This window comes from Cornus florida, unplaced genomic scaffold (genome assembly GCF_030987335.1).
Source record: "Cornus florida cultivar Cherokee Brave unplaced genomic scaffold, ASM3098733v1 CherokeeBrave_3.0.0_Hap2_Chr01, whole genome shotgun sequence".
NCBI classification, from domain to species: domain Eukaryota; kingdom Viridiplantae; phylum Streptophyta; class Magnoliopsida; order Cornales; family Cornaceae; genus Cornus; species Cornus florida.
Genome location: NW_026775571.1, coordinates 89,196,666 through 89,256,332, shown reverse-complemented (window position 1 = coordinate 89,256,332; position 59,667 = coordinate 89,196,666). Strand labels below are relative to the sequence as shown.

Here is a 59,667-nt window from a genome sequence, read left to right as displayed (position 1 = left end):
TGGGAAAAATGGTTAGAAAATCCTAGACGCGATACGCTAACCTTAGGAGATAGAGTTAATCATATGTATAACATGTTAAAAGCAGAGTGTTGACAACGTAAAGAGTCTAAACAAATCAAAAAACAATTTTATTATACGTGTAGACAAATAGATTTTCCACCCCAGTATGGCTGTATGCCTCAGAAAAATTACAATTATAAGCATAATAAACCTAAAAAATATAATCTGCGTAAAAGCAAGACTACAAGAACTTGCGTAATAAAAAACCATATGTCAGAACTAACCCTAGGCAATTTAGGAAGCGGCCTTGGTATAAAAAGCAAAAGATAAATAAAGACAACAAAGATAAGGATAATAAGGTAAACACTTTACCCACAAAAGAAAGACATTGCAAATGCTTTATTTGTGGAGATCATTAGACCAAATTGTCCTCATCGATACAAACAGAATCCTATTAAAAGGATACAAGAAAAGATCAACATACTTGAAGATATTGAAGAACATATAGAGGAATTATATGAACTAGAAAGTATTTATGACTCTGACGATGATAATGAAAGTATATATAGTATCGAGAGCTTAGAAAACGACTTTGATAATGATGAAAACTTTGAACAAGGGCTTCATTCAATAGAAGAGTTCGTTCACACTATAAGTAATCCATCATGTCAGTATAACTTAGTTAGTTCTTAATTTTCTTCTTACAATTGTAAACAGTGCAATACATCTATTAAAAAAGGTCATTACTATGAAAACCATTGCAAAACTTTATTATGTCATAATTGTTATACAAAATATGAAGATAAGCAAGAAGATATTTTAGTTGCATCTATAAATTCAATATATAAACCATCTAGTCTAATGCAATTTCCAGTAATATTAGAATTTAGAGAAAAATTAGTTCAAACCTCAGCTATGCTTGATACTGGAGCATCTAAAAGTATAATTCAAAAACATTTAGTCCCAAACGAAGCCTTAGTAAAGTTAAATTATAATGTTAACATGAGCCAGTATAATAATGAAAAACTTCCAATAACCCATTGTGTTCAAAACATTCCTATATTAATTAATAATGAAAAGTTTGTTTTACCCCAGACTTATGTAGTTAATAATATTCCTAGTACATATGATTTTATCTTAGGATTAAATTTTATAAACTCACTTACCGGAGGATTTATGTATACCCCTACAGATTTACAGTTTTTTAAGAAAGGAACCTTTATTCCATCTAGAGATCCTTATATTCCTCAAAAAGATAAAGGAGCCATTACATATGCTAATACTTTACCTATGACAGAAGAAACAACAAAAAATTTATTTGATGTATCAGAATTTTTAGAAAACGTTTCTGAAGCCTTGATGTTTCTTAGTCATCTAGATGAACCAAAGATTTTCCTTAATAATAAAGTTATATTAAAAAACTTCAAACTAAACATTGATAATCTTATACGATTAGCTGAAACCACAGAAATTTTAAGTGAAGACCCCTAGAAACACTGGTATAAAAATAAAATTGAAGCAAAATTAAATATAATAAATCATTTTATAACTATAAAGACACAAGATAATCCTCATACCTTAGACGATCAAGACGAATTCCAAAAATAAATTAAGGAACTGCTATTACTAAAAGTAATAAGAAAAAGTAATAGTAGACATAGGAGTCCAGCTTTTATGGTTCGAAATCATGCCGAAATAAAAAGAGGAAAGGCTCGTATGGTAATAAATTATAAACGGTTAAATGATAATACTTATGATGATAGTTATAAAATCTCTAATAAAGATGTTTTAATAAATCGAATTCAAGATAGAAAATGGTTTTCTAAATTTGACTGTAAATCAGGATTTTGGCAAATCCGTATAGCTGACGAATCCATTGAATGGACAGCGTTCACATGCCCTGAAGGACATTATGAGTGATTTGTTATGCCCTTTGGATTAAAAAATGCGCCACAAGAATTTCAGCATAAAATGGATACTATATTTAATAAACACTCAAAATTCTGTTGTGTTTACATCGACGATATCTTAGTCTTTAGTCAAACTAAAGAAGAGCATAGAAAACATCTTGAACTTATTGTTAAAAAGATGATATTAGAAAAAAAAGATATTGAATTCTTAAGTTTATATATAAAAGATGGAAAAGTAGAATTACAATCTCATATTGTTAAAAAGATTTTAGACTTTCCTGATAAATTAGAAGAAACCAAGATGTTATAAGCATTTTTAGAATTATTAAACTATGGTCGTAATTTTATTCCCAAATTAGGACAATTAGTAGAACCTTTATATTCAAAATTAGGAAAATATGGTAAAAAATATTTCAATTCCCAAGACATAGAGTTAGTTAAGAAAATTAAATCTTTAGTCTCTCAGTTAGAACCTTTACAACTCCTACTTGAAAAAAGTTTTAAAATTATTCAAACAGATGCATCAGCTCAAGGATGGGCAGGGTTACTTCTTCAAAGACCAACAAAAGAATCTTCTCGAGATGAAGAACAAATTTGTCGCCATGCTAATGGAACTTTTAATAAAGCACAATCTATTTTACCCTCAACAGACTTAGAAATTCTAGGGGTAACCAACTCTATTGAAAAATTTCAGATATTCCTTGATAAAGAATTTCTAATAAGAACAGATTGTGATAACATAGTAAAATTTGCAAATAAAGCAAAACAACAACGGATGTTTGCAAAACGATGGATTTCCTTTATTGATTGTATTACTGGAAAAGGTTTTAAGCCCATATTTGAACATGTTAAAGGAAAAGACAATTATTTAGCAGATATTATGTCCCGTTTACTAATTGATTGTTAAATTTTTGCAGGAATGGAAATCAAGAGCAACAATAGCTATAGCCTTATACCAGGCACTTCTAATCCTCTTTTGATTATCCAAAACCCAGCTCAACAGTTCCGCGCTAGACATAATTTTTTTTCTGACCAAAAACTTATTTTAGATAATATTTGGTTTTCTAGAAACAACCCCGATAGAACCCTCGTTAGAAATCTAAACACCTTAAGTGAATATTTTGTATCATCTAATAAAGCTTATCAGAATTTACAACAAGAATATGAGACGCTTATATCTCATTATAAAAAGTTAAATTTAGCTTATCAAAAGATGACAGTAAATCCCACAGAACTAATTATTTCTGAGCAACGGGTCAGAAGGTTCAATTTCTGCAGGTGCAAACCAAGTATGCCAAGTTACTACCTATATTTTCTCCCACATACAGAGAAATCTTGGGACAACAAGTTGAGCTCTTTCCAGATGACATCAAAGAACTTATCCTTGAAGAAATTAAGTCATATGGGCTCAAGGAATGGGTTGATATCCAAAATTACCTCAGAAACAACAGTCCACCCAAAGGAACCCGTTATAACTATACCTTCATACGATTAATACAAACAGACACTGACATACCGATAGTCATTATCTTATTAGATGTAGACCCTATTTTCTTTATTCCTTTTGAAATACCCAGAAAAATCTTTTTTTTTTTTCTACCAAAACAACCATTTGTTATTTAAGCAAGCTGTTAGAACTCGGAATGATATACAGTGTCACTATACCTAAGGACACGCCCTTAGAATATCTAAATTCTTTATGTAATTTCCCCAACCGCTTAAACCAAGTCATTGCCTTCGAACAAAAACTAACAAAAAATTTTATGCCAGAAAGTCTAATTCTCCTTCAAATTCACAGTACTCCCCCAGAATGGGTAAAGGATGGAGCTATAATTTTAGGACAGCATCAAATTTACATTCATTCTGATCCTACTGAAATCAAAATTCTTACCCAACATGTTGATTTTGTAAATAACTTTCGCAATGAGATCGAACCAGCCACCTTCAACCATTTGGTGTACTATAAAGCCTATCGACAAATCAACCCAAGCTATAATCCTGGTTTCAGACTCTATGATCATAATATCAACATAAAAATCTTTGTTAAAGTAAGAATTCCTCGTGTCATTAAGTCCCCTCCAGAGATTGAGATATTTCCAGAAGTTTAAGAAATAATAAATGAAGAAAAGATGTTGTTAGAACAGTTTAATCTTACCCACAGAAATGAAGAAACCAGCTTACCAGACAGTACTGATTAATACCTGGCCCGCATGCATGCCAGAGCAAGAGTTGACAGTCCAACAGATAACACTACTGACAGAAATTTGTCCAATATGCAAGAATTATAGTAAAAGGCAATTTCTCTACAGTAAAAAGCAGCTTCAGCATTCAAAAAGATGATTCTCAACAGTGTACAGTTAAAGGCAGATCCACCAAAAGCAGATTCTCAACAGCAAAAGCAGAAATAATTCTCTAGAAAAAGACATCAACAGTTCAGCAATAATTCAGGTCATCTTATCTCTAAAGCATCTTAAATCTCAACCATCCATGCAGCATCTTCAAGCTCAACCGCCGATTCATCCCTCTCTTCTGCTATAAAAGGAGCCTCTCTGCTCAACTAAAGATCATCGAGAGTTTTAAGAGAAATCAAGTCTCGAGTCATCAAGCCTTTCTACAGTTTCCAGTGTGTTTCTTTTGTGACTTCCTTTAGTTTCCTTTATTTTTAAGCATTCTCTTTCTGTATAATATGTGTGAGCAAGTATCCATGTATAAACAGTGTGTATCTCTGTATATATATCTTATGAAATAAATCATCCAGTTTGCTTTCACTTCAAGAATTTTCTTATCCCTAATTTTTTTTTAGTTCTTTCGGGCAAAAGACTTCTATCAACAAAAGATCAAATATATAGATTTTATTTAACCAGACAGTGTAGAGCCTAGAATTTTCTTGAATCCAACCAATACAAGCCGCCTTAGTTTTAATTTAACAATTTCTTCTATGAGTTGACTCGAACTGTTGGCTTGTTGGCCTGTTCTTTGCCGGTGTTCAGGCGTTTCTACAGGACGATATCAGAACATTATCAGGTTCGGTAGTTATTTCTGTGATTTAATTGTTATTTTACTTCTATGTTATCTTGCTTGCTTTGCTTCTATCCGGTCGGATCCAACTCAATTTTGGTATCAGAGTCTATACTGTTTCGTCAAATTTAATTTATATATGCGATCTTTTGTCTAAAGAAGTCTATAAGTCTTTATTAAGCTACTGTATAATTTTATTTTACCGTGAGAAAATTAAAAAGAAAAGAAAAATATTAAATATTTTGTTCAAGGACCTTGCTGTAATTTTATTTCATGATCTAAGGCTTTTATGTTATATTAGAATATTACTTTGGGTCTTTTTAGTAATATAAGTTCTTTTGTGGAGTAAAGCATAAAGTGGAATCCATTTTAGAGAAATATTCTCAAGGTCAATCCTTTTAGTGAAAATTAAGACTTTGTTTCCATTTTAGAGTAACATTTGGGCCTTAAGCCCATGTATTAGTAATTATTCCTTTTTTTAAAAAAAAAATTTATATTTATTTTTTTTCGTAAATATTTTAAATATTAAAAAATAAAATAATATTTTATATTTAAACAAAGGGAGCTGAAAGTGAAATATAATTACCCAAAAAAAATTGAAAAATACTGATTCTTATGTTAAGTAATTGTGAGCAAGTTAAATTTTAATACTGTAGCATTAGATAATTCAAGTGAAATATGGTGGCATTGATTTGAAACAAAATTTAAGCAGGTTAAATTAAAATATAACAAATTTTAACCTAATACAGTCAAAGTATGTGTGACCCAAAAAAAAAAAAAAAAATCAATTGTTATCTTAAGTCCATAGTAATAAGGTTGGTCCCATCAATTAATTCTAATTATTTCTTATTATATTTAATTTTTAATAAATTCATTCCATTTATTTTTTCGCATTCTCGTCTCTTACTTCCTTATTAGCGAATTAACTTTGTGTGATGGACCTCATGGTTACTAATTTTTGAACTTTTACCAGAGAGGCTACTTCAATTTGACCATTTCTTTTAATTACATTATAATTGAAAATTAATCTGTATATTGATCATTTGAAGGGAATTGTAAATCCCATCAGCTAATTCTAACCTGTTGAATATTTCCCCCTAATTACTGTTTTTTAAAAGTAAAATATGATTAATTTCCAATGACAATAACTATGCTATATAAATAATTAATTCTGAAATATATATATATATATATATATATATAATTTCATATCAAAGACACAAAGATCCACTGTAGCACTTGGCAATTCCTATGCTTCGGAATCCGGGTTCGAACCCTGGCAGTGGAATATCTACTTTTTTATCACTGTTACTTTTTTGTTTTTGGGCTTTTTCCAAACTTGTAATATGTCAGTGTTCTTGTTTGGGCTTGTCCATGATAAAGAGGAAAATAGGCCCAAAGAGTAGTTTGCAAATAAAACATTATTTGTGACCTTTATTGCTTTTCAATGTGCAACAATTATTTTCAATTTGATCACTTGGTTATAATTTTTCTTTTACTAATTTCTTTCTTATTACCTTTAAAAGTGATATATACATATTCTTATTTGGACTAAATGTAAGCATGTTTAATTTTAACATTATCGCATTAAGTAATTCGGGTGAAATATGATAACACTGGACACTACTTTTTTACTTTTTTACTTTGGTAATACGAATTCCTTACTAATATACATTACTTTTAATTACATTGTAATTGGAAACTAATCTTTACATGGACTATGATGGTGGACATGATACAGAAATGCGCACAACAGCAGTCTCAATGTGCAATCCATAAGAGTCAACGCAAAGTAATAACACTCCAAAACCAAACTCGCTATTATAATCATACAACCCCACCAAAAATTTCGTAAATGTACGCAAAAGAAATTTGAAACTAAGAAACATCATATACTTTTTTTTTTCCCCCTACATAAACAAGAAACCAATTTCGTTTCTTCACCACAATAAACTATCTGCTATTACTGCAACTTAAATATACACAGCCTACCGGGGGCCTTAGCGGCCTCTATGACGCTTGCTACAAACCACCTGAGGAGAGAAGGAAATATATTGTACATACTCGTAGCCACACACGACTATTGCTAAGCTTAAATGCACGAGGAGTCTCTCAACCAGCACGGTAATGCAGGGAAGAACTCTTGCTTGCCGAAGTTTCTGCTACCTTAACCCCATGGTAATATAGCTGACCTAGTACTTTGCAAAATGAGCTAGGAAACCCTGAAAGAATACCTAATTACTTGTATACCAATGAGCTTCCGGGGGATAAAGAATGCAGAACCAGATAAATTCGTGACCCCAAACCTCCATCACGAGCTCCTTTATTTTGGCTAAAGACCAGACCAAGTATATTAGGCTCCTTTCTTCTTTTGGTCCTTGGATGGTCTGATATCTTTTGTGAGCATTCTTGGTGCAATGGCCATGGCCATCAGCTCTTGGAACAGCAGCTTACAGGCATAAGGAATGTGAACCTGCAAATGAAAACGTCAAACCCAAATATATGGCAACATTAAGCGTTTCACCAGCATGCCAAACAATCGGAGTAAGGATTACATGTATGTGTAGTGTGTGTGTGTATGAGAGAGAGAGAGAGAGAGTGAGAGAGGCAATGATGCCAGCAAGGGATTGACAAGAAGACATTCACCTGAACAATGTCAGTTTTATTCTTGCAACCTCTGCACTCGAAGGACTTCTTCTTGAGGTTTGCAATAGCTATTAGCCCACATTTCTCACAGACATGAACCCTATATGCATCGCTTTGGTCAAACAACCTTTCTTTAAGAAAATGAGCAGCACCATGTGCAATCATGCAATCCCGCTCCATCTCTCCAAACCTGAGACCTCCATCACGTGACCGTCCTTCAGCAGGCTGCCTTGTGAGGATCTGCACAGGGCCTCGCCCACGAGAATGGATTTTGTCATCAACCATGTGCTTCAATCTTTGGTAGTAAGTGGGCCCCAGGAATATCATAGCTGGAAGCCGCCGCCCTGTGTGACCATTATACATAGTCTCAAACCCACGCATTTGATACCCACATTTGTGAAGAGCTTTGCTGATGTTGTCCACCTGGAGTATGATGTAAGAATGAATGGTAACACTTTGAACTTCTATTGCAGGCAACTAAAATCCAGTTTTAAGTAATTGCAATATAAAACAAAAGTTTTCCATGATACAAGTTCAAATTTAATTAGGAAAATTAGATGAACATGTTAAGATAAATAAGGGAGTCCCAATGACAAAGCATGAGAATTTTAAGATCAAGACTAAAATTAAATTTTATTTCGAAATGCATTCAAGACAGAATATTAGAAGAGTTGATTTGCTTGTTTAAAGGACAACTAAATCAAGATCACCCAGACTTCATTTCTAAAAAAATTCAGTAAATAAACTCGATTCCAGTATTCAAGCAACAGCAAACATTATGTAAGACCTTGTGTCTAAACCATCTGTCAGAGTTGGAGCTTATAGCTCCTCAAAGAAAATAACACAAGTTTTTAAGGTAATACACATGGTAACAACACTTCCTTGCAAATATTTTAATGCACAATGGTCCGGAGACTCAGGAGCGTAGCTACTGGCAGAATAAGTTTTAATAGAAAGCATTATCGACTGTCCTCGTCTCATATCCAGAAAGCAAAGCCAAGCCAAGCCAAGCCAAGCCAAGAAAATGTATAGACTTGTTTCACGATGAGAAAGTGTTTTTATTACAGTATCTCATGAACCAAGATTCTGAGGGAGTATCACCAAACATTAGCTCAAATGATGTCTCCTCTGCCTCTCAAAAATGAGGTTGAGGCTTTAGGACCAATTAAAACAAAGTGGGTGGTGTGTCTTACCTATCGAGAGAGAGAATAACAAGAAGAAGAAAATTCTGAGAAAGTGCAACTCACTGTAACATCTGTGAAGGGAGTAGCATCTCCTTCCTTCCCCATGTGAGCTGCAACTTTACCCATGATGCACTCAATAAGCTGCCCAATTGTCATTCGAGAGGGGATAGCATGCGGATTCACAATAATGTCAGGGGTGATGCCTTCGACGGTCCATGGCATGTCTTCTTGCGTGTAAGTCATGCCAACTGTTCCCTTTTGACCATGCCTACTGCTAAACTTATCCCCTATCTGGGGTATCCGCACAGATCTCACCCTAACTTTCACAAATCTCAAACCATCGGCATTTGTTGTTAACAACACCTACAAAAGCAACATAAAATTAAGCCAAAAACAGAAAATTAGTATAATATATATATATAAGTCCAGGATTCAGCACTAAAAGAAGAACAAACTTGAATTAATATTCTTTCTTAATATACTTAATTTTATGATCGATCAGCTTCAACGGAACATACAACAGCAACCATATTTGAGAGGAGGAGAAAAAATAGAGTAAGGCACACCTGATCCACTATCCCAGTTTCACTGTGGCGTACGCTTGTGCTATGATCACGCTTTGTGTAACGTGAAGCTTGTCCCTGAGTATCATCCTGAGCGATAGGAGTGGTCTTCCCAATGATTACATCCTCACCCGAAACTCTTGTTCCCTAATATAGAATGATACATCGATTTTAGAATATTTGAATCAGGCAGGAAAGAAGTGGAACCAGACAAAACTTTGCATAAACTCACAGGAGGGGCAAGACCATCTTCGTCCAATTTATCATAGGAACCATGTCGCATGCCCTGGAAAACAGTTCCTCAGATAAATGCCAGTTTTACACAAGCAAGAAAGAACCATAAGTATACAAGCTAAGTACTTACCATGGTATTAGCTCTATCTGGGCGGTCGAAATCCTCTTTAACAAGTGTCCCCATCTTCTTCTCTTCATCCCTTTTGAAGGAAGAGGATTAGCAATGCAATATCTCTAATCTCTAAAGAGAAATTACAAACAAACAAAGAAATTAACATAAAAAAAGATTAAGGGAAAATAAATACAAATTTACTTACCTATATGATCGGAAAAATATTGACCGAAAGAATCCACGATCTACTGATGACTGGTTCATAATAACAGAATCTTCTTGGTTATATCCAGAATAGCATGCGATGGCGACAATGGCATTCTAGAGCAGAAAGGAAGACAGAGAACAGGTCATCAGAACCATCACCAAAGTGAGGAAAAAATAAATTGCTACAAAATCAATAACTTACAATGCCAGCAGGAAGCTGTCTAAAGTGTAAGTGCTCCATGGCTCGAGTAGTAACAAGAGGCTTCTGAGGATAGTAGAGAACGTAGGCTAATGTATCCTGAAAGATTTAGAGAATAATAAGTAATCCTAACTCGTCAAAGAAGACAATATGCAATAGAAAAGCTCGGATTTAGAAGAAAATGAGAGAAAAAGGGGAAAGGGGGAGGGGGTTGAAGAGACAATTTCATACCATTCGGAATTGGTAGTTGGTGACATAAATTCCCATGGCTTGCTTACCCATAGCTGACTGATATGTATTACGTGGAGACTGATTGCAAAAACAGAAAATAAGTAGGACAGGGAAGAAAATATGTTTTATCAGATTAAAGTAATCAGCATGATACACTTACTTGGTTGTGGTCGGGAAATGGTATAATTGAAGCACAAACACCCAATATCAACGATGGATGGATTTCACAATGGGTATAAGTCTCGGAATAAGCCTCCTCTGGATTGAGCCTCGCGGATACAAGATCCTAGAGCAATTAACATTAACATTTAGTTAATGGTCCATAATATCGTGAAGAGTCAGTTGATTAACACAATAATTCGAGACAGGTGTTTGAGCCAAACTGAAACTGTTTCTTGGATACTCACACTGATCGTCATTGAAATCATAGTAGTCTCTTCTTCTTCAGTGTCAATGTATTCTATAAATCCCTTTGCTACAAGATCATGCCAGCCACCCTCTTCTGGGGTTTCCTGAAATGAAGGTCATACCATTGATATCATCGAGGATAAACATATTACCAAAGGCCCAAAACATATGTCAAGAACTTTAATTGAACATACTCTTTGTTGTAACACTTGGATATCCTTCTTTTTTATTAGAAGTCTTTGTTTCTCCACAATAAACAGCGGTCGGCTGCAACGGCCATAGTCAGTATAAATCCGCAATTCTTTCAAACGGATATCCCGAACCACCCCAACTTCAGTATTGACATCAACCTGTGCAATTGAAGTGTTGGCCATTAGCGGTCATATGTACATCATAAATGATCTAGGGACTCCACTTAAGAATATTAATTAAAAGAAGCAACATGCTAAAAGAGGTTATTTGGTCTTCACAACCACAGCATTGGCAGGTTATCACTACATCATTTGAAGTGGAAAAATTCACAAAATGTTTGACTAACTGTGAACACCTAGAATATGTGTATGCTTACCCGTCTCCTTAGCCGTCTTAGGGTTCTCACCAACATGTCGGGATCACGATGGATGCCAACCCAGCAACCGTTCACAAATATTTTTGTAGCTTGGGGAATCACCGCAGGAGAAATTTCCTAAATTAGAAGGAAAATTGTAAAAAAAGGAAAGAAGTGAATAAAAATTTAGTATCCACATATACAAAAGTCGAAGTGCTCACCTCAAAATTCTCAGTACCCCATTCTTCCAAAAATTCCAAAATGGGATATGCTGCTGATCCAACTGTTATATACACCATCAGTGCAAGATTCTTTACTAGTCCACATGCCTAATGTAACACCAGATGACACACAAGTATAAGTAGAAAGAGATGCACATTATAATGCGTGTTCTATATTATGCAGCATTCTCACCTGCCCTTCAGGAGTTTCTGCAGGACACATCATTCCCCATTGAGAATTGTGCAACTGCCGCGGTTTCGCTAGTTTCCCTGGTAAATGCAAAATATAAAACAGTTAAATGTAAAGTAAAGAAAACAAATAAATTAAATAAGCAATGAAGTTGCAACATAAATGAAACTGTGTGTGTATGGGAGAGCTCTTACTGAAGGCAACAGTGATACTAAATCTATAGTAGCTCAGACCCTTGGCAGCATCATTGAACAAATACTAACAGGAAAACCTAAATTACCTTCTCGCCCTATTGGAGAATTTAATCTTCGCAAGTGCGACAAAGTGGAGGCGTACGTTAGGCGATTTAACACCTATAAAGTCGAATAGCATGTCAAAAATGGTAATGCACATTCAGCACACAAACTTCTACAGAAAAAAAATAATAATAAAATAAAACAGAGGAGAAAAGTAATTACAATCAACCTGGGAGACTCCAGCTCTTGTACCAGCTGCATTTGCCTGCCCCCAGTTCCCAGTAGCAAGTGAGTATTTAAGGCCACTAGTAATTGTTTTTGCCTTAATGGCAAATTGCAGATTAACATCCTTCCCATGGTCAACACACTGCACGATGCCCCAAAATTAAATAAATTCAAGCATTAAGAAACAAAAGGCATCAAATATGAACTATATAAAAGACTTGGTATGTAAAACAACCTTCTGAACATAAGATCTCACATCCCTTGTTAACTTTCTGAATAGCTGCAGTCATAAGCAACCACCAAAACTTTAGGAACCCAAAAGCTTTAAAAACACAAATGAAAATCAAGGACTTTCAAATGTCATAGAAGCTCCAAAACATTAAAGCAATGACAAACCATTCGAAAGAGGCCACCAAGCAAAGGACCAGCAAGATCCAGTCTCTTATTGCCATAATGATCTCGATCATCTTCCGCCCTTCGTCCAAGTGCACATAGCAGAAGCCGGTGAATAATATATCTGGTAGAAAAAGCAATTAGCGTCTCTCTAAATCCTTAAGAAGCCACAAAAAAGGAACATATTCAAATTAGACAAAACCTACCCAAAATAGTAAGCTTTCTTTGTCTCACAATATTCTCCTACACCAACATGAGGAAGCATTTCCTTTTGAAGGATCTCTTTGGCATACCTATGAAGTAAATGAACAGGAGACTCCCCTTAACATAAAAAGAAGCACAAAAGATAGTTTGACACTCAGGTATAGCAACAATCATAAGACATACTTAATCCTCTTTTCTTTTGTGACACCAACAGTGGCCCCTCGTTTCCCGATGTAGTCCAGTGCAACCTGAAATACAAGAAAAAAGAGCATAATCATCTCATTAAGGCGGCACAGCCACCATCACCCCAAGAAGAGCAAGGAAGAGAGAGCGAAAGAGGAAATCACATGGATGCTAACATTTACAACAACATATACAGATTAAGTACCAAGATTAATTAACTTATAGAAATGAAACTAAATTTGCAATCTAGGAAACTAGAGCCGAAACCTAAACAAAAATGTTGAAGCTGCTAAAAATTCACAAATGAAATAGAACTGAAAGGACATCATTCTTGGAAGGTAAAACAAACTAAATGCCAGCAAGCCCAAAGATTTTGCTATTTCATATAGGAAACATGAACCGCTATATTTATTCTGAGTTTTTAGAAACTCAGATGAAGTAAATTAAGTTTCTAACAATAATAAGGCATGTATCATCATGGGAAGTTAGAACAAATGTGTTGCTTGAAGTTTAGCAGATTCAATACAGAGCAACCCAGAAAGAAAAGGTAATCTCACACCATCTGCCAACTAAAAAAAACAAAAGAATACAGATCAAAAAATTTAAATGATGACATACTACAGTGGAAGAGTAACCTGTTGATTTTGTATTACAAAAGCTTCTTCCAAGGAGGGTCGTAGCAACTCCATCATCTGCGTGTCCGAGAAATCATAGCAAATATGTTCTAATATATCTTTGTCAGCAACAAATCCCAATGCCCGAAATACAATAATAATAGGAATCTCGGTCCTAATGTACGGAAGCGTAGCACGAATATACTGGCCAGAGGAGCCCTGCAGTTATTTAACATATCCAAAAACAACAAAAAATGCATAAATTCCAAGAAGAATTCAAAGGAAAAAGGAACGGAAAAACAAAAACAAATCAAAAAGAGAAAATATGTGCTCCAAAAAAACTCCACCAAACAAGACATTTAATGTCCATTACCCCTTTGGCACTAGTCCGAGATAGCATCCGTACAAACATGCTACTGGGTGGCTTGTTCTGGGACTCCGCCATTGATCGAACTTCAGCCACATACGCATACTTGTTTGGCTGCCTTTTCTTGAACACATAGACGTGATTGGTGCTCATCTTCTCCTGAGCAATTAGAACCTTTTCACTCCCATTGATAATGAAATACCCACCTTGATCATATGGACACTCTCCCAGCTCCGTTAAATCCTTCTCTGAATTCTGATATAATGTGCAGTAACTAGACCGGAGCATTACAGGAACCTAAAGTATATGGCAAAAAAGAAGCAGAAAAGTCAACCCTGAAGGACAACAAAAAGGTAGAAGAGCCTATTCCCAGATGTCAAACTTTCATCAGTTCGGAATCCAATTCACATACCTTTCCAATGAAGACTTTAGTAAATTCTTGAGTTTCAGTTACTTCCTCACCATCATGCCCTTTCTTTATAACTCTCTTAGTGACATCTACGTACAATGGAGCTGAGTATGTTAGATTCCTCAATCTTGCAGACTTCGGAAACAAAGTTGCGGTTTCTCCATCTGACTCTGTCATCATTGGCTTACTAAGATATATCTGACCAAAGCTAATCTTATAGATGGTCTGCAAGACACCAAAAATCATTTAGACAGAGAAGCAAAGTATGCACTCTATGGACAGTATAACAACAACAATTTATTTCTCTTGTAATATTTAAAATCACATTTATTTTAAAATAACAGAATATGAACATGACATGTAGACAGTATAATTTTTTGTTTGAATATCTATTATATAAAATGCTGACCCAAAATAGTTGAAAAGTAGGCTTTGTTATGCATATCTATCTATTATATACAAATTGTAGAACTTCCATAATTTTTATAATGTGGAAGATGAGGCTTAAAGAAGATCAGAAAGATAATTATACAAAGTATACTACTACTATGCTTTTACCATATTTTTGCCATTAAAATTGTTTTCTTATTCTATATAAAAGTGCTCATTGCATGCTTGACATTTGGTGACCACATGTACAATGCAAATTTTCATAGAAAATGAAGGTTGAATACTTTGGGTATGTCATCTTGTTTCCAAAATTGTCTTATGTGATTCCTTCTAAAATGTGTTTGTGCTACAAAAATCACTTGGGGGTACCTTAGTTGTGTTAGCCAAGTGTCTGATATAATGTAATTTATTTGGAAATACAGCCACATTCATGAGATGAAGGACAAGTTCAAACACGTGTCTAAAAGTGTGTACAAATGTCACCCACATGGAAGGTCCATAGAATTGTCCGTGCTTCTTAGCGAGAAACTAAGAAAAGTCAATCCAACCTCAAGAAGGAACAAAGACCAACACAAAATTTGTTTTCATTTTTGCTTCTCATCAAACAATTACCAAATTTTATCTCCCACACACAATTGCATTAACTAACATTCCGGTAAAAATTAAATTGTACTTACAATCAAACAATGCCGAATCTTTAGATCCTTTTTTCTCTTAGGTTAAATTTTTTTTTTTTTTTGATAAGTTCTCTTAGGTTCATTTAAAAGCAACTAACAGCCAGAAACAATAAGACTAGGACACCAAGTATATACAAAACCAAATACTACTCCCTATTATAGAATCACATAAAAGTGCTTGCATTTCTATTTCCAATTAGAGTGTTACAGAACCATTCAGGTACAAAACAACTAACCAATTATCTGAAACAAAACCATAATTTCAGTTCAGCCAAACCACAAAAAAAAAATTTAGGCCTTTTCAAGAACCACCCAGAAACCTAGGAAAACAAACTAGGAAACCAACCACCAAAAGCGACACTAGAATCACATAAAAGATCTTCAATTCCCACATTCAGGCTGACTATTACCATATGTTATCTTGATCAACCAACTACAGCAACTAACCAATGATACCTTTCATATCAGAAGTTCAACATTAAGTTAAACTTAACAATGCATTTTCCCCTAAGAATTCAGTCAGATTATCTATTTCACTGTATCTAAGGTCATAACGTCAGCCAAACTTAAAGTTATCACGTCTTTAATTACTACAACTCTAACCATTTGATTTGGCCTTCAACTATGTCACTCTTCCTATCTGGTGAGCTTAGTGGTCTTATTTTTAGAAGCCCAAACCATACTAATCAGTTTTCTCTCATTTCATCTCCAACCATCTCACGAATGTTTTCATTTATAACATTTATCCTTCTCGTCTTGTTGGACACCCATATATTCATTTTGTGAACATGATTTTTTAACCACCCAATATTCTCTCCAATAAAGAATGGGTGGACTAATAGCCAGTCATTCGATATTCCAGAAATACTACTCCATTTAAAGATTCGACCTTAATAATATAATTAACATCACTTCCAAATCATCCTTCTTTGTCAATAATCAAATCAGAACAGAGAGAATGCTCACTTATCAATATTTACTCTCAATATTCACTACATTCCATTTTTATTATTAGATTTGCTAAAGTTGCCTTATAAAATCAGTTTTATTTCTACTTATCTTAAGTCCTTTTAATGTTAGATTTTTTCTCCAAACCTCTAATTTAGCACAGTTATTAATTAAAACAATATCAATGGCTTCAAACTCCAATTAAACAATCCAATTAAACAATCAGAATATCTAGTTCTCTTATGAAAAGCCCAGAAACCCTCTATGCAAAAATTAAATTAGGATGATGATCAAACAATAACAAATCTTTGGATCCTTTTGCACTTGTGTTCATTCAAATGCAATCCAGGATACTATAAATGTAGTACCCTTCCCTATCACAGAACCACATAAAAACACTTAAACTTATACTTCCAACCCAAGTGTTACAGAATTATAAATTCACAAAACAACTGACCAAATATCTGAAACAAAAAACAACTGTTTTGGTTTCAGCCGAACAATGACATCATTTTAGGATTTCTCAAGAACCAGCTAAGAACCTAGGAAAAACAACCTACAAAACCAAACAACGAGAGATAACCCACACTAAAAATCACAAAAATTCAATTACTGCCTTCAATCAAACTATTACCAAAGTTTATATTGACCAACAACTGCAGCAACTAAACATTGACAGTATCTCATATGAGAAGTTCAAAAATTCAATTGAATAACCCCAAGTTCAAAAATTCAATCATTAGGTTCTCTCATGAACCACCCAGAAACCCTAGCCATAAATCAAAATCAAGAAACCATGAACCCCGTACTGAAGAAGACTTCCGCATGAAAAATCACATAAATATGCTCCAATGATGTTTCAGTTCTACAATCTCCGAAAATTTGTAATGATTAACCATAACAAATTCTTCAATTTCGACCAAAATTTTCCCGCTTTTATGGGTTTGAATTGGTTTTTTTTTTTTTTTTTTTCCTCTGACTACCCAAAGCCCAAAACATAAAACCAAGTAATATAGTTGATTTTAACCTCGAGGAAATCAGGTTGGTGACCAGGGTTGTGCTGGGACTCGGGACGAATCTCTATATCGGCAGACTCGTCGACGATTTCTTGCATAGTGTTCTGTATGAACTCGTCGAACGAGTCGAGCTGTTGACGAACCAAACCCTTTTCTTCGAAGTAAGCACTGATAACGGTCCATGCGTCTTCTTGGGTTATCTCTTCCTCTTCGTCGTTGTACGATTGATCGTACTCTTCCTCCAAATCCATTGTTCAGATAGTCAAATTCAAACTCTCGCTGGAGAAGAAGAAGGATAGTTTAGAAGTTCGTGTCGTCGGAGGGGGGAGAGAGCCCTAGCTGGCGAACAGGACCAAGAATTTAGAAGTCCGTATGTCAGACAGAGAGAGTTCTGGATGTCACGAATGCCAGGACGGAAGCGTGGTTTTATAGGGGTAGAGGTTTTAGTAAGGCGGTGGACACTTGAAATATAAAATTAAAATAAATAATCGTTTTATTGTGGGTATATTTTGGGTAAAAATTCAAAATGGTAACGAAAATCTGTTTTACTTTTATAATTATAGTACCAAAATACAAAATATCACCAATTTGGTGATATAAATTTGGATCATAAAATTTGATATGGTATGAACTATTATGAATCAATATCAGTTTTTTAAAAATGATATGGGCCCAAATTTAAAAATTAATATAAAATTTAAAATATATATATATTATAACACATTCCCTCATAAAATTAGTGTCTTGAAAATGAAATCGTTCAAAATTCAACTTCAAAGTACCACCAAATCCATGAACACAAATTCTTTTTATGCTTAATTCTCAAAAAAATATATGAATCATTCTCTCAATAAATCCAAAGTTTTTATTTATTTTTTCCTTCCCAAAGCAGCATGGTAATGATATTAGATGATTGCAAATTTTATTTTCACAATAAATACTCAAATATTGTAAATCAATGCCAAATTTTAAACCCATAATAAATAAAAGTTACAACCAAAACTCCAATTTTGTTCATCCAAAAAATCTATTCCCGTCCCTACGTTTTTTACTTCTTTTTATTATTATTATTTTAATTTTATTAGTATATCTCTCCTTTTCATAATTTTAAAAATATTCATTATTTTAAATAATTTTATTTTTATTTATTATTTTTTTTTTTTTTGAGACGGAACTGGAGAAAAAGTTAAAATAAAAAATAGATTTAAAAGGCCAAGAACAAGACAAATGTATTTATTTGTCGGCAAAAATAATATATATAAGCGTATGCACATCCTCTTATATACGGTTCCATTTTTGGAACTCAAAACTGAGAAGTTGTTCTAACTTACTTCCATGGTCCATCCCAGGATTTTAGCTTAATTTTGGACAATGAGGAGTACTTTTAAAATTGTTAGCCCAATTCGAGGATAAACTTTAATTTCAAAATCATTTTAAACACAAATTTTTTATTTCTATTTTGTAAGGAACATTATGTAATTTTTACTATGAATTATTTGCAAATCCTTTTTGATTAGATGGAAATTGCAAGAAAAGAAAGGAAATGGAAAATTTCTGAACTATTTAAAAGTTTGGTTAGCAAAAAATGAAAATTTTGAGAAAAATTACTTTCTATAAACACCTAAAATCTGAGAAAAAAAATTACTTTTATAACCACCTAATTTTTCTACAAAAAAACATTTAAAAATTTTGATTTCTTAAGAAAGTTTAATGAACTTTTAATCCATAAAATGATAATTTTTCATCATTTTCTTGAAAAACTTTCATGCAGAAATTTTATTTTTCTTTCATTGGCGGGATTGGGGGAGTTTAAGGGGGCATTTGCAAATGCAGATAAGTGAAGGAAATTTTGTATTTTGAGCATAATCAAGATGATTCTCTACTTGAAAAGAATAGGGCAAATAAAGAAATGAAAAGAGGAAATTCCATAAGATAGGGAGATAGAAAGAGGGCTAATAATTCTGAGTTTAATCCTGTACAAAAGCTCTTAGCAGAGGCCTTCAGGCAAGCTTCAACAATCCTCAAAGAAACTACCAACATGTCAATAACCAACCCTGTAACAACACACCTACACTTGTAAAGATATAGGATCACAAGAAATGTTTGTAATATTTCCAGCATATAAGCTCAATGTTTACCCAATGATGCATTTCAGTTGAAAAAGCAATCAAAATATCAGGCAAATGGAATCACCCATTGCAACTATTCACCTGTAGCTACTGGCACTTTCTCATACGCATAACTCTCTCTGTATCTCTTGGGAAGAAAGCAGCGGCCGCCAAAACGCTGCTGAAAGTAAACAAGCACGGCACACAGCAAACCACCACAACATATAATGACATCCCATGCGGTGGAATAGTAATCCATTCTCGGGTTTGCATATATGTTATAGAGGTTCCAGGTGGAACTATGAGCCCTGTAGAGATCATATGCATGAGGCAAGAACCGAACAATGGTGGTTCCAATGTAGAAGGGAGCAGCAAGGGCCATCTCTTTGGAATCGCAGAATAGGTTGAACACTATCTGAGGGAGCAAATAACCATCCAAGACCAAACCAGCATAAGACTTGAGGTCACCCCAGAAAAACCGTTGCTGGTAGGTCTTGTGAGAATATTTCCACTGGTGCACAAAGAAAGCTATTAACCCGCCTGCAATGTACAATGGTAAAGACAAGTAAAGAACCTTTTTATCAGAAACCCACAGCTTTTTATGGCTTTCATCACCAACTCTTGCAGACCATGTCAATTGGAGAAGCCGAAACTGCAGCAGGAAAGCTATCATCGTTATGACCCTCACGAGGACTTCATTTACTTCCAGCCATCCACCACTATCAATGAAAACATTCTGTCGATTACGGTTTGCCAGAAACAAGGCTTCAAAGTTTAACAGTAGAGGAACCATATGCGCCAGTGTAAGAACGATGAGCATCACAACAGAGATGAAGGGGAGGATGTTTGGGTGCTTTTTCACATGAAATAGCTGCAGACCTACAAGAATACATGCAAGTGTGTTGGAAACTAAGACCATGGTGATCTCAAGATCCATTCTCCATATCGATTCACTGGCTTGCCTTGTGTAAATGGAATTTGATAACAACTCAAGGCGCTCAAAGTAAAGTGGATCTGCCTTACTTCGGGTGCTCTCAATGGTTCCCTTGACATGGCTTCCATCATTTGCATTCAATGGGGAGTACTGCAGATTAACAAGAATTTCACAGTCCAATGAATTCTCTTGCCGTAATGTCTTATTAAGTAATCTAACATGCCTACAACCTATCATGCAAAGGACTCCTGTTTTGACATCATATATCCCTTCAGCAGATATATCTACCGGCTTAGTTGAAGAAACATCACCTCCCAGCTTGAAATCATATGGAGGTGTGAAGCTCATCACATAGCTTATGTTTAGCACAGTTCCATGGCTGTTGTTAACTAGAACTGCAGACTCAGATAGACTTGAGAACCTTGCAAAGGGTCTATAAAACTCATCACCTACAGATAGTGGAGATGAATAACCAAATGCTCTCTGCCCTTTAGTATTTTTCACTGTCATATCGAATCTCATGTCAGATGAATACCCATCAGGGTATGTCCCTCTCTTGCCTTTACCCGTCATTTTATTCATACAAGATCTCCTTACACTGTCAGTCTCAGTATAGTCATATTTCAGACCTTCACGTTTTAAATTTCCATTGGCAGAGCTATGGAACACAAGTTTGCCAAAGTAACCCGAGTCATTTGTGCTTCCATTACTCCATATTTGCCCAACAATGGTACTCCTGTTTCTCAATGACAAGGTTGCAGGTAAACTCAAGGTCAACCTGATTGAGCAATCCCCAACTGAACCCTTAACCAAAGACTCCGTCAAATTGAATATCCGGCAAGCAACTAAGGCAAGTCGCTGCTTCTTTCTATCCCAAGCTCCCTCAGCAACCAATGTTAAATTTGGATTAAAACTAAAATATCTTACGTAGTTATAGCTCAAGTTCGAAAGGTCAAGCAAGTACCGAAATCTCCCATTATCAGAACACTCAATTTCATTGAAGGACACATACGCAGGTAAAATTCTAGCACTGCTGCCAAGAGGATTGCAATTTACAGTATCGCAATCACTAATGTAATTCAATTCGAATGAATTTAATCTACTAGCTGACCTGATCGCCCTACAAACATCACGCCCCGATTCAAAATTACGATTTAGATTCTCCACCTTATCATATGCACTAAAACCTCCATTCCCAATTTCTTTATCTATTAATGTGTATTGATAGTTCATCATTGACACACCCAATATTGAGATCGGTTCAAAATAGTTCGAACCGTCACTAGTATCCAAACTTTGTAATGTTCCATTAACCAAAGCAGTAGTAATAGTTGATGAATTCGGATAATTAAGCATGAGAACAACATTATGAGATGCTAAGTAATTCAAACCTGAACCAACCATACAAATCCGTCCCGATGCTGAGGACCAAAATCCGGATAGCATAAACTGCGCTTCGCTTCTCCGCACTGGAATTCTCGGCGGCCGGTAATGGACGAGACGCAGTTTCCGGTGCGTCGAATTCCCCAGAAGACCGAAAAATCTTGGACCACGAAGAGTCAGAGACGCTTCTAACTTGAAAATCCGATCTGCTTCCGTTCGATAGATGTTCCAGGTATGAAAAGATAGGGATTTCGGAGAATTGGGGATGGATTGGAGGTTTTGTTGACCTAGAATTCTGCCGCCGCCGGCGAAGTAGGCAGTGCGTATTTCGGGCTGTGCATAGTCGCCGAGTTTCACAGTCGGCGCCGACGCAGGAACGACGTGGTTGCAGTATTTGGCGTATGGGATTTGGGAAGATGGAGATGAAATTGAGGTTGCTGTGGAGAATTTGAGGATGAGGACGAGGAAGATGATGAGAGGAGTGAATTGGAATCGATGCAGACTTGGAATGTGCAGTGACGAAACCCTAACCTTAGATTTTTGCAACGGAGGTGAAGGTGAAGTAGGGTTGGCCTCCGTTGCGAATTCCATGTCTGAAATGAAGAGGGATGATCTACTACATATACTATATATATATATAGATATATATGTCTCTCTCTATGTATGTAAATACATTCATATACACATCTTGTAAACCTTTTCTCTAAGCCGAGTCTACTTCTGTCAGTTGTCAAATACTCCGTACGGAGTAAATTTTCCTGAGAAAATGTGAGAATATAATAATGTGAAGAAAAAGAGGAAAAACAGATATTATTATTATTATTGCTTTTATCATTGATTATTTGATTTAACCAATTCAGTTCAGTAGCCAAATACCTTCATATGATTAATATAAAATACCAATTTTACTTATGTAGATATTAAATCATTCAAGGGTAAATTACACTACTTTATATTATATATGATTTTGAGTGTGAAAAGTCAATAATATTCTTATATTATAATGATAATATATTATATTGTAAATATTTGCTAATCTAAAAATTCATGTGTAATTTATTCAAACTTCATAAGAAATAAGCATAATTTACCCTAGAATGGAATGGAATGGAATGTTTATTTCAACCATTTATTTGTTTGATGACATTTATGTTTCGTTTGGTAGGATAGAAGAAATTTGGATAGAAAGAAGAGAAGATTATGTACTTTTCTCTTTTTGTTTGGTTGGATGGAAGAGAATAAAATGAGATAATAGTGATAATACTTTATTTTGTTTGTTATGAGTGAAGGGAAGCGAAATATTAATTATAAGAAAATTTTTGTAATTTAAAAACATTTATAATAGCATTGTTTTCTTTTTTTTGTATCTCCCGTCCAAATTTGGTGGGAAGAAAATTTGTTAAGGAGGAAGGATGACTCATTCATCATTTTTTCTCTTCTCTCATTGCGTCCTCATCATTTTTTCTCTTCTCTCATTGCGTCCTCTTTACTGGGCGAATATATTTTTTTTCTTCTTTCCTTCACCCTTCTTCCTTTTTTCCTACCAATGAATGACAAATCATTCAATATCTAAAACCTATAGAATGGTCATTCCATTCCCAAATATTATTTTTTTAAGGAAAAATGAAAAAAATTCTAAAAAAACTAGCCTAGTGGTAAATTTTCACATTCGCCGTCACCACTATTACTATTTAGAATGGTTATTATCATTTCATTCCCATTCCATTTCATTCTTGTCTACCAAACTAAGGAATTAGCCCTTAGATCATTCGAGGATAAATTACATTAATATCTATGAGGTTTAAACAAATTACACACGGAAAATCGTGTAGTGTTTATTACTTTTAAAAGAACTATAAAATACATTTATATGAAAACAAATATATTTTTTTATTGACTTTTCACACAACAGTTTCCAAAAATTGTCAACCAAACATTTTTTTTTTTTACAACTTTTTGATTTTCAATTCTTAAAAAATATAAAACTATTAAGAGAAGAAAACTGAACCAAGAAATCTCTTAGTTACTTTAAAAAGTATCACCAAATCCATAAATACATATGTGCATGCATGCATGTGTATTGCAATGAAAGAAACATTAAAATCAATGTACTTAGGTAAAAACAGGTCTCTGAATAGAGAGAAAGAGAGAGAGAAAAAAAAAAAAAAAAAATGAAAAAAAGAAAGATTGAAATCAATGCATGATTTTATTGTTTTGGATTCTAAGCAAGGAAAAAGAACTCAAATATTGCACACACAATACTAAGGCCCTGTTTGACAACCACTGTTGCTTTGTGCTTATACTTTGACCCGAAACAGAAGCAATGTTTTTGCTTTTAGAGTGTGTTCAATACTATTTAAAAGCTTATTTGGTAACGTAAATTTGTTATAAGATTTTTAGAAAAAAAAAAAAAAACATGAAAGCATGTTTGGTAAAAAGTGTTGCAAGTTTGAAAATTTGAATGGTTAGTTAAAAAATGTTATTTTAGATTTTATTTATTTATTTATTTATTATTATTATTATTTTTATTTTTTAACGGTGCTTTGCTACAGTGCAAAAACAAACAAAAACATCATTTTAATGCTTCTGATTTTGGCCTCAATTTTGGAAGCGCTTCGGTACTATTTAAAAGCACATCAAATATTACCAAATATGTTTCGTGTTTTTACTTCGCTGCCGTACACTAACAAAAGCAAAAAACACGAAGCAAAAGCATTAGCCAAAACAGGCCTCAAGTGTTTTGTGAATGCTGCAATGGTTTTTGTATCAAATTGACATTCTTCTCAACAACGAGTCAATGTGGAATATAAACCCTTACTCCAATTGATAGGACTGAGCTTATAATAGTCATTTCATAATGATCCTTGCTGAATCTTGTAAGTATTTATCATTAGAGGCTTGTCTTTTGATTAAGGACCACAACATATTGCCTTAGCAGCTGATCATTTGAATGTTGTCATACACCTAATGACTGCCAATGAAAGGTAAAAAGGACTATATGCCTTCAGACAAGCCCTTTAAATATTATTATGCATATTAACACCTGATCAAGATGGGGAAATCAGATTTATTTATTTATTTAATTAATTATTTTTAATAGAATCTGTTCAAATGATGTGGCCAAAAGTTATCCCATCTTTGCTAATATAGAAATAAGTTGGAAAATGAAGTGGAAATTGTTTCCATGCCCTCTGTTTAGAGATAAAAATATGCATCACAATCATCTGTTATATAAGCTGTTAGCTTGCAATGCTTTTTCCATATAATTAGATTTTTTTTTTTTTTTTTACATAGAAAAAGCTTAAAACAAAATTAATACTATTTAAAAAGAAATTAAGACACTGCAGATTTGTTCATACTATTTTTTCACTCAAAAGTATAACCTAGGACGTATCAAACAAGCCAATCCAACTGCTCTTCTTGATATTAAGAATTCTAAAAACTATTATATGATACATACAGAGCAACATTTCCCATCAAGTGTTCAGTTTTTCTTCCAAATATACACACACACACATAACAACCATAACAAAGGAAAAAACACAACCAATTTTTTTTTTTTTACAAACCACAGCTTATTAAACACATGCGATAATCATCTCGATCAGTTATTCATCTTACATACCTCCACTGCAGCACATTCAGATTCCCGGTTCAATAAATTGGCTGCAATCAATACCCTTGTCAGAAAATGCTTCCACAAGCCTAGGGAAGAGCTTAGCAAGAATGATCTTGAACCCTGTCGAGCTTCCCAGTTGATTTTCTTGCTCGGTTTTTTTGCATCCAAAAGCGCAACCTACTGGAGCACCTTCCATGTATGCCTTACAGGCCAAAAGAATATATTTGGAACGTCGGCTAAAGTGCTCCTCCACAAGTGCCTCAAAATGCTGCACCATTGCAAAGACAAACTCAATACAAAAAAAATAAAAAATAAAAAATCAATATAGTTTTTATTTATTCTATGTCAAAAAGCAATCAATTCAAGGATTTTAGTTTCTGTCATTTATGTGGACGGCAGGGCATTCCCCATGTCAAAAATCATAGTGGTCCTCAGATTCTAAATTTTCTTTTGTTAATTCTAAATTGTTAATATATATATATATATATATATATATATATATATATTTCAGAATATATTACTCAACATTCATGAACAGTTCTTCAAATTGTAAAAGTGAAACATGCTGGCTGCTATTTTTTCAGACAGTACTTTAGTAATGGTCTAGAGGTAATTACCAATTAAAGCAATTACAATTGCCATTTTTTAAATTTATTGCAATAGTAGAGAAAACTGCTATTATAGAAAAATTATTGTACCTTGGGTGGATTGTGTAGTAGGTATAGTATTGATTTGCAGCTAACAAGGAATGCATTTTCATTGTAGCTCACTGAGTTTCTCTCTCCTTCAGCTCTTCCCATAAGCCCATCATATCCAGCTTCATTGAAATAAGGCTTTTCATTAAGCACAAGGGCCTGTAATGAGAGAAGAACTTGGAGAATAGTGGAGCTTTCGGGATTCCATACTTCAGAAGACGTGCCTGTCCATGTATTGAGAAGACTGAGACAGACCTTTCCAGACTCATACAAGTTAGGGTTGATTCGGAGTCCTCCAGAATTGTAGTGCACCAACTGCATAAAGTTTGACGCCCACAAAAAGTGAGTGAGCTTTTGATCATATATAATGTGGATGTAATATATCGACAAAAGATTATATATATATATATGGACTGCTACGTATACACCCTTTTTTGTACACTATTTTGTTTTATAAATTACATATTAGAAATTTTTTGGAATAAAATAGGATTTGGAATTGACGGCATTGACTTTGAATTATCAAGGAGAGGTTGTCCAAATTTATTCAAGCATCAAGTCAATGACTAAGAACCAGAACACAAAACTAAATAACTTACAGGTGGCTCATGAGGATACTCTGGAGGCAGAATAATATCAAAAAAGAAAAGTCCGTCATGGTATGGAGTTCCAGATGCTCCTATGATGGCTGCCCGCAACAAATCCATCCTCTCCTCGTAGAGACGGACATAAATTGTTTCTGCTCAGGTTACAAAATAGGCCCTATTAGCAATAGCTTAGAAATTTTGGAGTGTCACGATCCACTAAATAATAGTTGCTTGTTCCACTAACAAAAAATATTAACATTTCATATACAGAATTGGTCATAGAGTGGTCGTTTTGACATCAGCTGCTTCATATATTGCAACTATTTCTGTACCTTCAGCTTTTGCTCATCAAAACCACACGAGAGTCCCCTTTTCAGCCTTGCATTTTCTATTGCAAAATAAATCTTGTTTATTTTTTTCAATAAGTATTTAAAATTTATTTCCTTAAGCTTGATAGATATTGATGAGTCTGATGAATATTCCATTAGTGAGGCTGATACAGGTTGGTTTAAGAGGGGTCTTCTGGAGGAGGAAGTTTTTGAGAATCTAACAAAATATGATTCTGATCCACCAAAGAATATAGAGGGGAAAAAGGATCTTGCAAGGTGAGTGTGCGTGGGACAAAATGTAGCACCATATTGTGCATGCGTTTCTAGGAAGGTCCTCTTATTAAGTCACTCTCTTCCTTCCTCGGTAGCAATGATGGAGAACATCATGACTCGAAATTCAAAAGTGGCACTATCACATATTTGTCTTGGACACAAGCATGTAAGTGTAGGTTTGAGGTAAGGCAATAGGCTCAGATTTGAGTTAAATTGTGTGTGAGAGAGATTGTTGGGGTTGACCAAATTATCTCATAGATTGGTCAATCATGTTGGAATGCCAGCACAAGCTGTTCTTGGTTCATATGTTATCTTTATATTTCTCTTCTTTCCTTGACTACACACTAGCACATGGTCCTTGGATATTTCACATTCTATTTCTGATATGATACATGAAACAACAATTACTTCAATCACAATCCACTGATGTAATTCATTAATCAAACTCATTCAAATTCTTTCTCATATTCAATAGGTTGTTGTCTAATGAAAGATCAAAGATTTCATAGGACAAAGCATCGGAGCAGTAAACAGCATAAGACTAAGTACTTACCAGGAAGATCTTTCTCCAGGATGCTCCATTCTTGCCGAACCTTCTTCAACCAACTTCTTTTCACCTATAAAAGAAAAAAGAGGAACAAATGGGTTTTTAATCTGTTCACGTGTTAACTGGTATTTTAAGGGAATACGAAGTAATGTTCGAACCTGAGACAACGTTAATCCCTTGCCAGCACCATCAACAAAATAGTGGTCGTAGCAACCGCTAACCATATCAAACTGCCTAAACTCTTCTATGTTCTTGTTGCCTGATGAAAATGAAAAGGCTTCATTTTCTGGGATAACTTTGAATTCCAGCTCCCTTTTAGTTTCTCCAAGCGTATGCAAGTCACCTACTATAGTTGGTGGTTCCTCAGTGCACAAATTGCAAGATTCCAGACATTTCTCATTGATAGTCACATCATGTGCATCTTCTGAAATAGGGCCAGATGTACCTGGCAGTGATTTGGAAACCAGATAACTGAAGAGGCTTGTCGTAATACTTGTGAAAAACCCAACAGCAGCTCGAGGAAGTGAATATGAACTAAAGTCCAACAATCCCTGAACATACAAGCAGGCAATTCTTTTAATCATCCCAGGGCAATTGACACAAGCATTTAAGAAGAATATTGAATTTCTATGAAGTCCCAAACTGAGAGATCATAACCCAATTCAGTAATTCCATTACCCTCCGTTAGCTTATAGCAAATTGGCAGTTTTAGTTGTCATCATAAGAAAAACATATTCTGTTTCTCAATTTCTATGAAGTTTCAACAGTCACATTGAGAACTAGAAAACTGATGTTCACTCCCTCAACAAGATATTCCTAAGTTCAATTACTGAAAAAAAGAAAGATATTCCTAAGTTCTATACAATCTTTTTATTAAAGGGATGAATCACTTTTGTGAAGTTCAAAATCACAAATGTAAATTTAATATTCCCTTTTGCACTGCCTGTCTCCAGTCCTGAACTTTTCTTTTCCTGATTTCATCCCCAATTCTTGCGAGACGTTACCATGCAATGACTTATCAATATTTTCAATTTTAACTACCTATATGATTCCCAAATCACAAGTATTTACCACCATACAAATCCCAAAACAAAAAGGCTTCACCATGAACAGTTAAAATAGAGGGGTGTGTTTGTCAATTTTGTGTACACACAAGATGGAGACAATAGGCGTCACCTTTCCTTTCTGGTGCAAAGAATGTTTATTATGCTCAGACTCTTGATTCCATTGCTCAACGTATCCATCATTCAGCACTCGAGCGGCAGATGAACTTTCAAATTTATCCAATTGAATGATTTCATAAGGTGCAACCTGGAATGATATTGAAGTGTTAAATAATAGGTCCCTAAATGCACAGTAACTCATGAAACAAATTCCAGTGCTACTTGAAAGCATAATGGACTCCATAACTCTTCAGCGCTACATAAAAATAAATGTATGGTAAATCGTCAAACAAATTTCTTAAGCATCTGGGATTGGTAGATCTCATTGTACTCTAAACTAGTTAGGGAAGCTACAACTGTACTTCTATCATAATGTTCTTTTAAATGAACCTAACATTCAGTAAGAAACTCTTTCCCTTTCCCTTCCCCGTCCCCATCCCATCTGCTCTGCACCAATATAATAATTTTTAAGGAAATATTGAAAGAGGAGGGACTCTAGTAAGTATACCCAAACAAGCCATGAGCAGCAAATAAACATAGGATCATTAAACATCAATGAAAATGCAAAAGTTTTACGATGTCGCATTATAATCAGAAAATATCTGGCACATTGGCATATCTTTTCTGGTTCAATGGCTGTTTTAGGCAGCACACAATCTAGGGTTTCAGTTTTCTGATCAGATGGAGTCATTAACCGGCCAAAACAACTATCCATTATTTCATTTCATGATTTCAGTATTATCATTCACTAAAATAAAGAATAAAGTTATATGTGTGATAAGCTTTATGATAAAAAATCCAAACAAATTGTATAATCCATATTTAACCAGAAAATTGAATGTTCAAGCAGTTATAGTGTAGTTGTTCACTAATTCAAGAATTCAAAGGCTCATCAGTAATCAATGGATAAGAAAATATAATAATTTTAATATTAAAAGGATAAATCAGGAAGTATAAAAAAAATTGTACTTTTGCAGAATAATATTGCATCTCATTGCTTGACTTGGTAAAAGCTCAAGCACACAATTTGGGTAATGCAAAAGATTAAGTCCATCTCTAGTATTCCCTTCCAGCACCCCACCTAGGTAGAACAAACATTGAGTAATCCAATTGTGCACTTGTTGAATAATCTCACCAAAGTGGGAGTTATTGGTCCGACCAAAAGTTAATAGCTTATTGTCCTTAGGAGGGAAAATTAGGAGTAATATCTTGAATCTGCCTACAAGAAGAAAGATCTACAAAACTTCACGTGCAACTAGAAATGAAGAAATAAATTGACTAACACCAGACTACACTTGTAGAACTCATCAGAAAGGCCAACAACTTGGATAACTATTACCATACCCCACAAAGATAGTGCAGTAATTAATCATTTTCAACTGAACAAAAAGAATTCGTACCTTGGTCGTAAGGCCAGTAGCCCATTTCACTTCAACTTCCCCATCTTTTAAGCCCATAACAATGCCAATACATGATAGGCAACTATTATTGGGGGACTCATTTTGATCTCCACCACAGTTCTTACCCTTAAAAGCAGCCTCCTCAACCATTTCCATTTTTGTGAAGACATGGCTTTTGTAAAAATTTTCGTCAAGATGATCAACTAACTGGCTCGTTTCCAATCGAAACACAATATCACCAAAACAATATGAATAGTCAGGGTGCTCAATCAATTCATAAGCACTCACAGTTTCCTCCACATGCTTTTCCTCAAAATCAGAGAGTCGATCTACTTCAAAAGCTTCCCACTTGACCTTCACAGTTTTTTCCTTTGAATCAACACTCCTCACGACACCCCATCTTCCATTACTTGGAACATGTGGATCATCACAACTGCCCTTTTCTAGTACAAATTGTTCAGGCCAAAAGTCATGAGCATCAACAACATTTATGGGGAACAAACTATGTGAATCTAAACCGAATGAAAGGCTGCCATCCTGCCACAAAACATCAACTTTGGTCTTTGTCTTCACAGTAACAAAGATTTCCTGAAAATTCGGATTGAAGTTTTCTCTCTGAAATTCTTTTTCTGATTGTTTATGCTCTTTAACAGGCTCACAAGTTGATGCATTAAAAGAAGTCTTCTCCATAACACCATTATGATCTGCAAATGGAAGTATGCACCAATCACCAAGCTGCCAATTTCCGTGTGGAAAACATGACAAGTATGTTAGGCTTTTTGAATCTTGTAAACATGAGGGAGCAGGCACCCTTTCACAACCGAACAGGACAAAGCCAAGCCAATCAACACATACCAACCCTGCTTTGACAGAACAAACAGTTCCTTCATCTTGTTTTGCCTTCCATGTCCCACGTAACCATCTAGCAGATTTGGAAACAGATGGGAGTTCAACCCGCACTCGCTGTCCTGGATAATAAGAGTACTGCGAATCTTCAAGTAAGTCAGGAGAAATAGGAAGGACCTTCTCTGGACCCATCATGGTGAATTCACACTCTGAACCATCATCAAACAGGATGGTGATGCAGTCTACTATTTTATCCACTTTCCCAAGCCAGGGTCCATGCACTACATAATCCCCCACTGAAATGGAATGATACCTTTTAAGTTCTTTTGAATTCACATTTTTTATCCTTTTTCCATGAGCATTTTCCAAGTCCAAAAACATTTCAACATTGATCACTCTTCCCATCTGTCCGGATGGGTCTTTTATGGAGCACACGATGTCCCCGTGTACAAACCCCCTCTCAAACAAGAGGAAATCATCAATCTTTCTGATGCTTTCCTCAAGGCTTGACAAAATGCTATTGGCCTGCCCACCATACAAATTTTCAGTGTCATCCTGATCCTCAATGCTACCCCTCTCGCTGGAACTGTCAAAGTCACTCAAGAGAAAATCCATCATTTTGAGGCCTGTCAAAACATATGTGCAATTTGATTAAATATTTACAAAAAAATAATAATAATAAACAAATGAATAATAAAGGTGGAGACATTGGAGTGTTTGAGCAAGTAGTTAATTTTGGAAAGATTTCTCACCTGTGTCACATTAACAGAAGAAACCAGATTATGTTTCTTCTGAAGTGACCCACACTTTAACCCTTGATAATCTCTGACAAGTGCAAAATAATTTACTTGGAAGGAGTAGCCTAAAAGAAGAGAATATATACCGGGATCTGGGTAGAGAAACATGTATGAGTAGCCATAGAAATTTTCGTGAGAAGAATAGTGTGAACGGTAAAACACAGTTCAACATTAAATTGACCATATTCAGCTACACATGATGTATTTTAGAAAACATTGACTAAAAAACAATGCCACAAAGAAATATTAATATTGAAACGGGATAGAGAATTACCACCAGATATGCTCGTCGCCTGATGATTTAGAACATTCAACACCTCTGCGAGTCCAAATTTTATCTCGATATGGGTAATCAGCAAGTCGTCTCGGATATGAAAGGATGAGATAAGATTAAAATTCACTGTAATACTTCAACAACAAATTTATATTTTCTAGGTCAATCTGATCTTGTGATACAGAGACCAAGATAGTATCTCCAAAAAAATTGGAGAATAATGCCAAAGGAGATTTGCCCAAAAGCGATAAAGGGAGTCTACTAAAGACTCCCAAATGCCAAAGGAGATTTGCCCAAGGAATGGACTGAAGCTTCCACTAGAAGGAACTGCCAAAGGAGATTTGCCCAAGGAATGGACTGAAGTTTCCACTAGGAAGAACTGCCGAAAGAGATTTTTCCAACCCGGTTGATTGAAAGTTTCAAAAGAAAGAAAGTTAATGCCAGAGGAGATCTGCCCAGTAGCCAGGTTATCGTTCGAGGCCAAATTGATAAGATGATGATTTTCCAACCCAATTATGAAACCTCCGCAAGTATAACTGTCAAAAGAGCCCTACCCAGCTAGAGGAAACTTCTGAAATTTTTGCCAAAGGAGATTTGCCCCAACGGAACCGAATCTTTGAATCTTAAATATAAATATTGCCAAATGGTCCGAAAGATTTTTTATTTCTTTCAGAAGCCAATTTTATATTGCCAAAGGAGATTTGCCCCTGAATGAAGCCAAACTTTCAGTCAGTTCTGTCCACTGCCCAAGGAGATAGATTCGCCTCGCATAAAATTCGATTGACCAACATAAATCCTGGATTAAGAAAAGAGAGATTCAAGCCACCCAAAGCAAAGAGTGAATCAGAAAAACATATCTTGCACCAGAACCCAAAGTTAACTATCTCAAGAATGACCTCAACTGCCAAAAGTAAAAAAACTTCTAGTAACCAGTTTAGATTTCCATGGAACCTATAACAACTGTAACTATTTTTTTTTTGATAAGTCTGTAACAATTGTAACAATTAAAGTTCTTAAAAGAGAAAGATCATGTGATTCAACTTCGATTACTCAATTGCTCTTCACTGTAAGGTTTTTAAACAAAAGTACGGAAATGGGTATCCAAGTAAATGAAAAGAATAGCATCTTGCAGATGTGTTTGAGAAACAATCAGAAAAAGAACAATAAACTAAGAAAAACAATGTCAACTTGCATTGTTTTGATCTCGCTGCCTTCATACAGTACATTCCAAATAAAACCAGAAATTTCTTGCAACTGTCCACCAATGATTAACATGAACTTTAATTTATAGGGTTATATTTTGATCAAGTAGCAATAGTATAAGTAACAAATTTTAAAGATCTCCCCTACTTCAATACCAATTTTCAAACTTGGGAGGAGAACAAAAAAATTCATGAGAGAGTTAAGAAAACAATCATTTTCTTGCAAAGCACAAAAACTAAGAAAAACAATGTGAAGTTATATCATTTTAATCTCGCTGCCTTCATACAGTTCATTCCAATTTAACCAGAAATTTCTTGTAACTGTTTACCAATAATTAACATCAACCTTTTTTTATAGGGTTATATTTTGATCAAGTAGCAATAGTAAAAGCAATAAATTAAAAAGATCTCTTCTACTTCAATTCCATATCTCAAACTTGGGAGGGAACATAGATTTCATGGTTCAGAACACAAGATTCAAATTTGGTTCCTAGTTTTTCGGCAACAAAGATTGACAATTCGTCACCAAAATGGCGGTTCATGAATTTTTCCAATATAAACCTAAATCCCAAACAGTACACTTTTTCAAAAACTTCAAAGAAAGTGAATGCATAACATCATACGCTAAATATGCAGGGCTAGAGATGTTCAGTTTTCCATAAAAACTCAATAGACAGTTGAAATGAAAGTAATACTCTAAATTGCAACAAACAGATGTTGTAACTGCCCATTATTGATTAACATGAACTATTTTTATAGGGTTTTATTTTGATTGAGTAGCAATCAAAAAAGCAAAATTTTAAAAGATCTCTTCTACTTCAATTCCATATGTTAATCTTCGGAGGAAAACATAAATTTCATGAGAGACAGTGTTCAGAACACAACCATTTTCCTCACAAGATTCAAACTTGGTTCCTAGTTTGTCATCAAGAAAGATTAAGAACCCGTCACCAAAATGGTCATTCATGATTTTTTCTACTACAAACCTAAATCCCCAACAGTGCCCTTCTTCAACAAAAGGTTCAATTTTCCATAAAAACTTAATAGACAGTTGAAATGATTGACATAAAAACTCAACTCCGTATGTTAAACATTGGAGGAGAACATAAATTTCATGAGAAAGAGTTCAGAACACAATCATTTTCCACAAAAGATTCAAACTTGGTTCCTAGTATGTCGTCAAGAAAGATTGGCAATATGTCACCAAAATGGTCATTCATTAATTTTTCTAATACAAACCTAATTTCCAAACAGTGCACTTTTCCAATTTTCAATAAAAAAAAATCGACAGCTGAAATAAAAGTAATACTATTAATTGCAACAAACACATGTTAGGAAGTAAGAACAACAAAATGAACACAACACATTCTTGGACAACAATATCTAACAGTTTCATAAAATCGTAAGATAACATAAAATTAAATTCTTCATTTGCCAATAATCAACATTTCAAAAAAGACTGAAAAGGTTGAAATTGCAGGGTAGAGAACTGAACCAATACCATATCTGGATACAGTTGCCACCAAATTAAGTGTTGTCAAGGAGACCAAACATCCCAAAAGAGGACGTTTAGTGTTTGCTCTTATTTTCCTTCACTTTCTGGCACTTTCTTTCTTGTTTGTTCTTTCCAGAGATAATTATTGAGAGCCCAAGAGAAGGAAAGGTTATGGAATCAGAGAGGCAGGGTTCCTCTCTGAATCCATTCCTTCAAGCCATAACCCAACCTCGCAAACATGAAAGAGCTACTGCAAGAGACACCTCTCCTTTCTCTCTCTTAAACGTTGGAGCTTTTCATTTCACATCCAATTAGATAATATCTATACTCTCTACAAACATATCATTTTCACTAGTCGTATATTTATACATACACAATCAAGTACATGTAAACAGTTGGTGTCCAAATCTCCAACATAGCCTTGCTGTTGCATCTTAAAAATACTCTTTTATATATATATATATATATATATATTGCTTTTAAGTTTTACTTTTGAAAAAAAGCACATGCTCGCTCATGTTTGTTTATTGGGTGCACGAGGTGTACGATATATCGATTCATCCGAGTAATACATGAACAACGCGTATGGCTAAAATCATTCCAATGTGTCTTATCCTTAATCATAATATAATTAAAGTAGAGAAATTATAGGTTGCGACCGTAACGCCACGTCACATGGTTAGCGTGGTATCACACAATCAATAAATACAAGCATGTATTCATTTGCAATCAATAATCAAATAGACGAGGAGAGTTATGGATGCTTATCTAACATCAGATCTAGATGGAGAGAATCTTGAAAGTATAAAGTTGAGTATTAAAAATATATCTAATAACTTAAATTTTTAAATCAAAATTGTTTTAGGCCTCAGATTACATCAAATCGGCACTTATATAAAAACTTATAACTTTAATAATATCAATTCTATTTAGAGTATTTTGTGTAGAAATTACCCTTATGGCTTTGAATTTTTTGCCATTAAATTACCATAAAAATATTAGAATTTTTTGTTCGAAAAAATTGGTATAAGTTTCTTTATACTTTTAATGAAAAGAATAATTATTTAATAATTACAATTTGTAAAAATTGACAAAATATTTATATTTTTGTTTCCTAGCACACTAGGGGGAATGAGAACTCAAACATGGGCACACCCGCTGGGTGCTCTATCAACTAATTTACTAGGTAATGCTTAAAAAAATATTTCTAATTGCTAATAATCAAATTATATATATATAGTTAGACACCCAATATTTTTACCAATTAAAACTTTAAAATTATAATTACAAAATTGTAGTTTTAATTAAGAAAAGGGTAAGCAGATTTAGAATTTTAAAACTACTATAGGGTAAATTTTAATAGTCTTTAAGAAATTTGATTGGACTTAATTTTTGGTTTTTCGAAAGAAAAAGTAGGAGTTACTTGTAATTTTGTCAAACAAAATTATTAGCACTTTTGCTTCTGAACTTCTAATATATTTGTTCATTTCTCTTAAGAAAAAATAAATAGACAATATTTTTTGAAAAAAAAATAAAAAAAGAACTTGATCGTCATTCATCATCATTTTTTGACATGAATGTTTGAAAAACCATACTTGTAGAAACCATATTGGTACTCCACTGAAGTGGGAAGGGAATTGGAACAAAAAAATTGATGATTATTCATTAAACCACTAAGCTTATATATATATATACACACACACACACATATATATTATTACTTTCTAAATACAACAAATACATTATAGGGAAGATGACACATGACATGAAAGTTCAGTCAATGTTCTCAACAACATGATTAACTCACAGTTGCTATTAGACCAAAAATTGAAGAGAATTTACTTGTGAGATGGGTCAATGCAAAAGTGGAACTTCCAATAATGCTTTTCACATGTTAATTATTGTGTCAAAACTCAAAACCAATTCAAAATTTATTTTAGTGAAAGATCAATTGAAAACACACACACACAAAAGTAGAATCAGGTAGATGTCCCAATAAAGATATATTCACCACATATTCCAATTTATATTTAATTTTAAATATGATGGAAGAGACACAAAAGCATTGCCATGTATTATAAACTCTAAAAATCCAATATGTGAAAGATAATTCTTTGTGCAAATTATCATTTTTCTTATTTGGACAAAAGAAGCATATGCCAATTCAATAGTAACCCAAGTCTAAATAATTGTGTCATACATGAACTAAAACCTCCTCATTTTAGCCTGTCATAGAAATCGAAACTTGTTGAACTCTTTAATTTTTGTTCCAATCCATTTAAAAATAGAAATTACAAAGTGAAAATCTAAACTCGAACACCACAATCACTAGCACGTGTGAAACAATAATATGTGTAAGTAATTTTGGCATTTGTTGTAATACAATACCCGTGCTGAATTGCAGAGGATCCAAACTCTCCTAAAGACATAAAGGAAGACAGATGAAACTCAACGCATGCCTTATGAATAGTCAAAGATTCTAAGCTCCATGGCAAATATAGCTCTCCTGCATAAATATTTCATGCCAGAGTCACTAGCCCAATCAAATTGCCTCGGAGAATCAAAACAAATCTAAGCAAAATACTCCACTTTTTTGCTCTCAATGAGACAAAAAGATGGCAAAGAAAGCACTTACAATGAACCCTAAAGAAAAATGTTTGCAGGTAAAAAGGCACATTGTAAAGGGAAAGAGTATAGAGAATAATGCTTACTACCTACCTATACATATATAGCATTTATCAATCAATGATTATTTTGTTTTTTTGATGACTTTGCAAGCTGACTACTTATCCATGGTCCTACTACAAAATTTTCTTTACTTTGATCTAGATTAGCAATCTTAATACACATAGTTAATACAATCCTCTTCTTTATTATATACACAGTATTTTTTTTTTTCCCTTCCCGTTTGGGCAAGTTGCTCACATATTCACTTTGACCACTAAGAAAACTTTCGTGTTCAACTCCCCATCTTCATTTCGGAAGACAGAAATAATACCGTTAAATTGTTATCTTGGATGCCTGCGTACTTCCCAACCTCATTCCCCGACCATGATATTTTTTTTTTTTTCTTTTTCTAGACAAAGAAATCTTGACCATGAATTAAACATAAAATAGAAGCACTATGGAGTCGGAAAGACAAAAATACTACAATTTTTTTTGTAATGAAATGACTTGTTCCTAACTATACATCATTATCCACTTGATCAATAAACTAAGTTTAAAAGACTATCTTTTCATTTGTTAATTCTTTTTGGGTGGATTACAATATTCCATTTATCTTTTGTGATTGCCAAAAGATTACAATAATCCATTTATCTTTTGTGATTGCCAATCATGTTAGGCCATTGTCCCCACAAAATAAACTTCCTTTTAGGTTCTGTTTGGATCCAATAAATCCTAAACTTTAATGCATTATGTCTATTGTTGACCAAACTCTTTTGTACTTCTCTCTGTAACACTATTCCCTTTTCCTTTCTCTCTTGCAAGGCAGTGACAATGAAATGTCAATTCTCAATGTTAGATACAAATCACATATTTTATTCAAGCCATAGTCTCTCGCTAAATTTACATGAGTGCCATCTTTTTGTACAGTTGTTTTGCTTTGGTAAAGCTTTAGAAGCATCATATAGTACAACTTACAAATAGAGCAATGCCAAGCCTAATTGGTTCTTCTCAAACCCCACTAATTTAGTAACTTAGCTTGAAAATTTGCGTTCTTCAAGGACTAAGGGTTGTACTGTAGTAATATTTTTTGACCTTTCGAATTTGATGGTCTAGGATTCAAGTTTCAATTCGGGCGAAATATGTGTGTAAGTGTATTTCATGTCAATATATATATATATATATATAAGATCATTCTCTTTATAACTAATATGTCATAATATAATTGAACAACGATAAAATGAATTAATTGTTATTATTTACGAAAAAAACATACTAAACTAATAAGACAAAACACGTAAAGAGACGAGTATCGTTCAAAATTAAAGTAGCTCAAAATAGTTTAGACTTATTAACCAAATTGAAAAAGCTCACAAGCAGGCTAGTAGCTATCTTAATTCAGTAGTTGCATCAACATCACAAGTTTGAGCTTAGCTTGTTTACACTCATTAACCAAACAGAAAAAGCTCAATAGTAGGTCAGTAGCTATCTTAATTGACTAGTTGCATCAACATCACAAACATGTTGCAGCTCTCTCTCTCACTCTCTCTCTCTCTCTCACACACACACACACACATGTATATCAGCTTGACTTTTGAACATGGTGGATTTCATGCATCAAACCGGCTTACACCATAGGCCATTTTTTAAAAGTTAATTCTATTATACTAACAACCACATCACCGAAAGGAATGTTGTACTTCATCAAAATTACAAGTATGGTTATGATAGTGAACAATGTGAACACTTGTCGTTCACAGCCTCATCCCTCTGCAACCCATTATGGCCATTTTCCTCTCCTCAATTTTGTGAAGTTACTAATTTTTGTTAATGGGGCATTTGCTCAATAGTATAATCTATCTTCTTTTGAGGATGCAGAAATTCCATCCTCATCGTGGGCAATATGTGACATGTACGTAAATATTCATCCAACTTCAAAATAAGAATAAAAACTAAACGCGTGCTAAGTATATCAGTTCACTCATCCTTTATATTAAGCTAAGGTCTTTTTATTATTATTATTAGTTGGGACTCACGCCCCCTTTCAAGGAATGATTTGTATCTAAGAGGAATCGAATCTTAAACCCTGATACTTCGTAAGACACAAAATCACGCGACTTATCGACTTGAGCTAATCCCTGAGGATTAAGCTAAATCCTTTTAGTCTTATCCCAAATAACATGTACATGAAGTGTTTGAATTGCTCTCCTTACATAAATTACAATCCTCGTTTTTCAATCAATATTGCATTACTCTTAAGTGGTGCGAACTCTTCTCTTTTAGAAAGGAGGCTCAGAGGAGCAATATTTGTGATTACACATATTTGTTTGAACTTTTAAATATATATATATATATACGGTTGAGCCACTCTTAAGGGTATTCTCTATTTCAAACCCCACCAACCCCCTATATATTATATATTTTTTGTGTGTGTGTGTGACCAACACCCCCCCCCCCCCCCCCCCCTATATATTATATATATTTGTGTGTGTGTGTGTGTGTTGGGGGAAGGGGGGTGGGGTTTGAAATAGAGAATACCCTTAAGAGTGGCTCAACCGTTGAATGTGTCGCAAGAAAAAGTAGGAGCAAATTTGGTGGAAGCAAGGATCACACTCTTTGTCTAATTCATGAATGTGGGCTCGCAATTTATTATCCCTTTCCCAATAACACATTAAGTGGCCATCATTATATTATTATGCTCAATGTTTATCAACATTTTTCTTTCTTTTTTTAAATAATGGGTCATATTGTGTGTAAGGTGTGACCCAACAACTGAACAACAAACATCCTATTTATTTATTTATTTATTTTTGCATTCTAAATTAATTATCACGACCATAGACACAGTGCATGGCACAAATTAAAGCGAGTCAACTTCATATCACATCATTTAGACTCATCCTTTTATTTTTTATTTTTGCAGTCAACAATTTCGTTCTAGTCTATTAACCAAATGATTTAGTCCCTTACATGGTTTTAAATAAATCCGCAACAGTCTTTCTCTTCACAAGCTTTGACCATATTAATCTCACCATCTATATAGTGCCATCATCTTTTTTCTCATTTTTTTTTTATTTGTTTTTTTTTTTTTCATTCCATTTATTCTTCTTTGTTTTTTTTAGTTGTAATCATTTTAAACTTTCATCTAGGAATAAATTGCTTCTCATCAACAAACTAAACTTTCTCAATATCTCTCAATGTATTATGAAATAGTGAGAATTATTGATCTCTCTATTCGGATTATGAAATGTGGATTGATACGTGTATTTATATTTACTGTCGCTTTTTGTTATTGAGTTGGACTGAACAATTTTCGATAATTGAAGGGAACAAATTAGAATAACTGACAAATTTCGAAACTTTGCATAGTACATGAGGGTTTTTTTGCAATCAATCCTTTAAAAAAGGATAGTAAAAGAATAAGGAGTTACAACTCACCATACACCTTTAAACATTAATTTTTATTCAGGCTCCGTTTGTTTAAGCATAAAATATTTAAAATATATATATTTTTTTGTATTTTTTGGTATTTGTTTGTCGAAAAATATTTACGAAGAAAAAAAAGATCTAACAAAAATAACTTATTTATCAAATCTCGACCTAAACCTTGGCCATACCAAAAAATAAAAATAAAAGAAAATATTTACCTGGAAAAAGAAAATATTTTAATATTTTCAGAAGATTTGATTTCAAAGCCTTTGCAATGTCATTATTATAGACCACTAAGAGAACTTGATAGTGCTAGGAATAGATATACTGATAATTCAGCAGCATGTCATATCTTGCACGTGCATTTTATATTAAAAAAACCCTACATTTCCTTTAAAATTGTTCCTTAAGGTGAAAGTTGGGGACATCATAATAACATCAACAAGAACAATAATATTAGGCTCCATGATCCAAGTGACATTTAATTTGTAGTAAAATAATTGATAAAGTAATGTAATAGTAATTTATAATTTAATATGATAATGGAGAATAATTTAGGGTTTGTGCAGTAAGTGGATGGACAACTATGATTCCATTACAATGATCTTGTTCATAACAGAAGTGGGAGCACCCAAAACGAGCTTTAATAAAAGTGTTCATATATGATAAAGGGACAGGTGGCAAAGAAGTGAGTCCACTTGGAAGCACTTAGTTTGTGAAAGGGGGTTATTCTCCAATTACATCAGAACCTAATCAACCACACATTGACCACAATCAACATATATATATAGAGATAAAATTGTACTTCAATAATAAATGTTAAGAGGAAAAGAAAAAACTCCAAAGATGGCCATGTCCATGTGACCTCTAAACAAGTTTCAACAGTCAACGGATAGAGAAGAAACAATCACATGCCTCATAACCCCTTTGTGAGAGTACTAAACAATTCCATTTGGTGTCGGACCTCTTACAGCACCTCATAATCTATCACCAAACACATACGCAGTCCCCTCATTCCAGATGTCATTCCAGATGGACCGAACAATTACTGACAAAATTCCTTGAGAATGGCTCCAAGAAGATCCGAACTCCCGGCCTCCGGAAAATAGAAAAAGCCCTGTTGATTTGGGAACTATGGGACATAGCCAACAATTAAAGTGGGGAGAGAGAAAATAGAAAAACAAAAATCAGTGTAGTGAGCAAAAATGAAGAGACTTGTCGAGTCAGCCAAAGAGATACATGTGGCAAGTGCGGATACTACTATTCGATCACATTTCCCTAATTAAAGGAAGAGATGATGGGACTCTCTTTAACTGTTGTTAGTTGAAGATAATGGAAGATGAGAAGTTATTTATTGTCTTAACCTAGGCATCATGAACCTAAATTTTGATTTGACCTTGTTCCAAACTTGACATTATCATTTTTTTACTATATAAGAGTATAAAATTACATAAGTAATGTACATTTATTTTAGGCAACATATTTTTGATCATACATATCATGACCAAAAGATTATTACAGAATTTTAAAGCTTAGACAAAATTCACTAACAAACACATTTTATCCCACGAGTACGAAGCAAGTTCAAACCTATGTTACCAATTGTTAGATCAGATGCAGTACCTTCAAAAGATACAAAATTACATTAATTCAACTATGAATAAACCCTTGTAACTCCAATCCTCGAATTTCCTTCCTTCGAAAGCCTAAGTTTCGAATCAAATTCACTCTGAAATGTTTATTAAAAATACAGAAAGTTATACCACTTACCTATTACAACACATTTTGTCCCACGAGTACAAAGCAAGTTCAAACCTATGTTACCACATGTTACATCAGATGCGGTACCTTCAAAAGATACAAAACTATATTAATTCAACTATGAATAAACCCTTGTAACTCCAATCCTCAAATTTCCCTCCTTCGAAAGCCTAAGTTTCGAATCAAATTCACTCTGAAATGTTTATTAATAATACAGAAAGTTATACCACTTACCTAACTACTAATAGTGATTAATATAGTATAAGGGCTAAACTTGTATGGGGGAGAGAAGAAATAAGAATCAATAAGATAAGTTTCAAATATTATGAAATGGAAATGTCAAACTGAAAATTTCAAATCAAAACCATAAGCAGAGAAGTCACTTTAAATATCAATTGGGGGATATGAATGATCAATAAACATAATTCATATAATTCAAAAGTTTCACTTATATACTTAATGTTCATATGAAAACCATTTAAATGGTTCCAAAATTAATCTGTAGCTAGTTACTTGCTTCATTTAGCATCCGCATGACCTAGTTTTCTAGTTGTTCAATCTGATTTTAAGGGTGTTTTGTTTTATGCATAGTTTGATATTGGGACTTCAATCTTAAATTTGATCTTAATTTGTAGAATAACTAAGTATGTCCTTTTTGTGTTTTATTATGATTTAGATTCTATTTTTACTTATCAAAAAAAAAAAAAAAAAAATGATTTAGATTCTATTTTGCATGTTTTTATTTGGTTGCATCACCTAAGAGCCATGGATAAGACATATTAGTAACATACTCGGACCTCTATTTTCGGTAATTACCTCTAGTTTAACTTGTTTGTATGCTCATATCCCTCGTGAATTTTGAATTTTAAGGATTGTCAAATTGGTTCTATAATTATGATTTAGTTGTCAGAAAGTAAAATATAGAGTTGCATTTTTTTATTTCTATATTTATTCAAGGCTTAGAGTCAAAATATATTTCACCTACAAAAATATTGTCAAAATATCAAGTTGAATCCAGAACTATATACTTGTATGGTAATTGATCCATGCTAATTAGTATGAGCTTCCTTATTTGTTCCCATTTATTGATCTAAATGTACTGTGTGATGCTTATAAATTTTGAACATTAGGTTATTAAACCCAACCCAATCTTGGGTTACCATGTAGGGGCTTGCACCAAGAGGTAGCTTTGAAGCATTTCACTGAAAAGCCCATCATGGAAATTAAATATCACTTGACCAATTTATTCTGAAAACCACCTATTTATTCTGAAAGCCCAATGCCAAAGGTCATTTTTAAGATAGATGGAAATCCAATTAGACGTTAAAAACATGAATTAAAACAAACCAAAGTTTTTATAAATCAAATTGAAACAAAAACTAGTAAAAAAATTTAAAAAGTTTTAGGTTGGATGCTCCAGTAGCCCCCGAAAAAGTTAGATTTCTGATATCTGTAGCATCCTTGAATCCCCTTAGGAACAAAAATAAAAGAAGAATTAATTATGAAGAAAGCTAATTAAAAAAGATTTTTTTAAAAACAAGCCAAGTTTTTGGAAATCACACAAACCGCCAAAATAATAATAATTTTAAAAAAGAAAGAAATCCAAACAAATTCCATTGATTGAAGGACACTAAATCATGTAAACAAACCACAAAATCAAAAGTAGATTGTGAAAGAGGCCACAAAATGATAACACAGAATTGAAGATTAAAGATCATCTTGAGATGTGCATAAATAGGCCACTTTCATGAATTTTAATTCAAAATAAACGCAAACCCTCATAATCTGATCCGCATGGCATGACTTTGAAAATCATTAAGTAATAAAAATAATGTTAAAACCATTCAAAAAATAGAAATTTAATAGCATACCAAATTAGGGGTGCTTAGCACATAAACAATAATTTATTTCACAAAAGATAATGAATAGTGAAATAATTAAAGGGACTGTGTTAACCGGATTACCTCCAAGTTTAGAACCTCTGAGAGTATACAGAAGCTCCTAAATTATTCTAAAACCAATGAGGGGCGAATTTGAGTCCAGCAATCCTGAGATTTTGTTTCTCTTGATCAGACCTTTGAAGCTGCTTCCCGTTTGTTTATGTTCTCTGCAGATGGGTCAACAAATTTTATTGTTGTGTTATGGAGAATATAAAGGAACTAGGATGAAAACTGACAAAGGAGGTTGAAGTTTCTAGCAGTGTCATGAGATCTTCTAATCGAGCCTGAAAATAAAAGGTTATTTATTGGTTTTACAAGGAGACTGAGCTAGAGTTTCAGAGTGTAGATCTTCCCGAAATGCCACAAAGTTGTTTGAATATGTAGGGAGGTCATCTCTAGAATGCAAGGAAGACACGTTCTCCAGAAAGTCCCTCATTGGTTAAATTCCACAATAAATTTATACTGGAACTATGATACTTTACATGTGATTCCCACCTTCTTTTTCTGAGTCCTGTGGCCTGATTTACAACTGATGCCATGTTGAGTTCTCCTTATGTTGGCCATTTACAGTTCTCGCATACAAAAATGTAGTAACCATCACTGTAGCAACAAAGTCCCCTGCAGCTTAAGATGAAGATCATTCAGCAAAGTGGTAAATAACAATAGCATTAATAGTGGTGGTGTACTTGTAGGAATAGTACCAATGCTAGTCACAAGTGTAGTGCTAGTCGTAGTGGCAGTAGTAGTAAAAATTGCAGTGGTAGTGGTGGAGATGGTGACAGCAGCAGCAGTAGTAGGCCTAGTGGTAGTGTTAGTGGTACCAGTGGCAGCGTACTAATAATTGTTGTCGTCTTCCTCGCTACTGGTCCTCGTAGTCGTAGTAGTAGGACAAAGACATTTTCTTAAAATATATTCCAACTCATATCCCAGTAGCATGCAATTATACAGCAGAAGCCAAAATATCCTCTTTTGGGGGCTGCAGAACAAATGAAAATCGTTAGTCAACTTATTTCAGAACTCAAACCATCTGATATCAATTAAAGATGCACAGTTACTTGAAAGTTACCTCACCTCAGCATCACTGCAAATCATCGCAGCCTATGTAGATCTTGAGCAACTACTTATGTGGTTTAATTTACACACAAAATCAAGTTGTTTCACTCACCACGTCACCCCTATTAAAACATTCCCACATTTGTATAAATAAAGAAACAGGATCTAATGCTGAACTCTCCTGGGGCTTACCTGATGAACAAGGCTTGTCGGTGACTATTAATGAATGCCACCTAATTTCTTTCCTTTGTCTCATAAGAAGGACCAGAAAATTTCATACGTAGTAAAAATGCAAAACATGAAACTGCTACAGTATTCAAACTCGGTCATCTATGGATTGTTAGAAAAACTATTACTACGTAAAATTAAGGAAAGTGAAAGAAAGGAAGAGTTCGCATAAATATAGAAAGTAATGTAGAGTGCATCTGGATGAAACTTCTTTGAAAAAAGGCTTTTGATGCACAAAAAAAATGGTTTCCAGTGGCTCATTATTACATATCATCAGGAACTACAATTAACTGCAATTTTTACTATAACATCCATAGCAGAGTCGCAGACAAATTTGCTTCGAAACATATTAATTTATAAAGTCTTTGGCTACATGTTTGGAGCACCCAAGATGTGTTTGCATATAAACTAGTTTCATAAATTAGAACATATGGCAAACATCAATATAAGACCACCCCTGTTCAGTCTGCTTGGATGGAACTGATGAAGTGATTTACTTGATATCTTCTTCAAAAGGTGGCTGCTGGGATTAAAGAAACTACAAATTCAAGTACATCAAAATTATGTGATTTTGAACAACTCAAATCTCTTACAAAATAGCAAGATGGAATGTATATTGTCTAAGAAAGTAGTTTTAAAAACTCAGCCTCTTCTAATAGCTGAATATGACAAATCTATAAGCAAACTATAAAGTAAAATGAAAAACCAATTCCCAAAATGACAAGTTACATGTTAAACTCTAGTAGCCACAGACAATTTATTTGTGTTACTCCCAGAAACTCATCCCTTGTTCATATATCGTCATTTGTTGTTTCCTACGTCCTTCACCAAACAACTGCAAATTGCTACTCTTCTGTGATGTTTTTCTTATTCAGTTGGTGCATTTTTCTCCTTGCCGTGAATTCTTCTAAATTTTAAACGTCCACCCACCAAAATTTTAAAAATCGTCATGAATTCCACTAAATTTTATCATACCAAGCATCTGGTTAAAACCTGCAAATAGTTTCAAATGTAGATCTTTCCTCTCCATAAACACTTAATTGTATCCATTCGATGGAGACCACAAACTTGTGACTTCAATGCTACATAAACCTAGTTAATATGGAAACCCCAAGTTAATACTACTACTAACAAATTTCCAATCTTCCATATATACTACATAAACCTAGTTAATATGGAAACCCCAAGTTAATACTACTACTAACAAATTCCCAATCTTCCATATGTAACATAAAGAAATAATAACCAAAAACTTCAACCAAAAAGGAGAGTCGAACACTCTCCATCCACTTGATACGTGGGACCCACTCCTCATTTTCATTGAAGTTTCATATACATGACACATCCATAGCCTCAATTTCAATAACAAATAGTCTACTCAATTGTCCTCATCAATCTTTCATCAAAAAATTTGAAGTAAAAACCAGTTTCACAAGCAAAGCACCAGTAATTTAAAAAATATAGTCAACATCACAATTTAATTTGCCATAAAAAAAATCAACTAATACAAATTTCACACCCAAATAAAACCATCAAACAAACAAACAAATGTAAAACAGAATAATTCAAATTCAACCCGCCCCATCTCAACATTTTCCCAAATTCCCACTTCTACGCAATAATCATACTGTACAATATTTCTATCTATCTATAAATATATATAAAAAGCTGAAATCAATCATATTTCAGTTTCCAAGAGTAAACAAGAAAGAAAACCCAAGAAAGAGCCAATAGAATGTCACCAACTAGTTGCCTCAACCAATCCAAAGCTAGGTCTTCGACCCTCCTCTCGAAGTTGAATCTCCAGACCGCCATTGATACGTGAAGCGCCACACACCCTTTGGCGAAGAAGCTCTGGAAGTCTCTGTCCTTGACGAAGGCGACCATGAAGAGGAGGAACCCGATTGTGAACAGGAGCAACCCGGAGAAGGAATCGGAGGTCCGGATCAGGAGCTGATCGTGCGGTGCAGAGCCCAAGATCTTCGTGGCGGCTTCGTTCCCGTGTGTGAAGGTGTATATGTCCTTCATGTAGAACATCATCAGAGCACCACTCGTGAGGGCGACCACGGAGTGGAGGAAGCAGATCACAAAGAAGAGAGATGGACCCATTGATCACGAATGGGGTTGATGAAAGTTGGTTAATTTATATAGCTAGACGTGTTGTACTGTATCAAAAACCCTAACCCTAATTTTAATCCTAATCCTAATCCTACAGTTTGAAGTGACAATGGATTGGAGAAATTGAGACTCTGGACCTCACCATAGTTTGCTGGTTTTTTATTTTATATATTTTTTTTAATAAGTAAAGGGCGCAACTAGGTTAGAATAAGTTTGATGGTTTTGTTCATGTCATGTCACATATATATATATAGTATGTGTGTGGATATATATAGATATATATATATATAGAGAGAGGTGCGTTTGAGATGAAGATAGGGGATTCTTAGCTCTGCTGGGATTCAAAGATATTCTCATTTGGCATTATGTGACCCAGTGCAGTTTTGGATTTTAGTGACAAGAACTTGGTGTGTGTTTAAAGAATGTGAGAAACAAGAACTTGGGACCCAAAAAGGAAGTTGATATATTACCTTATATTTTTCATAAATAGGCCTTTTATATATATATAGTATTTTTTATTTCTACTTGCAAAAGCTTCAAATTTTAGATTTTCCTAAAAACTCCATTTGGACAAAATTTCTACTAATAAAATATAATTCTATTTTTTTTTTTTTTATCAAACACAACGAGGGGCGGAGCAACGATTTTTGTTTAGGGATGCAGTGTTAAGAAAAAGAAGAAAAAAATTTATTTAAAGGAAAACAAAAAAAAAAAGAAAAATGACAACTTAAAAAAAGGAAAAAATTAAAATTCAATTTAACAAGTAAAATTTAACTTTTTTCAAGGAATTTGAAGAGTAAATTAGGAAGGAAAAAAAATAGAAAATTAAGAGATAATTTTAAAAACTACTATTTTTAGAAGGTATTATATAAAAAAATTTCATATATATATATATATATATATATATATATATATATATATATAATATAAAAAATTTCTATATGTATAGTAGGGGGCAAGACGAAGGGGACAAGTGTTTCTTAGACAACTGCCTCCGCCCTGGACATAACTAATAAAGAATTTTCAAATTGAAATGTCAAATAGAGGCATAATGAGATAATGATGATTGGGATAAATACTAATTACTATGATTCAAATTACTTTTAAATAAATATTTCTAATTTTTATATTTTTATATATATAATTGGACGAATGGATGACAAAATTAGGATAGTACAATTAACTATTGTTGCCTATATAAATTTGTCAATTTGATAATTATTATTTATGAAAACTGGCAATGACAATGGAGCTCTAGTCGTCGAAAAAAAAAAAAAAAACAGAAAAAACAAAATCGTCGGCAATAAATAGGATCAAAGAAAAAATTCAGGACTCATAGGATTGCCACAAACTTATCTTTTAACATTATTTTTGTCATTATTGATTGATTTCATATTCAACTTTGTGTTTGAAAGTCAAAACTACCTAAGAAAGAATGGTGCAAAAAACACGGAAGAAAAAAAAAATGATTGGATAAAAAATGGTGATTATCTTTTTATTTATTATTATTATTATAAAAAATAATGTCTTAATGTATTCCTAAGTAGTATCTATCGAAAAACGAGTAAATTAAGGAGTATATAGAGTAAATTAAGGAATATATACTCCGCGGGCATAGCTTAAAGAAATTAATTATATTTAAAACAATCCAACATTAAACATATATTCCAGAGGCAAAGGTGCCCTAGTGTAACAAGGGTCATTTTGTCCCACATCGGAATCGAATGGGAAAGAGATTGGGTATAAATGGGTGGGTACGCAGCCTTACCTCACACTTTGAGTTTTTGGGTAAATGGGCAAGCGCCCACGTGTGACAGCTGGTATCAGAGCCAAACTCAGTCCTTGATCCGGTGCCACGCCAAGCGCCCGGCCCGGAAGGCGTCCGGGTGAGTCCACCCGGGTAGGCAGGGTGGCCCAACCGCAACGAGGGCTTTGCGAGTTTGGGTGAGGAAGAATGTAACAAGGGTCATTTTGTCCGACATCGGAATCGGATGGGAAAGAGATTGGGTATAAATGGGTGAATATGCAGCCTTACCTAACACACCCGTTACACCTAGCCACATATGGATATGGAAAGATTTTTATATTTGTATAATTATCCTGTCTTTTTTCACACTTTTGACTTTATTACAAACAAAATGATTATTTCTATCACATTTTCTAAATAATAATAAATAAAAAAAACCATTTATAGGGGAATCAATCAGTATTTTTTTTATCATCTAATTTACGATTATTATTTGATATTATAATTTTAATTAGAAAAATTATTAATTATTACTATCAAAATTATTTTAGGGCTTCTTGTTCTTTCAAAATTTAGTTTGTGTAATTGTGTTACTAATTACTTATTATGAATACATTGATAGTCTAACATAATACTTGTTAAGAGGACAATTATGGATGTACTAAATAGAAATATTATGAATCAATATTTTAATTTTTACATATATAATTTTAATTCAAATTATATTATATATATATATATATATATATATATATATATATATTATTGTTATTAAAAATTGTCTCCACAAAAAGAAATTACTGTTATTACAAATATATTAATAATCTAACATAATAGTTATTAAGAGGACACTTATGAATGTACTAAATAGAAATATTATGAATCAATATTTTAATTTTTATATATATAATTTTAATTCAAATTATAAATATATTATATATACATATATATATTATTGCTATTAAAAATTACCAACACATAAAGAAATTACTAACTACGCTTAAAGAAATTAATTACATTTAAAATAATCAAACGTTAAACCGGACCGAACGACTTGAGCAATGAAATTCTTATATTACTAAACTTTCTTAAAGACTAAATAAAATTGTTTTATTAGTGACACATGTCAGTCATACTTCAAATCTTTAAAAATGATATAAAAAATAAATAAATAAATAAATAAATAAAATATGCCGACATAATATGAGATTCGTGAGAATGATGGGAGAAGAATTCAGTTCCTGTGGTCCACAAAAATAAATAGGATATATAAATAAAAATTGTGAAGTGTCACCTGTATTTATGATAATATAGTTTAATTACTCCACCTTTGACTTCTCATTTTTGTCTTGTTGTTGCGATTTGAGATATTTACTAATAAGATATTTCCAGTTCTTTGTGGGGCCCAAATTAAATCTTTGCCACCATTAGAAATGGGTCCCTATGGAAGAAATTCAAGGCTTCAAGCCCTTTCGTCCTTTGCAGTTTGCACCCTTGCCTCCCTTTCCTATTTTCAAATTTTTTGTTCAATTTTATTTTTTCTTTTTTGTTAAAATAAAAATTAAAAAATATAGAATTACATATACATGTACATATATAGTTGTAATGTTTTAGTAATTAAATTTTGTGGGTATCACAAAAACTCATAGTAAGCCTTAGGACAATGCAAAGCAGCAACCAAGCGACTCTTCGAATCAAATAAAAACCTCAATGTTGTGTCAGGTTATCAATCCTCAAAAGCATAACTCTATAACCCTAGAATCCAATGAAAATAGTGACGACACGTCAGGTCATCAAATTTCGTAACTACACCTCTAGAATTTAAAAAAAACTCTGACAACACACTAAGTTATTAAACCTCGATAATGCAACTCTCGAGTCTGATGAGAATCCTGACGTCATGTCAGGTCATTAAACCTTGATAGATATGATCCTTGGGTCTAAAAAAAATATTGACATCAAGCCAAGTCATCTAGGTAGGGATAAGTAAGTTATTGAGTTAGAAGTACAGGGGTGACACCCTAAGGATTTTGGATTGCCGGAAGGAAAGTCAAAACTTGCCTTGCCGGAAAGAAAGTCAAAACTTGCCTAAACATAAGTAATAGGTCTAGCAAAGGGAATGGTGAACAATATGCTGCGAATGGTGAACAATATGGCTCACAGAAACCCTTACAATCACCGTTAATGATGTGCTTAGAGCTATTAATGCTTTCAACCACCTCCTTTGTTTCCCTCCAGAATCCTGGATCGGTTTAAAACTTTTCCAAACTCGTTCAAGTAAAATACAGGGCTCAAATTGGCAAATCGCCAACCCCACTCACCATTCACCTCATGCCTGGTTGTACCGGATGAAGCCCCATCTCAAATGAATTTTCCTGGACAAAATAATTTTCCCCAACTTCTTGAAAGATGTGTTACAATGGTTTGTGTTGCAATGGTGAAAGATCTCTCTCATGATTAGATATAATGCCAGAAAGAATGTGACAGTAAACATATTTGTTGAGACTGGACTGAGTTTTATCAACACAATGAACACCTCTCATCCACCTGCATCTGGACTCCCTTATCATGATTTAATTCTTAAAAGAGACAAAAGGAACATAATTAAATAAATAAATAAAAGGGTATAAACATCCAACCAGGGAGGCTGAAGAAATTTCAGTTAAACTTTCATTTTAATGTAAATATAGTCAACATAACAATTGCCAACAAAATGGGTCATCACTTGAGGAACTGAAAACATCCCATATAATAATTATTGAAATTTTGACTATATATACAACAAAAAATGGATAATTTTGACAATTCAAACAAAAATGAAGGATATAAGAAACTGTTGTGTAGAAATGCAACTACAACACTCACCTTGCACGTATTCCTAGCCCCGCATTGAATGATTTTGAAACAGGGAAGGAAAAAGTAAAAAAAAAAATCGCGTGAACCAAAATTTTAACTTGAAATGGTATCCTTACTGCCAGCAGCAACTTTGCGATGACGCTTCGAACCGGATTTCCTGCCTCTCCCATGCTTCAATGGTGTCTTTCTAATAGGATTACTTACAATACTTTCTGTTAAAATCTCCACTTGTGTTTCATTTGGTGTTTCATCAATTACAGGTGTTGGATGATGATCAACATCGATAGCAAGAGACGGCGGCTCTATCACCCCTCTATGGTACGCCTGCATATCATATATTACATACATAATAAGAGTGAGTCTCATATGAAAGAGAACTAATGGAACTGGCACTCCCCAAAGCCTGGAAAGGGAGAGAATATTTGATCATAACGTAAAATTCTGCTGCATTTAATCCAGTAACTAAAAAGCAAGTGGAAACCGGAAATGTATGAAAATGACGGGAGATGTTCGAAAAATATACAGAAAATGTAACAGGAAAAAGACCGGAACTAAAAGGTGGTTAGGAAAACAAGATGATAACAAGAGGAAAAACTAAAAGGATCAAAAAAGATTATTATTGACCATTAAAAGCATCTGATTTACTTCTTCGATTGAATTTGATGGTCAAAGTTCAACATTAACCCTAGGCTCTTGAATTAAACGAGAACCATCACTAAACTGATTGTGTTCTACAAGCTTCAAGATTTTCACTAACACCAGTGGCTGTCTTCAATTACAATTATGAGACTTGTATAGATGCCATAGAAGATGGTTTCTGGGGTGTGGGATTGCATGTGTGTGTGTGTAACAAAATGGTTTAACTCAAATTTTAAGTGACATCCACATGCAACTCAATAAATCCACATACATTAGGAACCCTGGAGAAAGGAAAAAAAAGAAAAGAAAAGGAAAATGAATCTGTGTAATAATGGAATGAAAAGATGAGAACAAAGGAAAATGAATGTGTGTAATAATGGAATAAAATGGAATGAAAAGACGAGAACAAGTAATATTTGAAATCTTAGATTAAATTAATTACCTGCAGTACAAAGTTGCGCCTTTCGCAGTCCAAGAACATATTAACACCCCAATTTGTCTTTGACATAATCTTGTCCCTTACGATAGAAAAACTAATCTGGTCTCTGGAAGTAAAACGGTCAACTTCATTGAACCAGAGACAAGTAAAGAGGTTGGAGATAGGATTATGTTCCCTTACTATTACACATCCTTCAGGAACATCTGCAAAACCCAGTCATATAACAGTAACGATATCACATGTGAAAGTGAAGAGACACAAACATGGGGACAAAGACCAAGGATCACATTCTTACCACTTGTTATAGGAAGCTTAGCCTCAGAGTATGGGGTTAAACCCTCCCTTCTATAAAAATCGACCTGGAAGTCAATGGAAGCATTATCATATTTACCAGCAGCTTTATTAGCCTCGGCCTCAACAAACACGTCAAAGCGTCTGTAATGCCTCGATATTGCAAAACTGGCATTTTTCCTCCACAAGAACCTGGAAGACGAAAAAAACTTAAAGTCAAAATATTTCTTAAAAGAATGCTGATTCAAGCTTGTGCAGAAAGACCCAACTATCATTCAGGTCCCGGCATAGTCACATTTCAATGATGCCAGGCTGACATTCAAAATCCTTAGTGTTCCATCCACCTAGTCTTAAATTCATTAAATCCACCCGACACTAATTGTAAGAGAATCATACTGTTACCTTTTTTTGGCAGAGACATAAGCCTAGTTTGTCACATCTATTTGTATGCTGTGAATGTTGCAACATAAGTTGAGCCAAAATGTAATTCCAATTCACCAAACAGAAAGCAAATATACAATCCAAGCGCAAATTTATTTATTAGGTTGAAAGTCACAACATGTGGGTGCTTCACCCAATGGATAAAGCCCGAAAAGGGGTATAAGAAATGGCCTTTTAAAAAGTAAAATGACACAAGGGTATAAGAATGCCTCCAGTGAGGGTGAAGATGATGACAAGTGGTGAAGAAGGAAGCAACAGGTTTTAACACAATAAAAGTCCATTACCCAGTGTATATCCCGTCTACTGGGGGGTTGGAGTAAAAAGGGAGATAGACTAAACCTTTGGCACTATTTTGGACAAAGTAGATACTCTTAGACACAAACTGTGGCCTTTGAGCTTTTGCTGTTTCACCGAGCAAATACCCCTTTTACACAATATGCAATCAGAATAATTATAGGGGGGAAATGATGGGATTTGCTATGTAAAAACTATAAAAGCCCTAATTGATTAAACAGGCACAAAGTTCATGATGACTAGCAATGACTACAAGAGCCTTGTATACCTCTAGCCCAAATTCCTCACTGCCGAGAAATCTACACAACACAGTTCTCGGTCAATCTCAATCTAAGACAATAACTTGTCCACTACACAAGTTTCAAAGAGATTTTGCTATTTGCTCTGTAAGCTCACTTTCATGTATGAACAGAGGAACAAGAGAAGGATTTTCTAAAGATCCTAGGAAAGAGGATTCATAGTTTTGTCCTACTCCAATTATGAGAAAATCCTCATAAGGAAAGAGATTTTGAACGGGTGATGGAGCAGCATCACGTCTCACAAAGACGTGGTTTTTACTGACTGATGAGACACCCCACTCCAACTGTAATTCAAGAAATTCATTAGTCCATGTCAAAAGACCAAGTATAATTAAGTAGGTTTCCCTCCAAACTTCTGGACCCTTTCTATGTGTCAAATAAATAAGAAAAAGACTATATACCTTTCAAGTATTTGATATGGATCCACAACAAGTTCGAGTTTTCCATCGATCCATAAAGAGTAGCGGGCATTGGGAAAGAGCCTATGCAATAGAAGCTTTGGGACCTGCAAAAGGGACAAACAGTGTGAAAAGATTTTCAAAACACTGCCTGCTGTAAATTAATGAAGACTTCAGGGCACAAAACCCAATGGATTCAAATTGCAGAGCAGTACCAGTTTATGAGTTGTTTTTTGTTCATATAATGAAGCTAATATTGCTAGGAGCACAATCAACATATGTTGTCAAAAATGAAAACTAAAACTTTGTTAAACAGAAAGGGGGCAGAAAGAGATGGATTGATATACAATCAAAGAGGAACACAAGAAAGAAAAGAAAAGAGAGAAGGCAAAACTCAGGGCAAGAAAAATGAGGTCCTCATGTCTATTGAACTCCTATATTGTCATGACAACGTGGAGAGAAGAGCTACTGAGTCCTATTATTTAAATAAATATGTTCCTCGTTAATGGCATCGTGAAAATCACCCATGCCATACAACAACGTCATAACAAAAGCATTCAGGGGGGATTAACCAAATAACCAAAAGCAGATGTGAAAACACAAATAGAACAGAAAGCTTAGGCTGATGATGAAAATCCTGATGATATTAAACCATCATGCATATGAAGAACAAATCCAGGTTAAAAGATTATTCCTTACCAAGAGTTTCAAAATTCAACAATTAATCAAGAAGATGCCATGAATATGTCTGGGAAATTTAGGAACATATTTGAGGGAAATAATAGTTTTTACATTTTACAGCAACAAAAATAAATAAAAATTAATGAAACAAATGTTAAAAGTATATCAAAATGTGTGTAGTAACCCACATTATTCAACAACTTAGCAAATAATCCAGAATTTTATCCAACTAATCAGCAAATAATCCAGGATTATATCCAACACCTGAAATATTCCTTAGTTATCTGATATGTTTAATTATATACAATAATATTGGATGATGTACATCATAAGGAAAAAAAAGAAGGATAAAATGTTGAGATTTAACATTTATATAATCCTAAATGCCGGCCAGCAGCTGCAGTCAATGTAGAAGAAATTAGAGGCTGATCTAGAGGCACATGTCAGATCCTTAAGGCAGCACAAAAAGTGTTGGAAGAATTAGCTGGCAGAGATTCAATACAAGTTATGCAAATGAGCAATAACTTAGAAGAGAAAGAATGCAGATGGAAACCAACAGAAGGGATTAATTAAGCTCAGCTGCTCAAATGATCACTACAGTGTTTGAGGAAACTATACAATTCTGACTTAACAGATAGTCTAGATGGCAAGAGGTAAAGTTAGAACCTCTATAACCCCAAGGGGTTGGCTCAAGTGGGTAAGTCACTTGGCCCTGGTGCCTCAGGAAGCATTAGGTCTAAGGTTCAACTCCTCTTGGTTGCAAACAATTTCTTGACAGTGAGAGGGGGGATATCAACTAGAAAAAAAAAAGTTTGAAGCTCTATTACGAGACAGGATGCTGACTGCAAACCAGAGGGGCCCAGTGCTGCCTCTAGAAAAAGAATGCGATAAGGTACTCAAGGAAACCCCAGAACCAGAAGACCCACAACCAATGTGACTGCCAGTGGAGGAAAAGAAATCCATGTTTGATGTTTCATCTTTCTTCTAAAACTATAGAGGGTAGCACTCAAGCTAAGAAGATACTAGTTCCCATAAGGGAAGAAGAAAAGATAGCTTTTTAGGTGCCTAACTTAAAAGAACTCTTAAGAGTTAAAAAAAAAAAAAAGGGACCCAGACAGAAAACTTAATTAACAAGATCAAATGGACAAAAATATGGCTCGGCACCAAGGTTATATAACTTGAAACTACATAGTAATATGCTGCAAACGTATAGAAAATTCAGGGAAGGGCAAAACACATCTGTCCCCCCAAAAGGTGATAGAACAGGCTCTTGTCAAAAATGTTCAAGAGAATGGGAAGGAAGAGGAGATAATGGAGAAGGACAACTAATTGCCATACCTCCGTCTAAGCAAACGACAAAAAAATATTGGGTTGGAGTTAGATTAGAATAGATATATATCAAAAGGGAGCAGCTTATATCTCGTCTCAAAAATGTCGCAACATCTAAAGAGTAAATAACATATATTGTGCAGCATGAATAAGATAAGTTTTTGCGTCAAGATGTTTGGATAAGTGGATCAGACATGCATCATGAGCTTCACTCAGCTGACACAAGTTTCAGCTAGTTAGAGACTCAAATCTGTATTACTGATTTCATTTGAAATCATCATTCCACAGAATGTCAAATCGTTTTTTAGGATGTAGGGTTCACCTTCAGGCTATACTTTTAACTCTGGAAATGTAATACATTTTTAAAAGTGTGTAAGTTAAAAACCAAAATAAGAGTTCTCAAGGTTGAAATCTAAAACTTTGGTTGACTTCATTCACTCTGAAAGTAATCCGTCAAAAATGACAAACATAACATTTTCTCTTTCTTGCATGATGCAGCACCACAACACAGGATGAAAGCCTTTCTATTCTATATGTTTTATTAGGAATTTAAAATTTTCCTGCATCAGTCTAAACAGGATGTTTCAGTGGCCTTCTATGATAAGACACTGACAAGATTTTAAACTTTGGCATTATGCAATTCTTCAGTCACTTCATAAGCATAATCAATTTGCACCACAGTATAGAAGTTGAATCAAAGCATAAGTTCTGTCTTCTTAAGGTTTTATATTTAAAATTTGGAATCAGCTTCCGCCACTTCTATAGTATAATTAATCAGTGGAAGTTTTAAAGATTCAAATCATGAAATTTTCTTCCCAAATAAATAGTATTCAGACTACAACTACGCAAAATATGGAAAGATTTCTGAGTCTGTGCATGAAATATATAAGCGAATGGCTAATGATTAATAAAATTAAAGACATCCTTATTTGCTGTCTGTCCCTGGAAATCAGCTGATGGAAGAAGCTATTAATTGACATGGCAGCTTTCTTGTATCGTAAAGCGTATATGACAATATGCAGCTTCCATGCACTCATCTTAAGAAATATTATTAACAAAAGCACTTTATACACATGCAATAATCAGATATCATTACCAGAAAACTTACAGCTCATAACCCAACCTCTGCTATAAATTTGAAATCTTATGAAAACTTACCTTTCCATTGCGTCTTGGATCAGTGTAAGGAAGGTTATGGACAACAACAATTCTCCACAAGCCAAGCCTCTTGTCACTTTCCAGTGCACTAGAATTTTTCAAATATGCTTCTGTTTCTTCATCCACAAACATATAAAAGCAGACAGACTTCTTAGCATCTTCACTAATATTCTTCGGTTGTTGTATTAAATCATAAGCTCCTGACAGAGAGACCATGAATTAGAATAAAATCCAAAAGCTCGAGCATGGGAATTGAACTTTCAAATGGAAATTACGAAGAGCAATACCAAATATTGCTGATGCAACAACCACCCCGTGACACTGCTGCATGTCAAGAAGGTCGGAATCATCAATATCAAAGCCTGTATGACGTCCAGGTTTATTTCCTCTGACAAATCTATTGATATAGATATGCATTGACCAAAAAGCACAACAAACACAAATGAGAACATCGCAAGGTAAAGCCCAAAATTATGTGTTATTACCAGGAATAATTAGAAAGCGAAAAGATAAACCAAAAAATATTTTAAAGAAAACAACAATAAGTAATTCAATAAAGTATTTCAGATAAAATTGCCCACGAAAATAATCATACCCGCAATGCACACTCATTGATTCTCTTATATCATAAGAATCATTCCTCTGCTTCAAAGAAGGATATCCACCAAAGTCTGAGCCTCCAAACTCACTTCTAGTTAAATTATCTTCATGAATGTAGGTTAAATTTTTAAGCACAGGAGAAAATGATGGGTCATTTGGCATTAAATCAATGGCTTCTTGGACAGGAAGGTAACATACTGGACATGCTGAAAAAAAAAAAAAAAAAAAAAAAAAGCAAAGTTATCACAGTCGTAATAAGATTGGCATTGCTAGAATTAAATGTACAAATTAGTTCCTATAGTGTATATACTATATGAT

General features: G+C 34.0%; 5 protein-coding genes across 10 annotated transcripts in view; all 5 read right to left on the bottom strand.

Annotated features, from left to right (window-relative positions):
- Positions 1-6,637: 6,637 nt before the first annotated feature.
- LOC132305502 (DNA-directed RNA polymerase II subunit RPB2) lies at positions 6,638-17,749 on the bottom strand. The gene is made up of 25 exons (XM_059803140.1): positions 17,344-17,749; positions 14,305-14,526; positions 13,899-14,189; positions 13,547-13,744; positions 12,912-12,976; positions 12,731-12,817; positions 12,528-12,648; positions 12,367-12,411; positions 12,136-12,273; positions 11,951-12,023; positions 11,674-11,750; positions 11,481-11,588; positions 11,281-11,397; positions 10,907-11,062; positions 10,712-10,816; positions 10,465-10,590; positions 10,305-10,382; positions 10,077-10,172; positions 9,873-9,988; positions 9,686-9,755; positions 9,554-9,607; positions 9,325-9,468; positions 8,822-9,121; positions 7,575-7,997; positions 6,638-7,401 (listed from the first exon to the last, which is right to left on the bottom strand). The coding sequence occupies exons 1-25, from the start codon at positions 17,581-17,583 to the stop codon at positions 7,282-7,284; spliced, it is 3,570 nt and encodes a 1,189-aa protein (XP_059659123.1). The 5' UTR covers positions 17,584-17,749; the 3' UTR covers positions 6,638-7,281.
- Positions 17,750-19,534: 1,785 nt separating this feature from the next.
- LOC132277082 (uncharacterized) lies at positions 19,535-22,348 on the bottom strand. The gene has a single exon (XM_059778813.1). The coding sequence runs from the start codon at positions 22,346-22,348 to the stop codon at positions 19,535-19,537; it is 2,814 nt and encodes a 937-aa protein (XP_059634796.1).
- Positions 22,349-25,148: 2,800 nt separating this feature from the next.
- On the bottom strand, positions 25,149-35,302 carry LOC132305485 (probable ubiquitin-conjugating enzyme E2 24). 2 transcript variants are annotated; one of them, XM_059803123.1, is made up of 10 exons: positions 34,991-35,302; positions 32,288-33,083; positions 31,969-32,105; positions 30,371-31,842; positions 28,984-29,118; positions 27,966-28,358; positions 27,814-27,877; positions 26,671-26,810; positions 26,075-26,386; positions 25,149-25,644 (listed from the first exon to the last, which is right to left on the bottom strand). In XM_059803123.1, exons 4-10 carry the CDS (start codon positions 31,832-31,834, stop codon positions 25,399-25,401), a joined length of 2,754 nt encoding a protein of 917 aa, XP_059659106.1. In that variant the 5' UTR covers positions 31,835-31,842; positions 31,969-32,105; positions 32,288-33,083; positions 34,991-35,302; the 3' UTR covers positions 25,149-25,398. The 2 variants fall into 2 exon arrangements, with proteins under 2 accessions (XP_059659106.1, XP_059659114.1); XM_059803131.1 differs by lacking the exon at positions 31,969-32,105.
- Positions 35,303-41,716: 6,414 nt separating this feature from the next.
- On the bottom strand, positions 41,717-48,539 carry LOC132305463 (uncharacterized). 4 transcript variants are annotated; one of them, XM_059803113.1, is made up of 4 exons: positions 45,480-48,539; positions 45,274-45,396; positions 44,803-44,945; positions 41,717-42,925 (listed from the first exon to the last, which is right to left on the bottom strand). In XM_059803113.1, the coding sequence occupies exon 1, from the start codon at positions 48,166-48,168 to the stop codon at positions 47,734-47,736; it is 435 nt and encodes a 144-aa protein (XP_059659096.1). In that variant the 5' UTR covers positions 48,169-48,539; the 3' UTR covers positions 41,717-42,925; positions 44,803-44,945; positions 45,274-45,396; positions 45,480-47,733. The 4 variants fall into 4 exon arrangements, with proteins under 4 accessions (XP_059659096.1, XP_059659100.1, XP_059659091.1 ...); XM_059803117.1 differs by having other exon boundaries at positions 41,717-42,209; XM_059803108.1 differs by having other exon boundaries at positions 41,717-44,945; positions 45,274-45,402.
- Positions 48,540-52,572: 4,033 nt separating this feature from the next.
- The window catches only part of LOC132305456 (probable hexosyltransferase MUCI70), a 9,007-nt gene continuing 1,912 nt past the window's right edge, over positions 52,573-59,667 (bottom strand). For both annotated transcript variants that reach the window (XM_059803099.1, XM_059803101.1), the window contains exons 3-9: positions 59,345-59,555; positions 59,037-59,146; positions 58,750-58,949; positions 55,585-55,688; positions 54,154-54,341; positions 53,862-54,061; positions 52,573-53,104 (exon numbers count right to left, since the gene is read on the bottom strand). In XM_059803099.1, the coding sequence (XP_059659082.1) occupies positions 52,874-53,104; positions 53,862-54,061; positions 54,154-54,341; positions 55,585-55,688; positions 58,750-58,949; positions 59,037-59,146; positions 59,345-59,555 (1,244 nt within the window). In that variant the 3' untranslated portion in view covers positions 52,573-52,873. The remainder of the gene's footprint in view (positions 53,105-53,861; positions 54,062-54,153; positions 54,342-55,584; positions 55,689-58,749; positions 58,950-59,036; positions 59,147-59,344; positions 59,556-59,667) is intronic.

Bases quoted from the DNA above. Each gene is read 5' to 3' on its own strand.
- LOC132305502 (XM_059803140.1), bottom strand. From the start codon at position 17,583: ATGGATTTGGAGGAAGAGTACGATCAATCGTACAACGACGAAGAGGAA. The intron at 9,469-9,553 runs GTGAGTTTATGC...ATTCTATATTAG, and splicing joins AAGATGGTCTTGCCCCTCCT to GGAACAAGAGTTTCGGGTGA. The intron at 9,122-9,324 runs GTGTGCCTTACT...TTGCTTTTGTAG, and splicing joins AAACTGGGATAGTGGATCAG to GTGTTGTTAACAACAAATGC.
- LOC132277082 (XM_059778813.1), bottom strand. From the start codon at position 22,348: ATGGAATTCGCAACGGAGGCCAACCCTACTTCACCTTCACCTCCGTTG.
- LOC132305485 (XM_059803123.1), bottom strand. From the start codon at position 31,834: ATGATGGATTTTCTCTTGAGTGACTTTGACAGTTCCAGCGAGAGGGGT. The intron at 28,359-28,983 runs GTGACGCCTATT...TTGTATGTTCAG, and splicing joins CTTTGCACCAGAAAGGAAAG to GGATTGTTGGACTTTAGTTC. The intron at 25,645-26,074 runs GTACAATAATTT...GCAATGGTGCAG, and splicing joins TACTACACAATCCACCCAAG to CATTTTGAGGCACTTGTGGA.
- LOC132305463 (XM_059803108.1), bottom strand. From the start codon at position 48,168: ATGGGTCCATCTCTCTTCTTTGTGATCTGCTTCCTCCACTCCGTGGTC.